The following is a 72,089-nucleotide window of genomic DNA, read 5'->3' on the forward strand; positions in this document are numbered from 1 at the left end:
TCATTCACTTTCCTCTCACCTTTCTTCCTCCCTCTAGAGACAGTTAACCTGTGAACTCTCTCTCACCATCCTTCCTCCACTTACCCATCACCCCAGTTCATACCAGCACAATAATAACCTTCATACTGATTCCCTTGCTATAGTCCCTGCCCACTCAAAATCATCACACTCCCTTCTCACAGACTCACCTTCCTGCAACACATATTTTTTCAAGTCTTTTTCCTGTTCAAAAATGTTTATTGACTCTTTAATCCCCATTTGATAATGTCTAAGAATCTGAAGTGTCAGAATCAAATTCTCAAAAATAAAACAATTTCTGGTCTTGGTTAATAGTTCATTGCAAAGTTTTACACATACCTACTTATGTTTTCAACAAACACTCAGAAAAAATTTGGCAAAAGATTTCTCACATGAATAGAGTGTGTCAATAAGTTTAAAATAAATTTGTCCACTGAATAACCAAAGCAATCCTGACTAAACAAAAGGAGGAAGAATGGTGATATCATACTGCTAGACTTCAAACTGTACTAAAAAGCTACAATAATCAAAACAGTATGGCACTGTTTTTAAAAGACACAGACAAATGGAATGGAGTTGAAAGCCCACAAATAAGGCCATACTTATATGAAAGTTAATCTACAAAGAAGCCAAGAGTATACTAAGCAAAATAAGTCAGAAAGAAAAGATAAATACCAGGTATCACTTATATGGTAAATATACAGAAAGAAAACAAAGGGTCAGATAAAACCAAACTAATAACAAACCCTAGAAATATGACTGTAGTATTGAGGTTACCAGAAGGGAAGGAAGACAGTGGAGAGAAAAAAGTGGGAGTAGCACATGGGCTATGGTAAAGGACTTTTGGTGCCTTGTGTTGGGTGTGATGTGGGAACATACACCTGAAGGGAAATACCGTATACCTTTAAATCACATACAATGTTGTAAATCAATGTTACCTCAATGAAAAATTAATTAACTAATTAAAATGAATGTAGGTCTTTTAAAATAGCTGATTCTCCTTTGAAAATAGGTAGCAAAGGTTAACTGAGCCTGTTGTTTTCTGTTCCCTTAAGGAACAAAGAGTGATTTATCTAGACATCTAAGAATGAATATAAGTTTCCCATCACTTGGAAATGATCAGTTGTTTTTTATTTATTGTCCTGTCACTAGAGGTTTACTGGAATCAAAGACAAAGGCACTTATCAGGACTGTTGAAAATCAGAGTGATCAGGATCACATAACTTGATGCTTTCTATCAAAAAATATATATATATAATTAACATATCTTTCACAGAGCCCTGAAAATGCCTGTCACAGCATTTGCTATGAATTATAGGAGACAAAATCTTTTCTACAAAAAAGAAAGATGATTAACAAATGATTAGCTCTCCTTTAGAGAAACATAATAAAGACCACTCTTTTTGTATGCTGTTTTACTTTTTCCATCTCTTTATAAACACATGTTATTTTTATGATGTGGAAAGCAAGTCTTTTTTTTTTTAAATACATCGTACTTTTTTTTTTTTCAAGATTTATTTTTATTTATTATCCAAGCACTGGGTAGAGTCAGAAGCGCGGGAGGGTGAGAGAATTCACCAGAGCCAGAGCGGGACGCAGAGCAGGCAGAAGGACTGAAGTACACTGCTGAGGGGAGCAGCGGGCGGCAGGAGAGGTCTGCGCGCCGTGTGGGACCCTCCTCCGGTGGCCGGGGAGCAGCTGGGGATCGAACCGGCACTGCGGAGGCTGCGGGCAGCTTCGCAACCCAGCGCTCAACCGCTGCGCCACCGGGGAGGCCCATCAAGTCAATTTTAAATTAAAAAAACTTTAAGATTTTCTCCAAAAAGTCATATGAACAGTTAACTTGCAATTTGGTTTGTTGGCTATTTTGAAATAGGCTTTGGTGGCTAATGAGTTAATTTCTGCACGGCAGCTTGTAGCATCTCTTAGAAATACAACACTGAGGACTTAGCAATGGACTGTTCATATAATCTAATCATTATTGATCAGTTCCATATAGAATGTTATTTCAACCATCACTTAGTCATTCCCCAAAACAGCCAGATGGGTGAGATGAACATAATTACCCCCATTTACACCATGCTCAGCCAGACACCAAGCTGAGAGTGCCCACAGTGGAGGCAGATCCCGGTTGATGAAGCCATGACAGCCAGGAATCCTGCCGCGTTAGAGCTAGTGCACATCCCATAGGACCCATCAGAGTTTCTTTTAAATACCTCCAACATTTTTATTTCATAAGCACTTGAGTTTACATGTGCTCAAAATTATAACGTCAATCAGTTTTGTAAACTTTTATCAATGCAATATTAAGAGTATCCAGCTACTTTTCATGGCAACCCAAATATAAAAGGTACATGTGCTTTTTAAATGTTCACAGATTCCCACAAACATACTAACAGAAGTGTAATAGTGGAGGTAAGGTGATACTCAAACAGGTACATACATATTGCATGTCCAGTCTGCAGAGGGCTTGTGCTGGCACTCTAAACAGGTTGGGGACATGAAATTAGACATGTATAACTCTGTCTTTGCTCTGATTTAAAAAATATAAGCCAATTAAATACATAGGAAACTTACAAATGCTGTAGAAAAGACATTTAAATGTTTATATTTCCAATTTTAGAAGAACCATTTTTTAATATATCTTTTTCCACAAAAATATATTTTTAGACCATTTTATTTAAATGTAAGATGCAATATGTGTGCACATGTTACTTTAGAAAGTTGAAAAGATCCCCAGAATTAGCCCTGAAATTATTTATCTCGTCCTATTTAAAGAAGACCGATCTATTCTCTCTTTTAATAAGAAAAATACTGAGGCATAATCAACCAAAGAGAAAATACTTTGAATAATTTTTAAAATTTCCTAGCTGACCATGGGAAGGATAACTAGTATAATTAACCAGTGTGTTGTTTTCTCTCATACCAGTCATCACAAGGAATAATTCTCCATGCCCTCTAAGACACACACACGTGCGTATACACACACACACACACACACACACACGTGCGTGCACAACTCTCCATCCTATGTCCGCTGCTTCTGGTGAAGGAGCATTCCTAATGCCTCTAAAATAAGTGAGCATCCTGTTTATATTCTTGTCTGCCCCAGCTTATGGTTTCACAAGAATGTATTCTTCATCTTAAGCACACCAAGGCTGTCTTAATTCCCTCACCTGACTGGTGGAGCCTCTTTAGAACTCGCTAGGAGAAAAAACAGTCTATCTTCCTTGATTCCAGGGTAGAGTCAAAATGAAAACGGCCCCACTTCCTTCGCGTCACCTCCGACTCCTCATTCAAAGGGCTACTTTGGGCGGCAGGTGGAGTTATAATTATAGATTAGAAAAAAGCAACATCAGCAGCTGTTGCTTCTGTTTGTTCCCGGCTATAACTGTCATCAGTGGGCAAATTGGCATAAACAGGCCTCCACAAGTGGAAAAACATTTCACTCCTGTTCTCGCTGCGCTTGGATCCTCTCAGTGGCCAGCAAACAGAAAGTCTGTGTGTGAGAGAAGGTGAGACCGGGAGCTCAACACCGAACTGAAGGCGCCTCTTCTGGGGGAGTCTGAAATTTGAATTTTCTTTCCCGTGGAAGACTCCAAACCAAAGAAATAGGTTAGTGCACAAAGAGTATACCTATACCTATGCATTTTAAATTTGACCTCGACTCTACATAATCTTTGGTTTTTCTGACAGAGCTAAAATAGAAGTGAAGTAGGAAATGAAAGAAAGGAAAGTTATTCAAGGACTGTTATTTAAAACTAGTATGCCCATGAGGATGAATTATGAAATGGGCTTAATCTACTCTGCTTCTTTCTCAAGTTTAGCTCTATTCGTATTAGACAAATAGACAAGGTAAGGATGGAAACGTGAAACTGGCTTTGTGGCATGAGTCCCATCCTTTTGGAATGCCATTTATTTATGCCAAAAAGCCCTCATTTCTTTATTAAAGTCAATAATGTTGAAGGCTTAAGATTGCGATTACAAAAAAATACTGTGACTATAAATCTAGGTCTTTATTTCCTTAGAGAAACTAGGCAAGTTAAAAGTTGGATTGTTTCCCCACCTGTGAATAAAAACAGAAAATTTTCTTGTTTATAGTAAAATGTTTTGTAGGCTACTTTCTATAAGAAATCTGCTCTAGGATTAGTTTCTTATCTATTATACTTCTACATAAACGCTCCATAATTTCAGCCTAAGTAGCTCTCTAAGACTCTTCTCATCGAACCTTTTGCAAAAATAAAGAGGTTTCAAAGAAACTTCATTATCTGTGTATGCTCCAAGGTAGAGAATTCTTGAGCAGGACTTTCAAACAAAGATGAGCTTTTGGGCCCTCTCTCAAAACCTGAATGTTCAGTGTCTTGGTGAAAAGCCATGAAATTCCAGAAAACTCGCTGGAGAACAGCCTCTGGGGCTCAGTTCTCATCCACATCCGTGGAACAAATCCAAATGGAAAGAGTCCTAAACATTTGCCTCATTTGGTTCACCTCCAAACAGAAAGTGAGCCATCCTTAAACATTTTAGGCAAGAATTTTCAATGGGAAAGTGTAGCACGGTGGCCCAACACTTTATCTACCCTTTGAAGCACAGAGTGCTTCTATTCCCTTGGAGACCACCAGACCTGCATCCTCCTAGAGCCACCCAAAACAAGCCATCCAGTAAATTCTCACAGGTGCCTGCTTCTTTCCAACAATATTTCTTGATTTCTAAGAAGAAAGCCATACTTTCCCTTAGGAAGTTTAAAGATAAAATAAATATTTCTTTAAACATGCTAGCAAATGAAAGACCAAGCAATTAGTTTGGTCACTGCACTCAAAAATATCAATTAATATTGCAAATACACATCCTAAATCTTTCTGTGAATCAAGAAAAGGAATGATAAACAACAGTATAACTTATCTCATATATCTCATTTATTCATTCAAAGATTTTTGAGCAATGGTTATATAACATAAAATAATATTTAGATATTAAAACAGCCTTAAAATTTCTAATATATCTCTTTCCAAGAAATTCTTTCTTCCTCTTTCCTACCTACTAAAAAATTTATCACTGAGTTAGTGTTTTTCTACTAATTCCAAATTGGACAAACAGAAAGACAAAAGGGAGAGATAGCTGGCTGGCTGCTGGCTAAGGTTTCCTTTGAGATACAGATTTGTGCTCTATTTTAAACATTGCCTTTTTCTTGTGTTTTTTTTCTTCTTGCCCTTCTAGAAAAATCTATCCAAGATGACTGTCACTTACTCCAGTAAAGTAGCAAATGCGACTTTTTTTGGATTTCATAGGTTACTCCTCAAGTGGAGAGGCAGCATCTACAAACTACTGTACAGGGAGTTTATTGTTTTTGCTGTTCTCTATACAGCAATAAGTTTGGTGTACAGGTACTTTCCTTTGCATGTCTCCTTAGATGGCCTCAAATATGTAAGAATACAGTCTCAAAAATCAGATCTCTGGTTGCCGCTGACTTTTGCATTATGTAACCTCCTCCTTTGCATGATCCTCTCTGTTGCCTTCTTCTCCTCGGGACAGGGTATTTAATCCACACCTAACCATTTCTAGGATGTTAAATAGACTCTAACCATCATGTTCAGGTGGCTCACATCCCACCCCCACGTTAATTGATCATGATGACGTATTGTGCTTCAAGAATGTTTTTATAAACATAAAATGGAAGATTTATACTTAGATCCTCACTACATGATAATTTGAATGGCAAAGTCCACAGACAAGTAATTATTTGTGCCTCGCTCAACTATGACATTCATAGTTTGAATTTGTGAGTTGACAGCCTATAGCAACTACCAATGAAATTAACATGCTTGTGAATGGTGACTATCAGGCAGCTGGCCTTCCTTTTGCCTGGAATGATCAGATCTTACCTAGGATGATGTCCATCAATGCTACCAATAACCTTAACTAAAGAAAAGGCCCCCCAAATAATTTATTTTCTTCATATTTTCTAAATTTGGGGAATGTTAGGTCACAGAAGGAGATGTTTATTCTTTATGTCATCACAACCTATGCCTGTCCCATTGACAGAAAATTTGAGCAATATCATGTCCAAGAAACACTTTTATAACTAAAAATTATAATCTCAATAAAATTTTATCAGTATTATAAAAGGAAAGCTTCACGAGTTTTTTAAATTAATTTTAATTTAATTTTTAAATTTTAATTATTCATTTCTCTGGAGAAATGAAAGCTTAAAATATAAAAGGTAAAGGTTTTTGAGGCTGTATTTCCACCTTTTCTATGTGCATTAGTTTGTTATTTCTCTTCTGCATACAGATGAACAAATTTGTCTATCACTGCTCTCATCTACATTCTTCCTTGCAGCAACAGGACCCCATTTGAAGAAGAGGGATATTAATTTGGCTGGCTGATAACTATCAAACGTAAAATAGGAAGAGCAATTTTGCTACACATGGAAGCTACTATTCCAAACAAATGTATATATTGGTATACATTTTGGCAAAATATCTTAACAGGGGAATTTTCATTAAAAACCTTTAATAACTCTTAACTATGTCTTATAAGATATTATTGACAATTATTGATGTGTCACCTAATTCTTCAGAATATGAAATGGTGGGAGACACATGACTGTTCAGGATAATTGTCTCATTAGTTTATTTTTACTAATGTGTATCTACTGCTGCTACTGCTACTTAGAATAGCATAGCTCTCAGAACAGTTGCAATGCAGCCAGAAATGCTCTATGGAGCTGTACCTTCGGCTCCAATATCTTATCTATATTCCACAAAATTGTATGCATATGTTTTTCCTAAAGACCAAAGAGTGCTTATCATTTAAGTTCAACTGAAAAAAAATGTACTGAAAGAGTTCCTTATAGTTGACTATAAGCTGAATTTGTGAAGAAAGTCAAATCTGGTTGTAAAAATACATAAACATAGCTTCATTCTCTGGCCTACTAATGACCCCGTTTTATTAAATCCCATTATATGCAAATAATTATGATTAGCAAAAATTATAAGACAGAACCAGTATTCATTTATTTGATTATATCTCTTCCTACATTGGGATGGATTTGACAAAATAATTCTTACAGTACTTTTGACTTAGTTAAATTTCTTTGTTAACTAAATATTTTCCTTGGCAAATTATTAATACTAAAACCACTTAACTATTAAGTATGATACCATGTCAAGTGGTTTTATATAGATTCTATTCTTTAATCCTTTAACAAATGAAAGGTTTAACCCTATAACAAATGAAAAAACTGAGGCTCAGAGAGATTTTAAATATGCTCAAAATCCAAATCTGACAGATCTGGATTCAAGTCTGGCTTCCTTTGAAGCCCATGCTTTCCATGTTAAATCTTCTCTCACCATCCCTATTTGAGTATCAAAAACATTTAGATAACTTGGTCCTCAGCATGACCCTGATAGGCCTGTGCCACTAGCTGATGCCTCTCTTGTCAGTCTTTTTCTGACTTCAGAAATTCTGACACCTCCTGCAAAGTTGAGGCAGGAACTCCAAGCCCACCTCTGACCCCAACACCCTCCATCTCAGCACCAGCTGTGCCAGCAGTTCCGCATCTGCCATCTGATTGGTGGTTCACTGTTACCTTATCATCCCTCTGCTTCCTTCATCAAACTGCTACTGACCTAAAAGGGCATCTGACATATGTTACAATGGCATCTCCCTGGGATTCCTGCCTCCCTTGACCAGCTGCACTCATTCATTTATGTAAATTCATTTGAGATGCTTCTCTTTCTAAATTTTGATCATTATTTACTTGCCTTTGAGACTTTTTCTATGATTTGAATCTCCTTGCAAAAATGTAATTATCAATAATAGTTCCATTAAATGAATATATGTTTAACAATAGCAGAAAATGGGTTTGGGTCAGATCTATATTATAAATTTTGATATTTGATATAAATATAAACCCACCAATTTTAATAATAAAAATTTTCACTTTTAATTGCTAGGTCTTCGTGATTTACATTTTAAATAATTGAGCTTTAAAGTGAGCAATTACATCCCTTGTGCTGAGTAATATTCAGGGAAAGCAAAATCAAGAAGTCAAAATTCAGGATTATTATTTAATAATTACTTTAATCCATTTAATCAAGACACATTTTTAAAGTAGACCTGATGAATAATTGAAAAATGGACTCTTTCAGATGATATCTTACTCCAAATGCAAAGCATTGATCATTGTAAAGTTTAAAAATATAAAGTATTTAAAAATAAAATGGTTAACAAAATCCCACTATCATGTGGTCGATAATATTTAGTATTAAAAATGTTCGTAATTGGAACATCAGCGATTTAAAAGCTTTTCAGATACATCCGCTTAAGTAGAAAAGTTATTGCTCCTTAAAAAATTTAAGATTATTTGTGCTTAATTGTTTGCACTTAATGTCACTTGCAAAGCAGGTGCAGAAGTATAATATCATAAAGGGCTGTGCATTTTATTTTTGCTCCAGATTGTTACTTACAGGAGCCCAAAAACGTTACTTTGAAAAATTATCAATTTACTGTGACAGATATGCTGAACAAATTCCAGTAACCTTTGTGCTTGGTAAGTATAGGTACCACGCAGAATGCAGCCACACAGCTGTCTCCTTTAGGATGACACCAATGACTCTGCATGGGAGTGTGTCCAAGCTGAGAGGCATGCCTGAAAACCACCGCTTGCAATAGAACCAGAATCATCCTTAAGGTTTGCCTTCAGGGTTGCTTTGGCTAAATTAACCCCCAACAAGTTTGAGGTAATACTCTGTTGGACAATTAAGCTTTCTCTTCACTAACTTTCCTTTTTTTGCCATCAACATTTGAATTCTAACGGGTGCTACAGCATTGCCAGGCACAAATTACCTTTTTTCTGGAGGGCAAAATCATAAGGTATGGCTAATAACATTTTTATACCCCAACTCCCACAAAGGCTAAAATTCTGCTAAAGCATCAGTGCCAACAACGTGTCTGCTATAGGAAATTGCTTTATAATTTCCTGTTGTCCTACAGGGTTTTATGTGACTCTGGTAGTGAACCGATGGTGGAACCAGTTTGTGAATCTGCCCTGGCCGGACAGGCTGATGTTCCTCATCTCCAGCAGTGTTCACGGAAGCGACGAGCACGGGCGTCTGCTCAGAAGGACGCTGATGCGCTATGTAAACCTCACGTCCCTGCTCATCTTCCGCTCGGTGAGCACAGCTGTGTACAAAAGGTTTCCCACCATCGACCATGTGGTTGAAGCAGGTATGGTGAATGGTTTCTCCTCCCCTGTGTTCACCTCACCCTAGAGAGCGACCTCAAAATTCCTTTGACAATTCCTTTTAGTCATTCATTCATTCATTCATTCATTCATTCATTCAGGAAACATTTATTGATCACTGCTATTTGCCCAAAACACTCTTAAGTGACAAGTAAGACGTAGCTCCTGCCCTCAAGAAATTTACTTGAGGGGAGAGGAGGGAAAGACACAGTCAACCTCAAATTAAATCCAGACAGTCACAATTTCTTTAGATAAATAGAATAACAATATATTTATCAGAACCATTTGAAATATTACCTTACATTTTCTAGACATTTACGGTTAAATAGTGTTAACTTGGACCTCAAAAAAAAAAAATATGAGAAAGGTAGGAAACAGATTCAGGACCTGACTTGGATCTTGTGGCTAATTTGTGGGAGATTGAAGATGCAATTCAGACTTTTCCCAAAACAAGTAGCTTCTGGAAGGATCCCGAGTATTGGCATCCCCTGAGAGATGGTGGTAAAAGGCTGCTTCCGTTTGGGTCTCTTGTGTCTCTATTCCTCAAAGTAGATGCAGTTATTATTCTACCAGGGTTCCTGGGCACAGTATTCTGATTTTACAGATTTCTGAGAACCAATCATGCTGGAAGGATAGTTCTCTTTGGTATATTATCATTTAGCAAAAAATGGTGACTACCCTGAGGGGGGAGTCCTATGCCCTCAAAATACTAACAAGGATGGGGGGGAGCAAATATTGTTTAAAAATGAATAATGTAAAAAATAAATAAAAATACTAACAAGAATATAAAACAATGGTAATTCTCTAAAAATGATTATAATGAAAACATTTGGTAAAGAAACTATTAAACCAGCCTTCAGTGGGGTGAGTATTAAACAAAATAGTTATTGGCATGTGCTGAATAATTATCAGTTGTGCTGTGTTATTATTAACAGATTTGATAGTTTGTGGGACTGTATTAATGAATGTATAAATGATACAAGACCCGTGAGCACAGCTTCAAATTAGGTTGTTGCACTTTATCTCCATTTCTCAAGTGTCCTTGAAAATAGCTTTTTTGTTTAAGAATAGATTTTTTGCTTGTTTGGGGGGGTTTTCTTGGCTTTTGCTTGACTTGATTTTGCCTTCTTAGGTGGGCAATATTGATAGTGACTAAGAACACGGAGAGAGAGTTTGAATCCTGACTCCCCCACTTAGCTACTTGTGTGTTACTTAACCATTCTATACTTCAGTTTCCTCACCTATAAAATGAGTTTATTATATTTTTATAATAATACCTATTTCATATAAGGATTAAATAAGTTAATAAGGATTAAATAAGTTATTATTTGCTAAGTGTTTAGAGCAATACCTGGTATATGGTGTTATGTGAGTCCTTGCTATTAATAATGAAATCAAGTACAACAGCATATCCATAGGTCTTTGCTCACTTTAGAAGACTCATTTGATTGATATCCTAGGGCTTTTTGACTACTATGACCAGCAGGTTGCAAAAGTAAAGGTGGAGATAAAGAAAGAGGAGAGTGGAAGATGTTGTTAGGATATGGAGCAAGACATGAAAGGTAATGCAAGGAGCTGAAAGGATGGATTGAGGTGTAGGGTATGAGTGCCGTGGCAAACTCACAGCTATACTGTGATGTAAAACCATTAGGAACTTAAAAAAAAATTAACTGCCATGCCTCTTCCAAATTTAAAAGTTGCATTTTGCTTCAAAATGACCAAGTGTAAAATGCTATTTGATAATTTTCGTACCCTCCTGTCTAAAGAATCAAAGCAATAAGATTTCCCACCTCTGAAGAAAGACCTAAAAGCAAATGAGAGGTGTCTGACCCACCCCAAATTGATGAGCAAGAGCTAGAGTTTGAAGGTGATATTTCTGTAGTCCTGATGCATCCTGGAAGCAAAGAGAGTGCATTCAGATAAAAAATGGATGCCAGGCCCAATTCTCAAAGCAAATCTCCTGCTCTTAACATCACCTTTATATTAAAAGTATGTTGGGAAAAGGACAGGTTGGCAATGAAAAAAAAAAAGCCAGCCTTTGTGTTCTCTGCTCACACATGAACTCAAAGAGGCCTGAGTTATGCTCAGGTCTGAAGGGAAGAAGATAACATGAAGTGAAAAGAATACAACTCCTTTAGATGTATTTTTCATAAAACCAAGGCTTATTGTTTGTCAAACTTGTGCGAAGTCAGTCATGTCCTTGCATTCAGCTTTTTTCTCTTTGCAGGACATTTAGAGTACTAGAAAACCAGTATTCCCCCAATTTCCAATCCCCCCCACTATTGCAAGAGTATCTGGAAATAATGCACTCCTGGATGTGCATTCAAACGAATGTGTCTCAAGGTGTAATCTGCACACCATAGGCCCGCTGTATCTTGAATAACTTAAGTCATTTATTTTAAATGCATATTCCTGGATCCTACTCAGACCTACTGAATCAAAACTTTTGGTATAAGACCTCGGAAACCTATAGATGCTCCTCTGTTGCTTTTTTACAGTCTGAAATTTGAGAAATACTGAGTCTTTTGGGGGAATGCTTATTTTTTCTCTCCACTGGAGTAAAAAAAAAAAAAAAAGACTTTGTCAACCGCCAAGTAATTAATTACTGTTAAAAAAAAAAAAAGAAGAAGAAGAAGAAGTACAGGAGAGAATTCAAGTTTTCAACCTCATTAGAGGTTCTACAGTTCTAGAGGGGATTTGGGGTCACAGTTTGGCCAGAAGCTATTGTCTGCAGAATTTGAATTAGATCTGCTCGGACATAATGAGTCTCATTGTGATGAAATTTTTACTTTAAGGGTGGATTGGCTGAAGGAGGAAGAGACCTGAAAGAGCAGGAGACTAAAGCCTTTGTGAGTGCCCCTGGGGCCATCACTGATTACAATGAAAAGCTCTCTTTAATTCTTTTTTTCTTTTAAAGATTTATCTTTTTGGGCCTCCCCTGGTGGCACAGCGGTTGAGCGTGAGGCTGCCCCCCCCACCCCAGCCTCTGCAGCGCTGGGTTCGTTCCCCGGCCACCGAGGAGGGTCCCACAAAAAAAAAAAGATTTATCTATTTAAGCATACAAGAGCTGGGGTGTAGGCCAGAGATGGCAGGAGGTTGGGGGAGGGTAAGAGGATTCACCAGAGATAAGAGTAGGAAGCAGAACAGGCAGATCTACTGAAATCCACTGCTGAGGGGAGCAGCAGGCAAGACAGGAGACATGTGGGTCATCTCCCTGGCTGGGGAACCAACGAACTGGTGCTGCAGTGGCTGCTGATAGCTTCATAGTGCTGAGACTTAACCCCTCGCGCCACCAGGGAGGCCCTCTTTCATTCTTAATAAATGTGTTTTCTCCAAAGGTAGAAAAGGGGGTGGCGGAACTTTTGCACACAGAGATATAGTTTGTTTGCAAGGCGCTACCCTCGGAATTTGGGGGAGATGCTACAGGGGCCAGTGCCTTCCTGTCTGCCCCAGGCCAGCACAGGGGTGGGTGCCCTCCCTGTGCACTCCCTGGACGTCCTGCTCCTTTCTGCAGCACAGGGGGACTCAGTGTGCCCATGGGCTGAGTGCCCAAGCCCTCCAACTGGGCAGATGTCCCCGCCACTCCCTGACTGTCCTTAGCCTCTGCCAATGTTTCTTTGAAAAACAGGGAGTTCATGGGTGGAGGAAAATATTTGGCACATCCCCTTGTTATAGGACAGGGAGAGGGGCAGCCCAAGCCCCGCAAACCTGCCTATTCTACATGGGTTCTGCCATCCGCCGCATCAACACAAAACATAGGAGACTTTAATGGGAAGGAACTTTAATTAGGAAACAATACAGGAAAGGCAAAGAGTCTAGTTTCTAAATGAAGCACCCAAAGTTACCCGTCCCCTCGTGGGTAAAAGTCCATCCATATGGGATCGGCCCAGAGCAAGGCCCCAAAGCCTGCTAAAAGTCTAAAGCATCTTCCAGTGGGGACCCACAGAAAAGGGTCACAAACAACCGGACAAGTCCGGAAGGAAAAGAGCAAAATCAACATCAAGATAAAAGCTGCCATTGTCACCTCCCCATGGGTCTCACCCACATCTGTGTCACCCAGTCCACAACCAAAACACAAGCGCAGTTTCTTCACGTGTCTCCTGGCTCCATCCTGCTTCCTACCTCAATCTCTTCTGCAGCTTCTCCTCTTCCTGCTCAGCTCCACCCTCCCTTGGGTGGGGCAGGGAACCTCCCCCTTTCCTCGGGACCACCCTGTTACACCCTGAGCCTAGACCCGGGCATCTGCTGGCCTGAATGGAAAGAGGGCTGGTGAGTTAAATGCAGGGGTAAAGACGGAGGGAGACACTGCTGAGAAGAAACCCTCCTGTCAGGTGACCCCCTTTCATTACATCACCTGTCAGGAAAAGTACGTGTTCTCCAAATTCAGTCTGCTTTACAGATTGTTTGAAATCAATATTGTTGAAAATTCAGTTGCTAAGAGATTCTGATACAGAGGGTCTGGGGTAGTGGGATGAGTACATAGTACATTTTCCAAGCTCCTGGAGACCTTGGTGGGTGGGGGGGGGTCTCTGGATCACAGTCTGAGAAACTGTAGGTTGTAAGGCCAGCCATGTTTGCCTCCACCTCCACCTTCTTCTTTTTTTAAAGATTTATTTATTTTTTATACAAGAACTGGGGTATAGGCCAGGGGTGCAGGAGGGTAAGAAGATTCACCAGAGACAGAGTGGGAAACAGAACAACTGGCAGATGGATGGAAAACGCTGCTGAGGGGAGCAGCGGGCGAGCTAGGAGAGGTCTGACACACCATGTGGGTATCTCCCTGGCTGGCTGGGATTGAACCCATGGTGCAGAGGCTATGGACAGCTTCACAGTGCTGCGCTCAACCCTCTGAGCCACTGGGGAGGCCCATGCCTCCACCTTCTCCTTTCTTCAGGGAGTGCCTTCACCACAGAGATTAAGGCCTGCCCGGGAGGAAATGAGTTAGAGGGCAGAGAGAACCACAGCCGCTTGACTGGAGCTGGACAAACTAGGTCTCTCACCTGCTAGACCCTGAACTTTCCTCGCTTCCAAGTTGGAACATCAAGTTACATTATTCTGGAAAATTAAAAAGAGTAAAAATGCATGCCACTGTGGAAATATATATGCTTTGATGTTATAGGTCGAATTTCTCAAATCAAACTTTGAAAAGTTTTCATTTCTGCTGACATGGAAATAAAGATATAGCAATTGAATTCAAAATAATATCTATTATGTTGAACGTCTGCTGAACTAATCTGTTATCAGCTATTTACCAGAGAAGCTGTAACAGAGAAGTCTGTTATTTTGCCTACTGGCTACGAACCTGCCCTGGAAAATTTCAGTCATTCCAGTTAGCTGCCCTGGATGATGTCATTCAACCCAAGTCAGGTGCACCATTCCAAATCTTTGCCAATTCAAGGAATGACCTTAATTGGGAACTTACATTATGGCATGAGACTGAATCAAAACATTTCCTCTATTTCATAGTGATCAGAAGAAAATATCTCTCTTCAAAATTATCAGGCACACAAGATAGGTAATAAGAAATTATATACATTTCTCTAAAAGAAACACACTAAAGCTGTTGCTAAATCTCTCATGCTTTTGCTCATTAACAGATATGAGCTGAGTGTAGACTATGTGCCGTGTGCTGTGCTGAGCAGGAGCGCACAGCCGTAAGCAAGATCAGGGATGTTCCCTGTCCTCAAGGATCAGTAAAAATTCCTACAAATCTTTTCTTCCATGAATCATTTTCAGAGACAAATATAGATATATTTGCAGCAAAAATTTACACCTCTACATTGTATTTCTATTTCTCTAAATAATTTCCTTCTGTGCTTGGCAGTCTATAAGAATGGTTAGAAGACAGTGAAAAATGAGGACAGTCACCCTTTGTGTAAGTAAAGCCCTGGAATCTTCATAGGAAGTTGCTTGAGCTTTTATGACTAGAGGACCTGATGATACCCCATTAGAATTTTTATGACACTGATGGTTAACAGACTTTAACACAACTAAGCAAGCTCCAATGGTCAAGTAGTTGTTGAGATAAGAGTTCTAACTTTAGTTGCTCTGCCTGGAAGGCTAGCCCACACCCAGAACATTTAGTCTGTGATTTTCTCTCCCTAAGTAAATCAAATGGATTTTGTATAATATTGACTCACTGCCTTTGATCTGCCATTTGAGTTCTTCCTGATGCATTCTGTGGCTCTGGGGCTCCTTGGTCTGTTTGAAATCTCCAACTGCTCTGTTACAGGAGAGGCGATCAGGGGGAGTGGTGGTATTCATGGCTGTGCCAGGTTTTCCTCTGTTGGCTGAACTTTTCCAGGCTGAGTCAGTTACCCCTATATTCTCACATGATGAGCCCTGTGAGTGAAACTTGACTCACCTATGCGCCCTGGCTCTACACAGGAGAGAGAATGCAGACAACTAGCCCTCTTGAATCGATGCCATGGATGGGCAGTCTCAGCTGGGCAGTGTTTGAAGTTTCCCCACAGTTCTGTGTTAGGTGTTAAATCAAGGTTATGTACTCGATACTTCTCAGAGTAAGATCATTGACCACATTCACTGAATTATCAAGGGTACTTACTTAAATTTCAGCCTAGAGAGTCAGAATCTCTGAGGCTTAGCACCTAGGGATCCACATTTTAAACAAATTCCCCAGAAGCACTGCAGAATGTCTGACCCAGACCAAAATACTAAAATAGCTTCCTATGTGATTCTGTGCAGTGGGTCACTTGTTTCCAAACTTTGTCTCAAGTTTGTCACAGTATTTAATAGGCAGACAGTACAATGTGGGCATCGGGAATCTTGAAGGTCCCCAAAAGATTGTTAGGCAGCAGAGGTTAGAAGTTTCTGCAGTAGGGAGGATCTATGTATTCTTTCAACTTTATCTACAAATGGCTTCAGATCGATTCACCCAGGCTACCTGGACAGGTGAGGAGTTAAGAGCGCTGATGTTGTGTGCCATTCTGTGTGTTATGTGTAGGCACAGGACATGAATTTACGACAGGGATATGGCAGACTAAAAATGATTTGCTCCTATCAGGAAAACAGGATTTTTCTAAACGAGGAACTGATTTTTCTCAACCGTATCAACTTTTCAAACTGTGGGTTGTAATTCATTATTGGGCTCTTAAATCATTTTCATGCCTAACAACCAGCATTTTTAATGGAATAGAATGGAATAGGACAGAATAGAACAGAAAATATCAGAGAACACAGCATGTAGAAGGGCCAATAATTGTTTTGTGAACCACTGTTGCCCTTCCCAATGTGAGTCCATCTCTTTTTCAGCCTCATTTACCTCCCTTTTACCAGTTGACAGGGACCTCTAAGTCTCTCCTATTGAATCTAAAGGACAGCTATAATTGAATCTGTGCCTTCATTCATTTGGAAAATATGGAGATGAAAATGAACCAGGTACATTGCAATCTTCCTGAAAAAGTCATTTCTCAAAAGGACTCAGATGCTGAATTCACAGCTTTTTCTCTCAGAAAGAACTGGCAACAAACCTATTCTGCCTTCACATTGGAGATGCAGAACTTTTAGTTCTGCTAAGAGTCACTTGCACACTCTGCTCTGAAGCCAAAGGCATCTGTCTCAGCTTCAACAAAGGAAAAACAGACCAACTGCATAGCAGACAAAATCTATGATGACCAGAATATTGCTGAGCAGTGGACCCGATTAGTCCTTTGGGTTGAGGACAATAAAAATTTGCCTAGAGTAGCAGGTCCTACTACTCCATCAATCTTCAATTCAAATCACCTGTAAATACAAGTATATATGTATTGTGTGTGTATGTATGTGTACGTACACACACAATTGTGTACATATATTGTGAGTGCACATATACATACATACACATATATAAATTTTCTTTTACTATGACTAGAAATATTCAGTAGGGTTTTTGGAATCAGCACTATGAAAATTGCTGAATAAAGCTAAATAATCCAGAAAGAAAAGAGATAGCTAGAGAAACTCTAAGCAGCTGCAATGGCAAGCTAGAATAACACTGTGAGGGGTATGGATAGGGCCTGGGGGAGCTTTGCATGGAAGAAGACAGCAGTGTGAGAACCAACCAATTGCAACTGCAGCAAATCAGTGTCTGTGGTTAACATAGCCTTTGGGGTGAGGACAATGACTACATTCTAAATCACTGTCAGTTAAAATGGCCTGAAGTGCTAATGAAGGTAACATTTTATAAACAAAGAGTTTTATAAAACTCTTTGAATTTATTTTACCAATAATCTAGAGATTTTCTTGCAATAAACCAATAGCTCAATTTTAAAAACAGGGTTATCTTAAATAAGCTATGTGACTCTGCAGAGAAGAACAAGAATTTTTTTGCTGGTCCACTCTCAGAGGACACGTTAATGTTGGGTTCTTTGTTCATCTTTCACAGAGCCCAGGAAAGTATTCTGAAAATTTGGGCTGAAAATTAAAAACCACCTTTCCTCACTCTACATGTCCCCTTCCAACTGTGGGGAAGGAGAGGAGCTGTTGCTTTAGTATTTGTACTTAATAAACCCTCACTCTGCATATTTGCTTTCTGCTAAGAAGCCAAAAAAAGACTTGCTAGCACAATTTGATCCATACTCCTGAATAAAAAATAACCAAAGATAAAGTTATTTCATCAAATGACAGAGATTGCAGCCAGTATATAAATGGGGTTATTTTTGAACATTGTACTACAAATCCCAAGACCACACTGTTAGACAATTGATATGAAATGTGTTAGAATTGGCTTCCAGGTCAAGGATGCAATGCAAGTCTGTAAGCATAGAGTCAAGACGGTTCAAGTTTATCCATTAACTTCTTGTTTACATTTAATCAGGCTCTGCAAGTATTTGCCAAAAAAAAAAAGAAAAGAGGCAGGTAAACCTGATCATGCAACAACTTTGAGATGCACTGAAAAATGTGTAGAGATTTATTAGCTCATTTTTATTTTTTGACCTCCAGAGAAAGCCCAGTTCTCCAGGCATGGGCAGAACCCTTCTAAGCTAATATAACTAACCTGAGTATTATTTAAAATGAGTCTCCTATTGGTAAATGTTGACTTTGCTGTCGTTCCTCTATTTCAAATTCTGAAAAAAACAGACTGTAAGGCAGGAATGGGCACAGTGCAGGTTTTCTGATCCCATGCAGACCGGGTAAAGGAGGAGTCAGAGTCCTCAGTGGTTTTTTGCAGGTCTTTTATTGGGTTCAGTGGGTACGTGGCAGGCAGGGGTGCTGGGGGTCTGGGAGGCTGGCAGTCCTCCTGTTATAGAGCAGCCCCGATATTGAACGCGTTCCTGGCTGTGGGTCCTCACCCGCGCGCTTAAAAGGGACTTATTAATACTCCACTACAGGCACACACAAAAGGTTAATAAAAGGTTTATTTACAAGGGAAAAGGAAATAAGGAAAATGTACAACTCAGGGAGAAAATAGGGAAATTAAGTCTTTAATGCGTCCTACCCTATCCGACGACCTGGAAACCCAAAGTCACTCTCAGAGCTGGCCAGACTCTGCTAGCTGGTGGAGAGCCAAAATGAGGGACCCCCCCAAAGCCCACGTGTCTGCCTTTTATATCAACCTGGCTGCTTAACCCCACCCTCAGGCCCCAGCCACCTTCCCTTTGGTGGGGATGGGATTTGGAGTTCCCAGTGTCTTTGGCTTTGGCCTGGGGTGGGGTGGAGTCCACAAAGCCTGTATGTAATTAGCTTTAGGACATCCTTTTCCCCCTAACACTCCCAGCCCCCAGCAAATCTTCACTCTATCTGGGCTCTCCGGTGATCTCGGCTTCTCTTTCAGCTTCTGCTTGGCTTCTATTGGCGTCCCCATGATGCCGCCCTTAAAAAGCACAGTCTCAGCCCAGGTGAATCCCATCTAGCTATGCCCACACCCTACTCCAGGTGCCCGCCATCAGGCATGCATTCAGGACAAGGATCCATCATCTATCCTGATGGCAGGAGGGCAGAAAAGCCTGACATTTTTTTCCTTACCCTACATGCATATTTGAAAGTTCCTAGGAAAAGATGGTAGACTTATTGTGGTGATCAGTTTGCAATGCATACAAATGTTAAGTCATTATGTTGTGTACCTGAAACTGAAATAATGTTGTATGTCAACTATACTTCCATTTTAAAAATAGGTTTATAAATAAGCTTTTATCCAGAAAACGTCACTTATACTATCTTAATGAGCATTTTGAAGTCCACTTAAAAAGTCAAGGGGGTAAGTGCAGGATAGTCACTGCAGAATTTTAATAGAAAAAAACATTAAATAAGTAATATATCTATTCAAAAAGGGCTTGTTATATAAAATAATATAAATTGAATATGCGAAATATACAATTAACTAGTACGCAGCCAGTGAAAAGGAATGATGCTCTTCTCTGTAATGATGCCAACCTTCCAGATATAACTAAAAAATAGAAGCAAATAGCAGATGTGTGTTCAGTGTAAAACCATTTGTGCTTTTAAAAATCGGGTTAAAATCCATGATACTTCTCTGAAAAAATACACAACAAATTCATCACAGTGATTTTGTTCAAAGAGAAAACCATGTGACTAGGAAAATAAGATTTACGTTCTCTATTAATATTCCTTGCGGCTTTTTGAATTTTTGTACCATTTGAATGACTCAGTCAAAAAAATGTTTATATAAATGATCGAGTGTAAACTATTAACTTCTCAAGTGCATCGTTGTGTGAACACACCCTGGTACATAGTTGGCATTCAATAAATGGTTATTAAATAAACCTGCTCCTCTCCTGATACCCAAATCTCTTCCTTCCTCAGTGTGCAGGTAGGATGAGAGAGACGGATCACTAAGGCCTCACATTTATTACAATGTCTTGGTACTTATTGAATGTTAAGTATATGTAATCATTTACTAACCTCTTGACAGATGTTCATTATCTCAGGTAATTTAACAACATCCCTGTGAAATAGCTATTATCACCTTTCTTTCACACATCAGAAAAATGAGGTGACCATAAGCACAAGCAAATCATTTTACACACACACACACATACAATTAAAGGAGCACTTTTAAAATAAAGGCAAAGTGTTGCAGGTACTTTGAGTACATCATGAAGGTGATATACTCTTTGCTTTTCAAAAGGCCTTTTGCAGGAGAAATATTTGTGTATAACATTACTGTAATAGAAAGCAAGAGAGACTCGAGGGTGGGAGCCCAAAAAGGAGAAATCCCAGTGGAAAAAGAAAGAATTGAATAAGGCTAGACCTTCCAATTAGGATTTTGAAGGGATCTGTTAAGGAAAAGTCATGTGATTCATACTAAGTACTTTGCATACATCATTACTTTTTATTCTTTTAATCCTAACAATCCTAAGTATTCTTGTCCTCAATTTTATTTATTTTTTTAAAGATGTATTTATTTCTGCATACAAGAGTTGGAGTATAGGCCAGAGGTGCGGGGGCTTGGCAGGGGTGAGAGGATTCACTAGAGACAGAGTGGGGAGCAGAACAGGCAGATTGACTGAAATACGCTGCTGAGGGGAGCAACAGGCAAGACAGGAGAGGTCTGCTGTGCTATGAGGTCAGCTCCCTGGCCAGAGATTGAACTCGTGCTGCAGCAGCTTGTAATAGCTTCATAGTACTGAGACTTTAACCCCTTGTACCACCAGGGAGGCCTCCACTTGCCCTCAATTTTAGATGAATAAATCAAAACCTAAAGAATAAACCTTCTCCATATGTTCAAGTCCACACTTAATGTCTTTCTACTTCCTTCTGACCTCTCTAAGAGGGATGGTGGACACACCTGCTTCACATATTGATAGGTGACTGTGTGCACATTCATGTGTGTGTGTGCACACTCATGTGTGTGCACACTCATGAGTTCATACTCATGATACATTGCTTATATCTAAGCCAAGTGTACTTGAGACAGGAACATTTACTTTATATTTAATATCTCTCATTATGCTAACACAGTAGACACTGAGTTATCTATAGTAACGTGTCAGCGCTAAACTAACTCTGTATAATCTATTTTAATTTTGTGTGAAGGCTTTATGACTGCAGATGAAAGAAAACTATTTGATCACCTCAAATCTCCTCATCTGAAATACTGGGTTCCATTTATCTGGTTTGGAAATCTCGCAGCTAAAGCCCGGAAGGAAGGTAGAATAAGAGACAGTGTTGACCTGCAATCACTGATGACAGTAAGTACACTGTCAGGAAAGAAGGCTAGAGGCCAAGAGGGACCTGAATCTAACAGGCTGGTCCAAGATGAATCCACTTTGTTCCATCCTCATTCCAAAGGAACCAGAAAGCCTGGACCTCAACATGCAGGATGGGAATAGTATACAGGTTTCAACCCAAACTGATTGCCAGGGGTTGCTAGGAAGCCGGTCTTAAACAGAATTCGACTTTGCAATCGGCTCTGTAAGAAAGTGCCTCTTGATTGATTAGCAACATCTGCCAAGAGCGCTTAGCATTTGGCACCCACACAACTGACTTGCCATCCCTGTTCCCTGGTTCCTAGAACAAATCTCGAGTAGAAGTAAACCTTCCCAGTCAATTCCCCCAAGTGAAAATATCTTGGGGTAAGCTAATAGTGTTTTTATTAAATGAAATAACCCTAAATTCATCTAAGAAACAAATTCACTTGAGGACTAGATAGATTTGTTTCCTGACAGTCTCCTGCCTGGCTTTAGTCTAAAATGAGTGAATGATTTAAAAATAGCTCCCAAATTAATATGAACTCTTTCCCCCCTCTCTTAGATAATAATTTATGCCTGATAGGGTAAAAAAAAAAAATCAATGAATCCCAGTTCTTCCTACAACAAACAAAGACAGATTTTCTGTCAATGTAAGTATTCTAAAGTCTAAGATGTATTACTTTCTTCTACAACCTAATGTAAATATATTTTCAAAAGAGACCAGCAGAAAAAAAAAAATTTGTTCTCTATGTAATTAACCAAAATGGCTAGAAATTATTTCAAATATTAATCACTGCCTTCCCATCACCACTTTGGTCAATATATATGTTGGAAATTATGGGTTTGATAGAGTAGGGAATATTTCTATAAAGTCCTGATTTAACTTAATATTAAAAATAAGTTCATCTACAGCCATCCTTTTTGCAAATTTTTAATTACCCATCATTTTCAGAATTTTCCTTTTGGGGTGACTTTCAGGACCAACTACTAGCTATGCAAAATCAGTCTCAGCATTTTACAGACATAATCACACCCCAAAAATGGCCACATTCTGAGTCCTAGTAAATATTGATTACCACACCTATCCATCATTTTGTAAATTGTGTTTTATGTGTTTCTGCCCTAGGAAATGAACCGATACCGTTCTTGGTGCAGTCTCTTATTTGGTTACGACTGGGTCGGGATTCCCCTAGTTTACACCCAGGTATCAAATATTTTGCACTTGATTTCTATTTCTACTTGTCCACCTTAGCCCTCCAGCAGTGCATCCTCACTCATTTTTTCTCTATTCCAGGTTGTCACTCTGGCTGTCTATACCTTCTTCTTTGCATGTCTGATTGGACGCCAGTTTTTGGATCCCACCAAAGGCTACGCAGGACATGACTTAGACCTTTACATTCCAATCTTCACTCTCCTGCAATTCTTCTTCTATGCAGGATGGCTCAAGGTAGCCAACAGTTCCTGAGACTCTCTCTGTAACTTTAATCATGTTCCAAACTCCTTTACTGAGTCTTTAACAAACCATTCATGAGTGAGGCAAAGGTAGATTTAGCATTAATCATTCAGAGCTGTTATTACTTCCCCACCAGCGAGTAAAAGTGACGGGAATATAGTGAGCACCTATGGCAGCAGCTCATGTATGCAAAGAGATTACAAGACTACTCTTTTTATGGATATTGATTTTCTTTAAGTCTTTGTGTGCTCCCATTAGGATTTTGATAATGTAATTGAAGTAATAACTGTACCTGCATTGATATTTTATACTACAGTAAGCAAGTAGGCAGACTAAAAGAGAGTAAATAAGAAGCTTTGCATATCAAATGGAAGTATTCAGATTGTGTTATCATCTAGATTCTACTTAATTCTGTAGATAGTTGCAATTCACTGAAATCTCATTAGCTGTTTCATAACATTAAATGCATCACTTTTTTATTTTTTTAATATTTTTTAAAGATTTATTTATTTATTTATACAAGCACTGGGTACAGTCAGAAGCACAGGTGGGTGAGAGAATTCACCAGAGCCAGAGCGGGGAACAGAACAGGCAGACTGACGAAATACACTGCTGAGGGGAGCAGCAGGCAGCAGGAAAGGTCTGTCGCATCATGTGGGACCCTCGCTGGCTGGCTGGGGATCGAACCTGCACTCCAGAGGCAGCAGGCAGCTTCACAGCCCAGCGCTCAACCATTGTGCCACCGGGGTGGCCTGCATCCAGTTTTTAAAACCAGTACTGAGAATCAGAATTCATCAGAATCAAAACCAAAACTCCAGGATTAAAGACCACATTTGGTTTGCCAGGAAATTAAAAATAGATCAGAGCAGGAAAAATGACCTGTCCAGTCATCAGTGTTTTTTATTTGTTCTCACCACCACTGCCTCCCCAACCTTCCACCCCTTCCAAGATGGTTGTGTAAATATCAGAGCCTGGTTCTTTTCTCTCTTTTGTGAACTCCCCACTGTAAATATGTGATGGGGAAAAAAATTGAAGACAATAACTCCATCGTTAACTAAAATCTACTGACAGTTTGGAGATGTCTTTAATACATGGAAGTTTCAAGTGTTCGATTTTCCAGTTAAATGCTGAAGAACAGTGTTTTGTGCCCCCCTGGTTCTGCCACCATCTCCCAGGCACACACTTTTACTGGAAAATAAGTATGTTGGCATTTGAAATTATACTCCAAAAGAGGAAAGGCATGTCCTTTACAAATGGCAAAAACATTTTTAACCAGGTGGCAGTAATTCTTCTTTATTTTTACCCATTTAAGACAGAGAAAGAGCAAAAAAAACTAATAGCTGTCATTTCTCATTAGAGAAAAAAGTAGATGCTGCTTTTTCTAAACAGAAGATCACCATGATTCACCTAAATGCTCAGTCACTATGGCCTTTTATTGTCCTTTTCCCTGAGCTGTGCTGAGCTTTTTATTTTTGCTTTGTGACTAGGGAAAGCATTTGGCCGGCCTGTAAGGAACATGTTAGCAGTCCGTGCTAACTAAAACATGCTGTCTAAAGTATTAACATGCTTTTCCTCTGCAAAATATTTTTGAAGGCAAAATACGAAAGGAAAATCTCAATTCCATTAAGAGACAGCATCTCTAGGGGAGCATCCAGGCATAATTTTTTTTCAAGTTCCCTACCTGATTCCAAATGTTGTTCAGCCAAGTTTCAGAATTCTAAGAGGTTAGAATTAAACCTTAAAATATAGGCAGCTAGATAAAGATTTGCTACTAAATAAATGGCTTCACAATCTAGAAATTCAACTAATCAGTGGTGCCTTTATTTATACGTTTATAAGTTTTTCCCATCTAGGCCCAATGTAAAATCGTACAAACACACACACAATAAAAATCAAAAGGAAGTACTCAAGAAGAATAACAGGTGAGTCCTATTTGGCATATATCTCTCTCACAGAAAAGGTTATTCAATTCAGGAACCTGGTAAGAACATTTAATATTGACCGATTATTAGAAAAAAATGTAATAAGAAACTACCTTAACTTTTGCCAGTGGAAAAACTTATGAGGTAATACTAAATCCTTTAGGGTAAAACTAAGAAAGATTAAAATTCCAGCTTTAGGACTTACTAGCTCTCTGACTCATTCATTTGGCAGTTATGTCCCGTACATGTGAAAGCTCCTTGTACTATTTTCTTTAATTATTATATAAGTCTTTATTTGCCGCTTACATTTTGTCTCCTTATCTGAACTTTTGTAAATCCCTTGAAAGCACAGGCTATGGATTCCTCCAGCTGTCTAGCACAATGCCTTGCACATTGTCAGTGCTATTTCAAAATTCACTATTTGTGCGTGAAACTCAACCAGTCATGTGACTGCTCCGGGATAGGGCTGCATTGTCACAGTTGAATAGACAGATCCCTTAGCAGAGCATGCCCAGGTAGACATGTCATTACAGATTTGAGACTTGCTTGCTGATAAATATCTGTGTCTGCAGAATAACCCCTCATCTTTAGGCTTCATATTATGAAGCAGGGAATGAAATAGGAAACATCTTCAATCTCCATTCTTATTCTTCACAAGCATGATGACAGATTTATTCTGTGTCCTCAACTGCAGGTAGCTGAGCAGCTTATCAACCCTTTTGGAGAAGATGATGATGATTTTGAAACCAACTGGTGCATTGACAGAAATCTGCAGGTTAGAGAAGCATTTCTTTCCTTTACAAATATTAACAATAAATCACTTGTGGTGTTTCAAATCTAAACAGACCCTGAATCTGGGCTCCTGAATTTAGAGCTTTAAGCCACAAGTGAAAGAGGTTTGACTGTTCAGTGTATTGTCTTCAACCCTTTGCGAACATCAAGGGCCCTAGCACTCTCAATTTCAGTGAAATTCAGTCCTTTTAAATAAAAGTTCAAGTCAGTTTCTTTATAAATTTCTCAATTCTACACCATCTCTTTCATTGCAGTATAGAGCAGTATTTTTACTCAATCTTTAATCTGTTTTTTATTACTACCAGGGAGTTGACAGTGACCTAAAATGGCAGCCAGGCACAATCTGATGTGATTTCCCAGATTCACAGCACATAGGTCCTCACAGTCAGGCGCCAGCAGCTGGACACTGAGAGCCACACTAGCCTGGGTCTCAGATCTGCCTGAATTATACTCAGATGGAACTTAGGACCCTTACCCTGAAGTAGTCCAGAAAGGTTCTGTATTAAGAACCAGTGTGAGAGAATTTACCTTTAGGGCAAGACTCTCCTTAAAGCACTCTTTTCCCTGAGAAACACATACTGAGTAAAGATCTTCAGATTGTCTATTTGCTTTAAGCCCTCATTCAGCTCTTAAATAGGTTCAAACTTTTCACCATAGATCACATTGTCAGTCCGTTAAAGAGGAAGCATAATGCCTAGGTCTGTGACTCAGAACTCCCGTGGCCTCCCTGGTGGTGCAAGGGGTTAAGTCTCAGCACTATGAAGTTATCTGCAGCCACTGCAGCGCAAGTTCCATCCCCAGCCAGGGAGCTAACCCACATGATGCAGCAGACCTCTCCTATCTCACCCACTGCTCAGTGGGTATCTCACCCTGAGCAGTGGATTTCAGTAATCCACCTGGTCTGTTCCCCACTTTGTCTCTGGTGAATCCTCTCACCCCCTGCACTCCTGGCCTACACCCCAGTTCTTGTATGCATAAATAAATCTTTAAGAAAAAAAAAGAATGAGATTCCCAAAGCATTAATCTTTTTTTTTTCATGTATCAAAGTCAAGAGGAGGGACCACTAATGACCCAATAAGTGTAAGCTTATTGATACATTTTTCCCAAAACACAAAAGCTCAGAGCACATAAGTTACACCGAGTATAAATGCATTTATGGGATCAACAAAACAGGATATTGAGAGTCTCCCCCCTTTTTGTAGTATCTAGGATTATGTGGTTGCTGCCAGGGTAGCCTTAGACAATACAAAGACTTTCAGCAAATACGAAAAGGCCTCTCTCTGCCTCCAGGCAAGGTGTAGCTCCCCTCTGGGGCATGGGATTTGATAGAGCAAGTGTGGGCAGTTTTATAGCCTCCTTCACCCCATTGCCAAGTTCTTATGAAGTAAACGACATATACAACTCACTGTGGCAGCTCTCGCTGCAGCAAATATGAACTGTGGACATTTGTATATTCACTCATTCTGACTCTTCTATACTATTCCATATCCCATCCACTCATTGGAACTTACTCGCTTTCTTTGTACAAATCACACCTGAATTATTCTAACAATATCACAATGATTTTAGGTCTCTCTTTTAGCTGTGGATGAAATGCACATGAATTTACCCAAGATGAAGAAGGACATTTACTGGGATGACTCTGCTGCTCGACCACCATACACGCTGGCAGCTGCTGACTACTGTATCCCCTCATTTCTGGGGTCAACTATCCAAATGGGGTAAGTGTATTTTTTAATCACCAATTTTAGAAAATAACTAGGTCATTGTTCTGATCTTTTTGTTCTTGTCCTGAAGTTACTTTCATGATAACTCTCAATTTAGTACCTTTAAACAATAGTGTTCTCAAATTTTCACATATAATTAATGTGCCTAAGAGAGTTAAAGGAATTGTAGTTTCTGGTTTAAATATGGTGGGGTGTGTATGTGTGTGTGTGTAATTTGCCTTTTTACCTTACTTTGATATCACAGGGTTTTTTTAGCATTTGTACAGCTATCCTCTTTTTTGTCTTCCAACTTGAACAGTTTGCTTTTTTAGTTATGTAGTTGTTTATTATCTAATTATGACTAGTATAGTTAAATTTAGTTTAACAGGTATTTATTGAGCAGATATGCGTTGCGTTAAACTATTTGGAGACAAGCAAGTCTTAAGGAGTGAAATAACTTTTATCAAAATTTTTCCCTAAGTCTAATTTAATCTATAGTTAGTATACAAGTCAGTCTCTTATTCAGTGGTTTCTGCATAACAATCTGTTCCTATGTACTATGAGCTTTAAATAAATGGGCTGAGGCCTGAAGTAAATCATGCACAGTTCTTGAATAATTTTATTAAATCTGATAATGTATTTGATTTTAAAGAGATGTGTGAACGTGGGAGAAGTTTAAGTATATTTGCTGAAGGCAGATGCTGTAGTTTCCAAGTAACTTAAAGAGAAGAATATGAACAAATGAGAAAAGTAAAAGGAATCCCTCCTCAAACTGTAGAAAAGACAGAACTCTTGTTCAGTTGCTCTTATAACTGTTAGCAAAACTGAGGCATCTTATTCCCTAAAGAATGACAGTGTGATATGTTTTGATGTTAAATGAGAGTAACTTTTTTTTTAATTTCAGCTTTACTGAGATAGAGTTAACACATCAACTTTTATTTAAAGTTTGCATTCTAATGGTTCTATGTTCATATGCGTTGTGGAAGGATTCCCCCCATCTGGTTAATTAACACACCCTTCACCTCCTATCTTTTTCTGTCTTTCTATCTTCCTTCATCATTCTCTCCTATATTCCTTCCTATCTTTTTTGGTAAGAAAATTTAAGTTCTACTCTCAGCAAATTTCAGTTATCCAGTACAGTGTCCTCATCTATTGTTACCATGTTTTACATTAGCTCCTCAGACTTAATTCATCCTATAGCTGAAAGTTTGTACCCTTTTACCAATCTCTCCCTTACCCTCATCCCCAACTTCTGGCAACAACTTTTTTATTTTGTGTTTCTATTAGAATAACTATTTGATATGCAAGGCAAAAGTTAAGATATTAAACTTGTACCTAACCTTGGTGGTAAGGGCAGATTATGGAGGGTTTTGTAGTCTGGATAAAGAGTGATGCCTTTTTTTCAAAGGTAGTGAATGACATAGTTGCTCACTCATGTGTTTTAGAAGGGTTATCCTAGTAACTGGCTGAAAGAGAAATTGCTAAAGACTAGAACCAAGAGACCAGTCAGCAGGTCGTTGGTGTCGTTTAGACAGGTAAAGATAAAGACTTGAACTAGGGTGGCATTATAAGCACAGGTTAGATGGCAGAAGGGGCACATTCAAGAAGGGAGATAGAATTAAGAAAGATTAGATGAGTGGTAGTGAACCAAGGATGATAAGAGAGTAGAAGAGGAGAAGCTGCTGAAAGGAAAAGATGCGTTTCCTGTTGCATGTGTTGAATTTGAGGCATCTGTGGGCAATTCACAGGCAGACAGCCAGCAGGCCATGAGTACAGAGACCGTGCAGGTAAGGGGTTACCTTTGACTGTCATCAGAACATGGTGGCTTTAGAACCATCAGAGTAAGCAGGAGCAGAAAGGAACAGTGTCAGGGGAATAGGGCAGAATATCGAGGGTAGAATACTAACATGTGGTCAGAGGCAAAAGAGTTCTTAAGAGTCAGAGCAGGAGTGATCAGAACAGAGTCAGGAGAAATGAGAGCATGTCCTTCCAAAGGTGGGAAGTTTCTAAATAAAGCCCCCAAAATGCCATAAGGGTTTGCATTTTAAAGTCACTGGAGACTAAAATAGAGTATTGGAGTAGAACCTAAATTACAGTAGATTGAGGAGTGACTGAAAATAGGGAGATCAAGACTGACAGTGGAAACTATTTTTTTAAATAATTTTATTATGGAAAAGCTCAAATGTATACTAAGATAAGGGACAAACTATAATAAGCCTCCATGTGCCCATCGTCCACTTTCGATGATTAAGTTATAGCCAGTCTTGTGTCATACACACTCATACCTGCTGTTCTCCTTCCTGCCACAGAATCATTGTGAAGCAATTATAACCACTCCATCTTCATGCCTAAAAAACAAAAATCAAATAAAATTTTGAAACAATAGTTCCTTTATTCATTAAGTTTCTTTATTCATAGTTCCTTTATTCATCCATGAACTCATTTTTTGAGAATTCTGGGTTGGAAGAGACAGACCAGACAGTAGCTTGTATGAGACATGGAGTGGAGAGTAGTGATATATTTTTTATTTGTTTTATTTTTTTTTTTGAGATTTATTTATGCATACAAGAGCTGGGCTACAGGCCAGAGGTACGGAAAGTGAGAAGATTCACCAGAGACAGATCGGGGAACAGAACAGGCCGATTGACTGAAATACACTGCTGAGGGGAGCATTGGGTGAGACAGGAGAGGTCTGCTGCACCATGTGGGTTGCTCCCTGGCCGGGGATCGAATTCATGCAGCAGAGGCTGCGGATTTCTTCATGGTGCGGTGCTTAACCCCTTGCGGCACTGGGGAAACCCCTATTTTTTATCTGTTTTATAACATTTTAGGATGGGAGTGCCTTGAACATATTTAAAAAGAAAGGGGAGCCTGCCTTCCTCCCCCTTGCCACCTATCCTTCGAGTCACTTTAACCATCTCTACTAAATTCTACTTTGCTGCTGTGCCCCAGGCTTGTCCGACTAGATCAATTAAGATTCCCTGCAGTACTTACTGCAATCCTGAGCACTATACAACTTAGCATCTCTTATCAGAGGACCCACAGGGAAAAAAAAATTACCTCAGACATCAGTGAGGAAAAAAGAAAGCTTTGCCTCTTCTGGGAAATGCTTGCATTATTCATCTTAGAGACCGTGAATTTTATAGTTAATGATGGTCTCCTTTTCATTTTGACTGCTACAAGCCTGAAAACTAAATCACAGCCACCTTCAGTCAGTCTGTGGGATTTTTTGGCATGTATTTCTCAGTTCTGTTGGTCTCATCTTATTGTTGTTCCTTATTTCTAGCCCTACTCTATTAACCCAACTTTATAGATTATTGCCTTAAATGTATTTTTATAAGCAAATTCATATCCTGTCAAGATAAAGCAAGATGTAATAAAGACACAAAATGATAGTTCTTCTTGCTCTGCCAAAGGAGGTAAAAAGCCAGGCTGGCCAAAGGGGCCCACTGGAGGAAGCAGGGACACAAGAGCCAGGGAGGTTAGCAGAGGAAGGTTCTGGAGAAGATGGACACCAAGAGGCTAGGCCTGGTCCCAGGGACAGAGGCCTCCACACCTGAGCTAGAGGGAAGGGGTGAGGATGAATGTAGTCAGAGCAAGGAGAACACCCCTCTGTGGAGCTAGTGATCGGGAACCAGTGTTCTCACCACATCCAATCAACACCATGTCTTAATCCAAAGGGAGTTTTAAGAAGGCCCATCTTTTAAACTGTTACAGTCCCAACACCAAATGAGTGCTAGTGTTGCACCTCCCAATCTTTGGAGGGGCATGTTAAAAATCAGCTTTGGCATGACCACTTCGCATGAAAAAAAGGGTCACTTGAAAATCTGGACCTAGCTTTCCAAAGAAAAGTGCTTGCAAATAGTCTTGAGCATTTAATTGAGTGTTCGTGAAGGTATGGCAGTGAATCACCACTTAATGTACTATCCCATGAGTTAACTGAGCAATGAAGAAAATCTTTCCTAGTTGACCTGTTCCTATTATCACTCTGAGGTGATTTCAGTTGAGCTTGCATAGTATGTTCTTTTTTCATAATATGGAATGCTTTCTGACCTGCTGTTTAATTAAGGCATCTTTTCGTTAGCTTAATCATAGGGACACTGTTAACCAAGATTAAGAAAACATTTGCAAGCAGTCAGAAGAAGAGTTGTCCATAAGATGTATGACAAGAAAACATGCCCAAACCCTAAAGTGAAAATGGGTCTTCTCTGGGCTATGGTAAACACTTATGTTTGCAAAACCTGACTTTACCAAAATAAATCTAGAATGCTTGAACTCAAGCCAGCATTCCTGGAATACATTTCTTTTTAAACAAATAAAAAAATAAGGTCCAATGGTGGCGCAGGGGTTAAAGTCTCTGCACTATCATGCTATTGCCAGCCTCTGAAGCACAAGTTTGATCCCTGGCCAGGGAGCTGACCCACATGGCACAGCAGACCTCTCCTGTCTTGCCCACTGCTCCCCTCAGCAGTGTATTTCAGTAGATCCACATGTTCTGCTCCCCACTCTGTCTCTGGTGAATCCTCTCACACACACCCCCCAACACACACACTTCTGGCCTACACCACAGTTCTTCTACACAAAAATAAATAAAATAAAAATCTTACAATAAAGGAATAATTTAAAAAAATAATAATGTCCAGTCTTAACCTATACTAGCTCATTTGAGATGGAATGCATCACGCCAAAGTTGTTATTATTTTTTAAATACTTTGTGATTACCCATTAGCTCAACTTTTTAAGTCTCTGAGGAATGGAACACATGGAAAGTAAATATCTGAATTCTTGTAACTCCCTTTAATCCTGACTCAAAAATCAAAACAACCAACAGTAAAGAAGTAATAATCCCTTGAAGGCACTGGCAAAACCCTAACAAAGTCCATCCATAACAGTTAGAGGATTCTGAATGGGAGATGAGAGGGCAGAGCTACGTATGAAATGGACCTCAAGTATGTGGGGAGGGGTGTGCACATGGGACTCTAACTTTTTCTGTCCTCTTGACCTAAAAACAAGCTCCAAATCTATGAACTGCCAACTACTGGCTAGATTCCTGTTTAAAGAGCACTATTTTACTGGGCTTTTTGCCCTAATTCAAATCATATGTCAAAACTTCCTCACATTGATAACGATCTTAAGAAAGGGGTATGAAACCAGTTAAGTATCTACTTAGTAAAGAGGAGAAATATTCAGATTTTTGTATGACTTTCTTCTGGTTAGGAGTTGAGGCATTTATTTAAGATTTTTTTGGTTACTGTGAAGCTGTAACCACTTAATTAATCACATTTACTTAGTTGTCTTCATCCCAAAAGCTTTAAGTGTAAATATAGTTAGATATAGAGATAAAGATAGACACACATATACTTAGAATATATATAGTTTATATATTTTTACAATATGTATTTAATTTTACAATACGTATTTAATGTACACAAAGTATTTCATGTTGTACAGTAGAGGTCAGATGTATTTTAGTGATATTAATTCAATTATGCCAACACATGTATTTTAGCAAGTAAAAGGCTTTATTAATGCATGGTTAAATAAACTTCTACATTAATGTTTTATTCAGTATTTTTTTAACCAAACTAGATTCAAACATTTTAGCTTTGGAAGAAAATAGAGACTCTGGTATGTACTCCTGCATGCCTGTGTTTATAAATAACCCAAAAAATCTTAAATTCTGAATTACTAACTTCAACAAAAATGTATTCTTGGAACATTGATTTTCACTTAATGTACCAGAAAGGAAGGAGAGATGAAACCTCCCAAGGAGGTGAATGTGCATTAAGTTTATAATTTTAGAACTTACACAGAGATTCTTTCATATGTCAACCAGGGGTCACCAGTGGAGCTGTTTTCACTGGAGCTTTGAAACCTTCTTTGAGGTATATGTGGCCACAATTCCTTTGTGGGTCAGCCAGCAGGTTGGTAAGCATCGCCAGGTTGGAACATGAAGCTCTCAATATGCCTGTGCTTAGCCAGATTTGCCATAAACCTTGGTCCCAACCTTCAGAGAGGCAGCAGAAGGGTCGCCAGCAATGTGTGCAATTTTCTAAGCTTAGCCTACCTTTCATGATGCTCCATTAGCTTGAAAGTACCCCCAGAAAGGGCGCAGAGAAGAGGGCTGGATGGATAGAACCTTTTGGTTGTGGCTTTTCCTCACAGTGCATGGCCTGGTACCTCCCAGCTCAGCATAAGGGTTACCTTGCCTATCGTGTAAATCCTTGGCTACAACTCTGACAGAGATTCTGCAGTGCAGAAGGTTAAAAATAACAGTGTTTACCGCTAATGGTTCAAAGAGTACATTTTTCTTTGCCTGTGAATAACTGCTCCTCTCGGTGTTCGGTGTGCTCTTCCCAGATATATTTTCGGGAAAATTATCAGCTCCTTCCAAGACAGTCCCAGACTTTGAATCCACTAGCAATCTGAAACAGAAATGCTGACTTGAAAATTCGAGCTCACCTTATTAAATGTAATTTTCCTAAATCCCTCATTTCAGTTCTGTTAAAATGACCTAGTATTCGAATTAAAATAGTCCAGAGAGCACTTTGAAAGTGGCCCAGAGAAGGAAAGGCAAGCCTCATCCAGTTTTATCCTTTAATCCTTTCAAGCTCTATATTTACCTAATCACACTCGTAAGAAGGGGCTTGCTTTGTAAAAAAGCTTGCTTTGAAAAAAAAAAAAATGCATTAAATCTTTCAAATCATCAGAGCTGCTTCCATCTTTCCATATCAGACACATTCTAAGAAGCCTGAACGTTGGTGGCATCTTCAGAGTCTTCTGCATCTTGTTAGAGCTGCAGGAGGTAAAAATTGCTCTTCTGGGCCCTGACCAGCCTAAGAGTCCTTAAGTCCCTTCTTAAGGAAGGGACCTTCTCAAGAGTCCTTAAGTCCCCACTGGCATGCCCCCTAATTGGCAAGGGAAACTGTAAGACTGATGGTTTTATACGTATTCAATAGATATTTTGAAATTGGGGTGGCTTTTTATTTTTCAATACTTGAGATTAAAATCAGAATATATCCCAATCCAGACATGAATTTGGCCTGTAGAAATAACGTGTGCTCATCCTTCTTCTAGAATCAACTATAATCAACTAGTTTGGCTTAACATTATTGTTTATCCCCCATCTGCTCTTCTCCCTTGCAAAATAACAAGAAAGCCCAGTATGTGGCACAACATTTCTTATCCTTACTTTGTCTGGTTTTCTGTATAGATGATTTATATTATGCAATAAATGTATACTGCAGGATTTGGCAGTATTTGCAAATGGCAAAAAAGAGCAATATTGAGAGACAAATTCAGAGCAGTCCCACCCCTGCTCGACCCTATCTTCTTTCCCTCCAGTAAACCTGTTCCTCCCATGCAATCATCTCCTCTCCATTCACCCAGTGTCCTTGTCTTGCCATTAAATGGCTGTTACAGACGCCCCTTCCATTCCACGTTCATTGTTGGGTGGAAGCTCTGTGCTGTGGTAACATTTTATAGCATCATTGACAATAGCCGAAGTGCCCAAGGGCAGATAAGTGGATTAGGAAGATGTGGCATATATACAATGGAATGAAATACTATACAGTTCTTAAAAAGATGAACTCTTGCCACATTACAACACTGTATATGATTTAGGGGGCAGTCTGCGCAATATCATTGAATGTACCCAATCTCTGATTTAGGGAAATAGGTTCACACCTCCTCAGATATATGTTGATACACCATACCCAACAAAAAGCTAGACTCTTGCCATTTGCAACAACGTGAATGCAACTAGCAGGGATAATATTAAGGGAAATAAGTCAGAAGGAGAAAGATAGATACTAGACGGTTTCACTTAAATGTGGAATACAGAGAAACAACGCGTCAGATAAAACCAAACCAAGAACATACTTTGGAAATAATACTGTAGAACTGCTGTTACAGTGAGGGAGGGAGGAGGAGAGCAAAGTAGAGAGGAGACCCAGTGGACTATGTGGAGGACTATGGGTGCCTTGGTGGAGGGTGTGATGTGGTAACATACTCTGAAGAGGTGTGATCTATACCACTAAGTCATGTACAGTGTTGTAAACCATTCTAATATGAATTAAAAACAAAAACAAAAAACTGAACTCATAAAAAGTAAAGTAAGGACCTGCCCTGGTGGCGCAGGCGGTTGAGCGCAGCGCTATGAAGCTGTCCACAACCTCTGCAGCGTCAGTTCGATCCCGGTGGACCAGCGAGGGTCCCACATGGCGCAGCAGACCTCTCCTGTCTCACCCGCTGCTCCCCTCAGCAGTGTATTTCATCAGTCTGTTTCTTCTGCTCCCTGCTCTGTCTCTGGTGAATCCTCTCACCCTCCCACTCATCGGGCCTGTACCCCAGTTCTTGTATAAATAAATAAATAAATAAATCTTAAAATAAAAAATTAAAGTAAAAAATTTTTAAAAATGAAGGATAGAAGGAGAAAAAGGGGTGACCTTCAGACAGACACTGTGAGTTCCTCTAGCCATACCAAGAAGTCCAAACTGATTTGGAAACCACCTCTGAACATTTGCCAGTCATTGACAGAGTCTTTTTAATATCTTCTATGTGCCAAAGCTTTTCCATATGTATTATGCCTTTTGAACTCCTTAACTACCTGTAGTGCAGGTAGAGAAGTGTCACCAGTTTACCAAATCTGATAACAAGTCACAGAGAGGCTAAGTGGGTCTCCTACAGCCACCCAGCTAGTTAGCATCAGCCTAGGAAGCATCAATCCTGGCTCTTCATGTTCCATAAAATCATTTTCCTTACCACAAAATTCTCAGATTCCATCTCTGGAAACTGATGGCTGCACAGCACTTTTCATAAATGTTCTCCTATCTCTAGTTACCTGCCTTTCTCAGTCCAAGTGAATTACATAAGACCTAGCTTTTTCAGTTGACCTTCTCTAATAAATAGCAATATAATAAGGCTGCTTATGTCCTATCGTATAATGTTTCTGCTATAATCATTTTGGGATATTTTAAGTGGTGATATATTTGAGCCTCAGGATTTGTACTATCCTATATCAAGGACACTTTTTTTTTAAAGATTTATTTATTTATGCATACAAAAACTGGGGTGTAGACCAGAGGTATGGGGGGTGAGAAGATTCACTGAGACAAAGTGGGGAGCAGAACAGGCAGATCTACTGAAATACAGTGCTGAGTGGAGCAGCAGACGAGACAGGAGAGGTCTGCTGCACCTTGTGGGTCAGCTCCTGGCTGGGGATGGAACTCCTGCTGCAGTGGCTGGTGATTGCTTCATACTGCTGTGTCTTTCACCCCTGCACCATCAAGGAGTCCCACCAAAGGCACATTTAAAACATCAAAAAGGAGCAAAAAACTTAAACCTAAATGGTGCATCCAAGTCTCCAGAAGGGAAATAATTTTTTTAAGTATTCTATCCTCTATTTTCTGAGTTTAAAACCAGTTTGCTCTGAAACCACAGATTCTGTTGTCATACTGGGAACCATGACTATCAGAGAGAGGAGAAGGGCATTGTGTGTTGACAGTGACACCTCTCACCATGGAAACACTCAGAGGAGAGGTCCTCTGCTCATCATAGTGGGGAGGGCCACTGCTGCTCTAAGAGTGTAGAAGGTTCCCAAGTCATGTTTCTGACCCAAAGCATCTCTAGATGACCACATGCATCAGTTGATTTTCTTGTAGCTCTTCCAGCTTAGACACAGCTGTCAAGTGACACAACTCTAGTATTATCCTCACATCGTAAGGTCAATCCAAAGCTGCCTTTGCCTCTAGGATAAGGTCCAAATCCCCTATATAACATTCTTCCTAACACAGACCAAGGTTTCCTTCCAGTTTTTGCCTGACACTATTTTGTATGCTTGACACAAACTCTATATTTGCCTTCCTCAGGAATACTCTAAAGTTCGAGTCACTTCTTCCACCTGGAATATTATGTCCCTTCTGAGTCTGAGTCCTACTCAGTGTGAAGAGCCAGCTCAAAAACTTAATGTGCCCCAAATATAGCTATTTATATACCTGCTTTCCCCTTCCATTTACATTTTGCTATACAATACTTAATGCCACACATTGGTTCATGTAGATGCTCCATAAATTTAGTTGGGTAAGCAGAGAAGTCTCACATGTCCACACCACAGATTTACACAGCAGGAAGTTGCAGTTGGGTCTCATTGGCGGCCAGTATCAGCTGGTGAGTTGGTAGAACATTAGCAACAGCTCTGACCATTTTGTCATTTGCACTTTGCAACTCACATGCTTTTCTCCAATTTGTGACCTGGGATCTTAATCGTCTTGCCCACAATGAAAGTACATATCCACATCACTACATAATTAGAAAGCTTTCCATTAGGGTTCATGACATTGTGAAGTAATAATGAGGCTGACTTTCTTTTCTGGAAGGTTTTATCATTCCTACAAGGTTGTGTGCTTTAGAAGCAGTTAAGGAAGGCAAATCCCAAATAAAAAGTGAAAGTCTAGTGGAGGACAGAGAAGCGTCCTATAAAGAGAGATTGCCAGCTCCACCTCTGGTCCCCGGAGCACATCCAGCGCGGTGATCTTAGTGACTGTGCTCGCAACTCCTCCGTAGCTAAACGGGTTCCTGAAGTGTGACTGGAGATCTGACCTAATGAAATCCAAGAAGCAGGGGTCACCAAGGCCACTGAAGCATGAGTCTGCATTTCTCAAGTCAACGTAACAGAATCTGAGCCTTGCACAGTGGAGGGTGGGCCAGAAGGCTATCTGGTAGCCAAGGGCACTGCCAGGGCTTTAGAATAACAGCACGAGGTAGTAATCAGATGCTATCCCAGGACATTTAGCCAGTTAATCATCTCGGTCACCCATCTTTTATTCATAATCACAGAGGAATGGCATTTTCTTTGGCTGCTCACTTTGCCCTTTTGGGTTACACCAGTTAGGTTCTCCCACTTTTTCCTTGCTGTCACATAAAATGCACCTGGCATAGTTAAGTGTCTTATCACCATAGATGTCATTGGAATATTCAGCGGGTGAATTGGTGGTGGAAATTCTATAGGGACTACACCTGAGAAAAGAAAGCCAACATTGTTTAAAAATGAACCATGATGTAAAATATATATAAATAAATTAAGAAAAAAAAATAATATCAGATGGGGACAGCCAGGTTACTGCTGCTCCCAGAGCCAGTATGAGCAGCTGTAGTGTCAGGGCAAGGCTGTAAGGAGCTCCACCTGGATCCTCACTGACTGTAAAACCAGAGATGTAGGCAGATGAGTACCCTGAGGCAGGGGTACACATAACCCTGTTTCTCAATTATCCACTTTATTTCAGGCTTGAAAAAGATTAAAATGCTTTATGTCTTAAATGTTTCAAATTCAACAGGAGATACATCACAATAGTAAATTCATCCAATTTATTCATGGGGCGAGGAGAGCCAACCACAGTTTGCGTCCACACCACCTCAGTAGATGTGTTCTTTCCACAGAGTTCACGCTTCTCCCCCGTCTTTCTTAACCTAAGTGAGCAGACAGAAATGCAAATCATTGACTAGAAATGCTTGCATATTACTTCTGGACAAGAACTTTATTTTACTCATTATTCTGTCATCACTTGACACCAATGTAGCAGACTCTACATATAAAGTATTAAGAACAAGGGCCTCCCCTGGTGGCGCAGCGGTTGAGCACTGGGTTGCGAGGCTGCCCACAGCCACCAGAGAGGGTCCCACAAAAAAAAATAATAATAAAATAATAATAAAGTATTAAGAACAAAGGCTTTGCCAACGACAGATCTAAGGCATCCAGGAGGGGCAGGAGGATAAAGGTGGTAGAATGGAGGGGAGCACAATGGATTGTGGTGAACTATGGGGGCTTTGGTGGTGGGAGAGCTACAATGACCAAACCTAAGGAGAAAAATCTGGTACTCTGAAAATATTAACAAGGTTGTAAAACAATGGTACCTCATTAAAGTGAATGAATGAGTTGTAAAAGAAAATGAAGTTTAAAAAGAAGGCTTTGGAGGGGCCTCCCTGGTGGCACAGGGGGTTAAGCACCACACTGTGAAGCGATCCGCAGCCTCTGCAGCACGGGTTCAATCCCCCAGCCGGCCAGAGAGCGATCCCAGTGTTGAGGCAGGCCTCTCCTGTCTCGCACGGCACCCTGCCCCCCGCCTCCCCCCACCCCCCCGCCCCTGCTCCCCTTGATGTGTCTTTCAGTCGGTCTGCCTGTTCTGTTCCCTGCTCTGTCTCTGGTGAATCCTCTCCCCTCCCTGCCACCCCACATCTCTGGCCTGCACTCCAGCTCTTGTATGCATAAATAAATAAATCTTTAAAAAAAAAAAAAAGGCAGCTTTGGAGTGAGACCTCACTAGATACAACATCCTTAAGTGACTCTCTGCTGGCCTCACTTTCTTTGTCTGCAAACTGTGAATGATAGTAATTACTATGATAATTAAATGAATGGATGCACAGAGGTATTTAGTTGTACACTAACAGCTATTTGCAGTCTTGAAATTAGTTTGTGATCCACTCTTTGGGAGGTGGATTTATGGGTCCTAGGAAAATATGACCTTGGTTTACCTGTAATAAGGGAAAAAGTACACATGCTATATCTTATTTTTTTTTTTTATGTCCAAGTCTCTAGTGAGTGATTCTCAGAATATATTCTGGGGACCCCTGGGAATCTTCAGAACCAAGACTCCAAGTTGAAATCCTAGGGTCGGGCCTCCCCGGTGGCGCAGCGGTTGAGCGCTGGGTTGCAAAGCTGCCCGCAGCCTCTGTGGCGCCGGTTCAATCCCCGGCTGCTCCCCGGCCACCAGAGGAGGGTCCCACATGGCGCGCAGACCTCTCCTGCCGCCCGCTGCTCCCCTCAGCAGTGTACTTCGGTCCTTCTGCCTGCTCTGCTCCCCGCTCTGGCTCTGGTGAATTCTCTCACCCTCCCGCACTTCTGACTCTACCCAGTGCATGTATAAACAAATGAACAAACAAACAAATAAATAAATAAAAAACATGCCTCTATTAAAAAAAAAAAAAACTTTAAAAAAAAAAAAGAAAGAAATCCTAGGGTCAAAACTATTTTTGTAATAACAGAAAATGTTCTTTACCATTTTCACTCTCATTCTTTCATGACTGTACTTTACAGAGGTGACAGGCTATGTGATGACATCATCACTTGGCAATTAATGGACTGTGTGTGCTTGTACATCCTTAAGGGAGTTTTTTATATTCCTCAGTCACCAGTTCTAATACAGTAACTATCAATAGATACAACCCACATAGACAAGTCTAGTTGGGTTCTCAATAATTTTTAAAAGTTTTCAAAAAGTGCTATGACCAAAAGGTTTGAGACTCTCTGCCAGAATATCTCAAGCCAATGTCCTCCTCCCTGCTCCATTTCAAAATTGAATGCCAAAAAACTGAACTCATTTCTTTTTTTTTTTTTAAGTATGTCACATAACTTCAATGTTTTATTTATTTTTTTTAAAAGATTTATTTATACAAGAGCTGGGGTACAGGCCAAAGCATGGGAGGGTGAGAGGATTCACCAGAGACAGAGCAGGGAATAGAACAGGCAGAATGACCGAAATACACTGCTGAAGGAAGCAGCGGGTGAGACAGGAGGGGTCTGCTGTGCCATGTGGGTAGCTCCCTGGCTGACCGGGAATTGAACCCATGCTGCAGAGGCTGTGGACAGCTTCACAGTGCTGCACTCAACCCCCTGTGCCACCGGGGAGGCCCAGAACTCATTTCTTAACGTTGAGACTGCTTCCAAAATCAGGTCCCAAAGTCAGCTCTGCCTGCATTTTGTCATTGTGTGTTTCAGGCTGTCTGGGACTGACGTCCCTAGCGAGGACTGGCTGTGGGATTATGAGAAGCACGGCCCTCGCCGTTCGGTGATTAGAAAAGTCAAGAGGTTTCTGAGTGCCCACGAACACCCGTCCAGCCCCAAGAGGCGAGCCTACGGGAGGCAGGCCAGCGACAGCTCCATGTTCTTCCCGCCCCTCGACCTCAGCCCAACCAGGGATCTGCTGGACGTGCCGCCCAGGAGCCCCCACCGGGCCTCAGCCTCCCTGAAGCAACCCAACTTCCAGGAGGGGAGCCCCAAGATGCACTCCAGCCTGGGGGAACTGTCCACCATCAGGGAGACCAGCCGGACGAGCACGTTACAGAGCTTGACTCCCCAGGCCAGCGTGAGTGGCTCCCCCACCAAAATGCCGCAGGTCCCGGAGGTGCTGATTACAGAGGCAGAGGATCTCCACGACTCTCTGGCCTCCATCCGCAGCTCAGACTTCACCGGGGTTCAGCCAAGCGGGCCTGGGCAGCAGGAGGACCCTGTGGAATTGTTGATGTTCCCCTCAGAGGAGACACGGCCTCAAGACCACAGTCTCCAGGCTGTTTCAGGCAAAGTTGAGAGAAACCTCCTCAGCGTAACCCCTGAGGAATACGCCGATGAGAATGACTTGTTCCGGAAAAGGTGGAGCCTCCCAGGATTCCTGGAGTCCAGCCACCCGTCCCTGGCAGGCATAAATCCAGATACTGTGAGCTCTGAGCCAGCTCTTTTACTTGACACAGAAACATCCTCAGAGGCCAGTGGCATCAACTCTGTGGCTGGCTCTCCGGTCTCTCCTGATGTGCTGTATTTAATGGAAAACCTGGACACCAAGGAGACAGATATCATAGATAACAATGAGGAAGCCCGCAAAGGAATGCCAGAAAGTTCTAGGACCTGGTTCTAGTCTAGAATCTTACTTTCCCAAAAGTTCAGGATTGGTTCCAGAACATATCAGCGGGTGGTCAACTTTTTTAATGACCATGCTGTATAAGCTACTTAAAACTTTGAAGGGCATTATGATCCTGACTTCTTTGAGGACTGAGAAAATCAAATACAACCATCCATCATGAAGTGGCTTTCATGGAAGTTAACCAGACCACAGTAAGATATATCTTTACCAATAAGGAATCTTAAATATAGATAGGATTTATAAATTGATAGATCATTAGCTTTGGAAAACACCTTAAAAATCATATTCCAATCCCCTGGTTTCACCAAATAGGGAGACAAAGGAGACTCTCTCTCTCTCTCTCTCTCTCTCTCTCTCTCTCTCTCTCTCTCTCTCTCTCTCTCTCTCTTTCTTTCTTTCTTTCTTCAGTTATAAAGACAGGGAGATGGATCATGTAATGCCTCAAAAGCCACTTCCTAATTACAATTCCTTGAGATTTTCTAGCCATCACACTCCCTACCTATATCATCACTTCCTAATTCTTAAGATTTATCAGCATCAGTAAACATCATTTCTCTTCAATTTCCATTTCTACCTACAGAATTTCATTTTCTATCCTCCCCTGTCTTCTCTCATCCTTCTGTCTTTCCCTTCTCTCTATTCTTACTCTTTCTCTAGTGACTCTAATCTGCCGCACCGTTCACATTACAGTACTTCCTCCTGCTAACTCAGTTGCATACTTCTTGCCTTGGTTTTCAAAATATGAGGCACTGGCCAAGTCTCCTACAGAATGACCAGAATAGGTCAACAAATCCAACTTGACACGCTTCCAGCCTCGCAGTGGCAGGCATGTGGGAGTTGATGGTGTCCCACCACACCCTCAGCAGCCATAGCCAGCTCTTCCTGCAACCTCTTTTTGTTCTTGAGAAGAAAAAAAAAAAAAAAAACCCACTGGAGAAAACTAAAGTGAAGAAAACATGAAGCTTATATAACCAAATGCTATGGAACCAAAAAATGACAAAGCTTCAATCTCTTTAACTCAAACTTCTTACAGCAAAAATCCCAATTAAGTCACAGCATGGGACCAGTCACTGTGTCTACCAGGTTGTTTGGGACGAGGTAGAATATTGGAGCTGGGAGGTTAAGGGGGTCCAGGCCTGCATGATGGGGATAGGGCATTCACTGGCTCCCTCCAAGGAGGGAGGTGGCTGTTTTGGGGGGGCTGTTTTGGGGGGGCTCCCAGCTTTGTCTTGTAGGCCATGCTCTCACTATTTCTGTCGTATGATGAAGCTTGACTACATATGTCTTAAGAAATAAAATAACCCTAATATCTTGAGTGCTCACAGTGTTCCAGGAAGCTGTGTGTGAAGTTCACGGGTGATCTCATTAATCCTCACCAAATCCTGCAAGTTGGTAGACTATTATCTCAACTTTAAAGATGGAGAAAACCGAGACTTTGGAGAAGTAAAGTAATTTGACTAAAACCATAGAAGCCAGTAAGTGGCAAGGCTTGGATTCAAACCCAAGTTTATTTGACTGAAGAGCCCACACTTTTAACCAGTATGCTTCTTCATAGACTGGACTGTGCTTTCTGCAAGGCCCTCTATCAGACAGCAGTTTTCCCAGAAGTCCAAGGGATGCCCCAAGAGACTTAATGCCTAAATCCCTGCGGCCTTGGAGGCCTCTCTGGCTCCTTTACACTTAGGTCTACTGCATCTTTTATTCATGCACATGGAGGACACTACTCCAATTTTGAACACCAGCCATGGTCCCCTTCACCTTTTTTTTTTTTAAAGATTTATTTATTTATTTATACAAGAACCGGGGTACAGGCCAGAGGTGCGGCAGGGTGACAGGATTCACCAGAGACAGAGCAGGGAACAGAACAGGCAGACTGACAAAGTACACTGCTGAGGGGAGCAGTGGCTAAGACAGGAGAGGACTGTCGCACCATGTGGGACCCTCGCCAGCCAGCCAGGATCGAACCGGCGCTGCAGAGGCTGCAGACAGCTCCACAGTGCTGTGTGCTCAACCGCCTGCAATATTAGGGAAGACCCCCCCCTCACCTTTCTGATGGAAGAAAGTTACAGGGATCCTCCCCCAATTCCTCTCCATAGGAGATATTATAATTATCACATTTTAAAAGCCCTTGTATACAACTGGATATAACCCAAGCTGCATAACAGCAATGGCATTTACTTTAACTGGCTTTTCTCAAAGGACTAAATGCTATACTCTGATGGTTCTCGGTATTGTCCACGGTGTTAGCACCTGGGAATGCACTGATGTTCACAAAGCATTAGATGCAGACAATGGGCTCAAACCCCAATATAATTCTGCTAAAAGGCAGGAACCCTAATCTCCCAGTCATTAGCCTTCTAATGCTACTTTCAAGGATGTTTCCATTTAAGTCCTTTGACTCTCTTCTCTCTGGATTTATGTACTGCTCAAATGCAGACAGGTTTCACTTCTACCTTGCTGCTTTTGAAATATAATCAAGTTTTGATCCAAAATGATAAGTTCTACACAAATAGAATTGTACTTTTCTTGTGGAGATGGAGTGTTCATTTATCTCTAAATCCATGCCATGTGTACCTTTGTCTAGAGAATTATTTCATTTCCTCACTATTTCATCAAAATGTCAAGTGGTCTTCCATTTCCTCCTTGCACTGAAAATGGAATAATGACTGGTCCAATAAGTCCATGTGGTTGTATTCAGCTATAAATTGAAGCCAGCAACTGCCCAGGGCAGATGAAGAAATTCTTTATTCGTCCTTAAATGAGATTTTTACCCAACACAGAACAAAAACAAAATGCTATCTTCTCAGGTGCCTGATTTCATTACCTGTTTAGCCCATTTTCTCCTGAGTGCTGGAAACTTCCATCCTCTGGATGAAAGGTCACACAACCTGATGACTTATCTATTCCAAAAACAGGCTTGGCTTGGCTTTGCACCAGGTGTAACTGCAGGTCAGAGAGCACGAGGGGGCCCCAGCCTATTTGCTGCATCGTCTCTCTGGCCTCCAGCCACAACTCAAGCCTGATGCTGGGGTTCACAGTTCAACACAGGTAAAGGCCCGCAGACTTTGTCACCCAAGAATTTAGGGATGATTGACCCCACACACACACACACAAAACAAAGAAGGCTATTCCCCTCTCTTTAATTGTCCCACCTATTTCTTGACCCAGCGCCACCAATTCAGGTATACATTTCCCAGCTAAACTATGGAAAAACATATTTTAAATGACTCAGCTAAACTATTGAAAAACATATTTTAAATGAAACCAACAAATGTAAAACTTACCATTAAAGGAAGACTCGCTTAAACATGCCTCCTCTTTTTCAGCATTTTCCCCCTCTAGCATCTCCCTTCTTCAGAGAAATCAATTCAATCCTCAATCATCTTTGTGAAAACTTCTTGTAAAATCTGCTATCTGAGAAACTGCTGACCCAGGCAGCCATGCAGTGTAATGGCAGTGAAATCCCTCCAAGTACCTCAGGGACTTGACTGAGCCCTGTCTTTCCAAATCTCACTTTCTCACCTGTGAGACGGGTTCTTGCCTCGTCTGCACATCTCGCTGACCATGTCAGGACTCGGGGGGGATTATGAGAACAGCCCCATGGATCATGGGGGTGCCTGGGGATTTAGACCCCAGGGATTTACCTCCAACTGCAAGGAAACAAAAAAAGGACATCTCCTTTTTTACCTTAGTTATTTGCTTGTCAGGATTCTCTTACACTCCAGGATTCTAACCTCTTTCATGCAGAAAGCTTGTCCTTTCTCTTTTAGCTTCAATCCCTGTCCCCTTTCTTATGCTTCTCCAAATCTCCCACATCTTCCTTCTCTCCAACGTTTTTCCTCATTCCTACCCTCCCACAATATCACAGGCCTCACCATCATGGCGCTGAATTCCTCCATGAACCTGCTAGATGTATCGGCCTCCTCAATCAAAATACAGTACTAGAGAAAAATTAATTGCTTTTGTTCTTTTCACTATGAATCCAGAGGATTTAGCACCCCTGGGTCAAATTTAGAAAACCTACTAAGTCATCTAATCTCCTTAAACCTGGTCAGTTAATTAGGAATAAAGACTACAACTGTGAAAACTCCTAAGCAAGTGCCAAATTAGAATCTAATTCCACCTGCCCTTCCCTCATCAGTCCTCATCTCCATGATCAACAACAAATGTTTGATGATGTGATGTGGATGGAAGCTGAAGCTTTTCCTTACCTCATCTTCTTAAGCTGTCTCAGGTAGTTCCTTAATCCTTTTACACACTATTTTTCTTAATTCTATGAACCCTAAATTTTTGGGGTCATTCTTTTCCATTGAAATGATCATTGAGTAGGAAGAAGCAATTCAAGAATAGCAGGATTGTTCTCCTAGTACATATCTTAGGATGGCCAGAAGGCTCCTAACCCATTGGAAAAGTTTGAAAGATGTTACCCCAAACTTTCTCCTCTCTCCAAGCTGTCACTCCAGCACCTCTACGTGTGCGACCAGCTCATCCCTTGCCCTGGCAAATAGAAACGTGAAGCAATTATGCTAGAAAATAGGTCACAAAAACTGCATTTGCCTGAATTACTCAGTTAACTCAGACTGAAAATTCAGTTGCTGTGTTTTGTTTTCTTTCAGAATTAATGGTTACCTGGAACTGTCTTCCTTAAACTTCTACTTTTAGACATTCACCCAACATAGACCACAAAAAGAATCTTGTATCCCAAATACAAAAAAGAACCTGTCTAAACTAGGTTTTGTGCTGAAATGCAGATGTGTCCCAAGTTCTCTGTCAAGGTTAGTGGTTCTCAATCCAAGACAAATGTATGCCCAGGAGACATTTCAGATTGTCCCACAAGGGAGTCACAAGCATCTAGTGGGTGGAGGCCAGGCAGGCTGCTAACATCCTACAATGCACAGGACAGACACCTATAGCAACCTACAGCCCCAAATACAGAGACTGAAAATTTCTTTGAGTCCAATGGGAAGATGAAAAATGAAACAACCACTAAGAGGATTCATGAGGAGAGATGAGTTAGAGAAAGAATAGAACTAGCAGAGAACAGATGAACCCAACAACTGGCTAAATTCCTCCTGGGCACAAGGTTTAACCTAATCATTATTTCTCCCTTGATCCTGAAGTAATCTGCTATGTCAAATCTAGAAAAACTGATTATGAACCCTGAGTTTTAGCCTTAGAGATGGTGCTTACCACTAAGAGTAGTTAAAAGCCATTGTGACATGAGTGTAATTTTCTGAGTGTAGTTGACATTAACAGTGACAATCATATACCAAATATTACGTAAAAAAAAAAAAGTGTCACTAAACCGCTAGGGTGTAGAGAGTTCCCTGATCCAGTTTTATTCATACATATAAAATCTATCTTACTTAGGAGACTGCCCCCCCAAAAAAAAAAGACCGTATCTTCTAGAGAGAATATTCAACAACTTAATGCTTTTATTTTTTATATAGAAAGGGTTTTTAGTAAAAATTGTTATAATGGGTAGGATCAGTCTACTTCCTCCCCATGAAAAAGCAAACTCATGATTCCCTCTCATCTCATGGATTCCCCAGCACTCCAAGGAGAATAATGTCAGGGCAACAGTGAATGATGATACCAACAATTGGATTTTTCTTCATAGCATTCATGAAACATGAAGCAACTGCTGTCAGACACTCAGCTAAAGCTGGGTCCTCTCCATCCTCCCTCACCCATCAGCGCTCACATCTACAAAATGTCTCTGAAGTTCAGTGAGTTTATTTGTGTCCTTTCATCCCCAACCCTATTTTCATCACCCCCTCAGCTATTTTAATGTTTCATTTAAAGCCCTTTATTTACATACATTTTTTTTACAAGACTTTTTTTTTTTTAAGATTTATTTATTTATTTATGCAAGCACTGGGTACAGTCAGAAGTGCGGGAGGGTGAGAGAATTCACCAGAGCCAGAGCCAGAGCGGGGAGCAGAACAGGCAGAGTGATGAAATACACTGCTGAGTGGAGCAGCGGGCGCGGCAGGAGAGGTCTGCTGCGCCATGTGGGACCCTCGCCAGTGGCCGGGTATTGAACTGGCTCTGCAGAGGCTGCGGGCAGCTTCGCAGCCCAGCGCTCAACTGCTACGCCGCCAGGGGAGGCCCTATTTACATACATTCCTACAAAATGTGTTACTGTTCTGTGAGCAGTGGTCTTAACTTCTGCTCCTGTTTTATATTATAGGGGTCATCTGTTTCTTTTTTTCCCACTCAATAGGATGTTTTAAAACCCTCTCATACTCCCCTAGTGTACACTAAGTCACCGCTTCTAACTGCTTCATACTGTAACATGTCTAACAGCCCCTCCACAGTAAGCTTCTTCAAGTGTGTTATTTTATGCCTCCTAAGAGGTTTTAGGGAGCATTATGCCCCCTAAAGCACAGTCATGGCTCATAGGGTCTGCGCATATTTAAGGTGACTACATTTTACCAGATGAGGACCTGGAATAGCAGCACCACGAGGCAACCCCAGAAGCCCATTGTGTCTCCACCCCCCCCTACTCCCTGCCCCATGGCTGGCAACACCTAGATTTCTAATTTTTCCAGTCTAACAAGTGTAAAGTGACCCTAATTATTGTTTAATTGGCATTTATCTGCCTATTAAACATTACTGATTACTGCATGACATTTCTCTGATTTACTAATGATATTAGGCATTTCCTTTTTTATGAATTTATTTATTTTCTTGCATCGTTGTTCACTTATGAACAGTATTGATTTCTCCCCTCAGGTATGATCCCCGTAGGCCTCCTACCACCACTCACCAGTGATCCATCACCCCAGGCCCTGGTGGTGGTGTGTTGACCCTTCCGTTCCCCCTCCCCCTCTGTTTGCCTCAGATCTATGGTCAGTTTGCAAGTTTTGTCTTTTTCCTCACCCTTAGGCATTTCTTCATCTACTCGTAAATTCTTTTGTGACTCCTGAAAATTGCCATTTCAAATTCTTTGCCCTTTTATCTAACTGGGCTTCTATATTTTCTTACTGATTTGGAGAATTTCCTTCTAGATTCCAGAATCACAGTAGACCCTCGTTGAATTTGGACATTGCAAGTCTTTTCCAAGCCTCTGTGTGTCTGTTAGAAGTGTCTGTGGTGTCATTTGTTGAATAGAAATGCTTAATTTTGATACGGTCAACCTAATATTTATTTTGGTTTATGCTTTTGAAGTTTTAGAAAAGATTCTTCACCACACCTAAATCACAATATTCTCCCACATTTTTCTATTATCTTTACAATGTTGTAACTAAATGTTCAATAGGAATCCACGTTTACTTTTCTCTAGTCAGTTCCCCCCGACACCTCCTACTAAACAGCCAGTTAATGAATTCCATGTATTTCTTTCAAAGCACATGCACTGGTATGAAGCAAAGAGCCTCTTAGAGACATGAAAGAGGGTGGTAGGGGTGAAAAAAAGAATGTCGATCCTCAACCTCATAAAACTCTCCTCCTCCCCACAAAATGCAGACTTGCTCCCGAAGTCACATCCCCCACTTCAGCCCTGGAGCATCTAAATTCCTGTTGCACACCCCTACATAAAAATCCACTAAAAATAAGTCATCAGCCTGAGACGAAACTGCAAGCGTGAAATCTAATAGAGGGAGCTCTTACTAAAGATGAACAGGGACAGTCCAGATTCTTCCGGCCTTCAAAAGAAGGCACCGGCGAAATCTAAAGAGGTGGAGTCTGCGGTCAAACTATATTTAGGGCTTGACCAGCTGAGGGGGAGCCAGCAGAGCTTGTCCTTGCTGCCTGAGACTTGTCCTGGGCCTCAGACTGTACCACAATCTTAGTCTTCAGTCGCCTGTAACAGGCCGTGCTCAAACTTGGGTGGATATTGACTGTTTACTGCTACGCTGGACCCTGCCCTTGGAAATCAGCTGCCATGCTGGGGACAGTGGCAGATGGTTTCAGAAGATAAGCTCATCTTCTCCTTTGTCTTCAAGAAGCATAGCTTTGTGAAATGGGCCACATCCTTGAAATTAATGATAAATCTGTTGTTTGTCTACATGGTCCCTGGACCCTACAAACACCAAGGAGAAAAAAGCCTTTTTTAAGTTTAGAAAACACTTTCAAACAAAATATCAGTCATGCTTTTCCCAGTAAAAGTGGATTTTTATTGCTTTTATCACTAGAGAATTGTGATAAAACACACACAAAATGATAAAAGTATGTGTGTGAGGACACAAGGGCCTGAAGGACACACTCACATCTCTTCTCCATAAACATGCTCCTCCTGGCCTGGTTCAGGGCCTCTGTTTCCCCCTCAGGCACTAGCTGCAAGGACCCCATCCTCGTGGGTCTAGTGGAAATGGGAACATGGGCCCCTGTCTTAGGAGGCTCCACGCCCTTTCCACTGGCAGGGAAGCCCTGGACACTCTTGTTAAGTCAGTGCATCCCCTGCCTAGGACAGTACCCAAAAGGACTCAAAAAACATAAGGTGAATAAGTGCCTAAAGGTATAAAGAAAGAGTGAATAAAACCAAACTAGATCTAGATCCAATGTTAGGAGATGTAGAAATTTCAATCAAATACGACAAAGTCTGGGTTGTGTGCTGTCAATCAAATGGCATGAATTTTCTGGACTCCATTTTGTTCAACTCTAAAATGAATGGTTTGACTCAGTGACTTTGGGTTCCTCTAAAGTGTTGGTTCCAATAACATTTCCAGAGATTATTATTATTTTTATTTTTTTAAGATTTATTTATTTGTGCATACAAGACCTGGGGTGCAAGCCAGAGATGTGGGGGGTGAGAGGATTCACCAGAGACAGAGTGGGGCACAGAACAGGCAGACTGACTGAAATACACTGCTGAGGGGAGCAGCGAGCAAGACAGGAGAGGCCTGCTGCACCATATGGGTCAACTCGGTGGCTGGGGATTGAACTTGTGTTGCAGTAGCTGTGGATTGCTTCATAGTACTGACACTTAAACCCTTGCACCACCAGGAAGGCTCCTCTAGAGATTCTTATTCATAGGGCAGGAAGGAAAAGAGAGTCATGAAGAATATTGAGAAAAATGGAGCCAAATGGCACAAGAAACAAAAGGGAGAGTGTGTTGAGGGTGAGAGAATTGATGTCCACGTTCTTGGGATGTGTCAGGTGTTTTGCATATATAATTTCAACTGATCCACACTGATATTGTAACCCATTGTACAGGAGTTAAAGAAGGAAGCTAAACAATTTGCTGAAGGTGGCACAACAGTTGAATTTCTATCTGGGATTTGAACCCAGGCTTCTTAGCCTTGTTGCTAATTCAGCAATTCCACTTTGCATCCAAAAAGCAATTATATTTCTGTGTGCATAATACAACAGATTAGCAGCCAATAGCCATAACCTCTCAACCTGCTCCACTGTCTTAGTCTTTGAAGTTTGTCCGGGAACCTTGGGAGGCCTTTATGTATTGAATACATGTTATGTGCCAGGTGCTACGGCAAATGCTGTATGTGTGTTATCACATCTAATTCTCATAACAAGCTATGGAGTGTCACTGTGCCCATTTTACAGATAAGGAAACTGAGAAAACTGTGTGACTGTGTCAAGAGCTGATGACTGGCAGCCCTGGGTTTCAAAATCAAGTCTGCGCATCGACCATGAGGCAAACAAACCACTTCCTAGAAGGATAGCCCAACCTTAGCACCTTTCTCTATCAACATCTTTCCCACAGTTACACCTGATCTGGCTTGGGTTTAGGAGCCATGATCCTGAGCATGGAACCGTTTAAACTCCTGGGTATAATATAGGGTTGGATTTTAGCATTAGTCAGAACTGGTTTGGGTAACTACAACGGGTGTGTGGATTCAGGGCAAGACCACGAGTGCCTTTTCTGTGTTCAGGCAAGGTGTAGGGAGCATCCTGGCGAAGAGCAGCACTCATGCATATGTATAAGGAAAGGATCCTTCTTCTTATCTTCTTCCCAGGGAACACATGCCTCAGAGTGAGCAGGAGATGAAAGATGTAAATTCCACTCAGTCAGCCTCAGTTCCAAGGTGCTCGAGAGAGTCTGTTGCTTAAAGGCACCGCACCAGAATCCCGCCAGCAACTGAGCTCCTAAAGCCCAGCCAGGCTTTTCAGCATCTGGGCAAGTGCACTTCCTGGGAAAGGTGCGCTATTGGTCCTGTCCTAAGGGATTTTCTATTCTAACTTTCACTCTACTAACTTTCTCACGATATACTGACTTTAGAGCATAACTCTACATAAGGCCACTGTGAGCTTTTCATAACCCGTGGTCTAGACAGGGGCAGCCCAGAGGTGCCAGTTTCCATGAAGAGGAAGTGTAACAGTAACACCTCCTAAAGGAATATTATTAAATATGGTTTGTTTGTTTTTACAGTAAGCAGAATAGTGTTTAGGAATAAGTTTCCCTTACATAACATTCTGATATAGTTAGATATCTAACTTCAGCCCACGCCGGGGAACTGGTGGCTGGTAGTCGGAATCTGCTTTTCTGATCGCTATGGTTTGGCCAGGATTGCCTAATTCACCACTATTTCTACCGCTCCCTATTACCCTACCCTGTGTCACTCAGTTGGTGCCGACCTGGCCTGGTAGGTATCTTGAGTGGGCAATTCTTTCACTGAAGCCTCACCAGTACTGTGGAGACCTGAACCACTGTTTGCTAAACTGTGCAAAGAGGGAAAAGATAAGATGCAAAGATAAAGTCTCAGATCAGACTTCTACTTGTCACTGTAAACCCCCAGCAATTCCAGGCGACCACTCAGACCTGTTGAACCCATGTTCTTTTCTCTTTATGACCTGCCTCTTTGGGTGAACTGTCCAGTCTTAGCAATCTCCCTGGCTCGATGACGGTGCAAATCATTCAAGACGCAGGGACTCCCAGGACTAACCAAGCCTGCTTGCCCGGGCCCCGTTGGCAGGAGGCCTTGCAAGGATCTCAGATCCCAGACAGTTCAGGGACAGTATGTCATTTCCGTCATTCCCCCTGGAGAAACTCGAGCTTCTCCACTTGGGTTTGCATAGCCAGAGCTGCTGTTGACAGTAGCTGGCAGGAACTTCGTCTCTCACCATGGACAAAGGCAGCCTCATGCCTTGCTATTCCCAGACATCAACCTCAGCTTACTCCGAGCTCAGCGCCAGAGCTAGTGGCATGGAGTGCTGAATCACGGGAGCAGCGCCACGGGGTGGGGAGACAAAAGAACACGTAATTTTAAAAAGCCAGCTCTGCTTCCTCGGGGAAGGACAAGAATTGCACACTTAGGATACCTACCAGGCCAGGTTGGCAACAACTGAGTGACACAGCTTAGGGTAAGGACAAGGGGAAGAAGAAGAAACAATTAAGGGCCTCCCTGGTGGCTCAAGGGGTTAAGTCTCAGCACTATGAAGCTATCCGTAGCCACTGCAGCACGAGTTCAATCCTCGGCCAGGGAGGTGACCCACATGGCGCAGCAGACCTCTCCTGTCTCGCCCACTGCTCCCCTCAGCAGTGTGTTTCAGTCGATCCTCCTGTTCCACCCTACACTCTGTCTCTGGTGAATCCTCTGACCCGCCCCACCACCCCTCTGGTCTACACCCCAGCCCTTGTATGCGTAAATAAATAAATCTATTTAAAAAAAAAAAAAGAAACAGCTAGGCTAGAGTTGGTGAGCCCTGTGGGGTGGGGAAGACATGTCTGGGAAGCAGATCAAACCCATTAGTGCCCAGGAAATAAAACCTCAAAGAGTATGAGGGTCAGAAGTCGATAAAAGACTGAATGTCTTGACTGAGTGTCAGGAAAAACAATACATACAAGACACATGAACACTGTGTGTCAATGAGTTCTCTCCCTGGTGGGCACAGGGCTTAGCCACGGCATGTCCAGAGTCACTTCCCTCAGGACATCTGTCAAGGGATTCTCAGAGACCTGCTGGAGGTGCCCCATTGAGCCTGAGAACAAAGACTAGGAAGCTCTGGCCTCCCTGGTGGCACAAAGGGTTAAGTCTCAGTACTGTGAAGCTATCTGCAGCCACTGCAGCATGAGTTCAATCCCCGGCCAGGGAGCTACCCACATGGTATAGCAAACCTCTCCTGTCTCACTCGCTGCTTAGAGAATCTAAGTATTCTCAGAAGTGTATCTCAGTCCATACACCTGTTCTGCTGCCCACTATGTCTCTGGTGAATCCTCTAACACCTCCTGACCCCCGCACTTCTGGCCTACACCCCAGTTCCTGTATGCATAAGTTAAAATAAATCTTAAAAAAGAAAGAGAGTAGGAAGCTCAATTGCAGCATACAAGTGGCCTGCTCCTCCAGCCGCCGAGCTCGCTCCCTACAGCAGTCTAGCCTCTTGTTACCTGGTGTTAAGGGGCTCACACCACCCCCAAGCAAACCCCACTCTGTTGTTACCCCCATCCAACACACAGTAAAATCCCAGTATAAACACAGCTCCTAAGAACCAGAATTGCAAAGACCCTGAGGCTCGCAGACCAACCCTCAGGGCCTCCTGGAATAAGCAGACGGGGGTCACGTAGGTGTGATGCATCCATGCAATATGGGCTGGGACCAGGACACACCTTGCCCTGTGCTTCCCAGCAGATGGCGTGTGCATCTGTTGACAGACAGCCAAGGTCATGTAAAACAAATCAACCGCCTTCTGCAGTCACAGTGCCCCAGGAGCACAGAAGGCAGAGTGAGCCCTTGTTTTCATTTCACATTTAACTAGTGAAATCAAAGTTCTCCTGAGGTCTGATCAACCTTTGTCAGGACAAGAAGTCTCTAAACATAAAGGGAAAGAATGTGAGCTTTTGACTCATGCCATTTGTGGCAACATGGATGGAACTGGAAGGGATTATGCTAAACGAAGTAAGTCAGAAGGACAATGAAAAATATGGGATGGTCTCACCTATACGTGGAATATAGGGAAACCAAACAAAGGATCAGGCAAAGGGCGAAACTTGCAAGCTGACCGGAGAGCTGAGGCATCCAGCAGGGGAGGGAGAGCACAAGAGACTGTGGTAATGGTCACTGGTGCCATGGTGGCGGGAGCATTATGGGGACTACACCTGAGGGGAGCAATCAAATATTGTACAAAAATAAACAATGATGTAAGAAAATCAAAAAAAGAATGTGACTTGTGGATGGCCAGAGGGCACATGGGCCAGGGTGGAGGCTGAGGGTGCCGTGGGGGAGGGGCCGTGGCCTGCATCTCAGGAGCTGTGATGTCTGCCTCTGAGTGACACACAGTGTTGTACGCCCATGTTACCTCAATAAAACAAGGAAAAAAATAATCAAAGAAGGTGAGATATCACTGCTACTGTGAACCTAACAGTGTGAACAGCTGAAATATTCCATTACTTGATCTCCCATAGTCCTTGCAGACTTAGAAAAGTAAATTGTATGTAGGAGCAGAACTGTTGGGATACACAGGCTAAAACTGAAATGGTAGCAGAAAGCCACAAAACCTGGAGGCTGTCCAGCTGCTTTGGTTTGTTTACTTCCTAGCCGAGTCAGGGAAGGAGAAGAGGATAAAGTGTACTGAGTATCTATAATGTTATCTGTTTTCTCCTGCAAGTCTTACAATAGTCCTATAAGGTAATATTCTTTTTTTTTCAAGATTTATTTTTTTTATACAAGAGCTGGGGTACAGGCCAGAGGCGTGGGAGGGTGAGAGGATTCACCAGAGACAGAGTGGGGAACAGAACAGGCAGATGGACCAACGTACACTGCTGAGCGGAGCAGCGGGCGAGACAGGAGAGGTCTGCCGCGCCATGTGGGTTTCTCCCTGGCCGGCTGGGAATCAAACCCACGCTGCAGAGGCTGCGGACAACTCCACAGCGCTGCGTTCAACCCACTGCACCACCAGGGAGTTCCTAAGGTAATATTCTTATTTGTATTCTTCACATTAGAGGAGGAGGAGGAAGAGGAAGGAGAAGAAAATGAACAGCAGCGGCAGCAGCAGCAAGACCACACGCCATCCCAAGCGGGATCTGCTTGCCAGGCGGGCCCCTCCAGGGTCTGGTCTCAGCCACAGGACAACCCCACACCCTCCCTTGGCATTGCCAGTCCCCGCCAGTCCTAGAGCCAGGGAGGAATCTGAACATGAGACTCTTTAGAGGAAGGTATTCTGAGCACGGAGGGGTTGGGGTGAAAGTGAAGTTTGCTAGGGTCAGGGATTCTACATCTCGGGTAGTAAGCATGGGATTGAGTCGGGGGTGGAGAGGCAAAAATGGGGAAGGGGCTCATATAATCTCCCAGGCCTGATCAATAATCCCAGTGAGGGCCTTTTCCCTCTTTAAAATCTAAACAACAGGTGGGCCTTACTGGTGCGACTTACCTTCTGTCCCCATCCTGATCGATCTCCTCAACCGACCAATGACTCAATCCACCCACCCATACCTGGAGGGGGCTGTCACATCACCTCCTTTGCCTCCAATGACACATTCATCTTTATTGCATTCCCTTCCCTCCCGATAAGACTCTTAGCTGTCATTTTCTTGGATTCTCTTTGGTAAGCAACTTATTTGCGAGAGATTAGAAATGTTAACAAAAGTTGCAAGAAATAAAGTGTGTGTGACAGTCTTCCCCTTAGTTGCAATCAGGTGAAGCCCTTGGGTTACAGGGGGTGTTTTGGCCTATTGTTAAAGACTTTTTTTTTAAAGATTTATTTATGCATACAAGAGCTGGGGTACAGGCCAGAGGTCTGGGGGGGTGAGAGGATGCACCGGAGACGGAGTGAGGAGCAGAACAGGCAGATCCACTGAAATACACTGCTGAGAGGAGCAGCGGGTGAGACAGGAGAGGTCTGCTGCACCATGTGGGTCACCTCCCTGGCCAGGGATTGAACTCGTGCTGCAGTGACTGTGGCCAGAGTCAAAGTGCTGAGACTTAACCCCTTGTACCACCAACAAGGCCCACCAGTAAGATTCTAACCAACAGTCTGAGCAGAGCTGTTACTGGGCTGTTACTCAAATATACATACATTTCATTATTACCAGCATAAAGGCTGGTAATTTAACAGCAAGTTTTGAGAAAAGAAAGAAGCTTTATTGCAAATGAAGTGGCAAGGAGCCAGGTAAACTCAAATCTGCCTCCCCAAATAAGAAGGGGAATGAGAGTATATAGGTTTGGGGTACCAGGGTTGAGAACAAAGGAGTTAAATTTCTTTGGCTAAGGATAAAGAAATGTGGATTTGGCTGAAGTTTATTAGCTAATTACAGGGCAGTTCATACATGAGATGTCGGAAGAGGCTTTTTATCCACCCCCACCCATAACTAGAGCTTGAATTTCTATTGATGGGCTGCTCCATTCTGATTAGCCCTCTGTCCTGCGCCTCAGCAGTCTCCTGACTCTAGCTGGCCTTAAGGCTCCCTCAGCTCAACGTTAGTCACTTCTACCTGCTCAGGCTACATCATTTGCTGATAAAGTACAGGCTCTGGTGTGTCTGTAAAAGCAAACCCCCAAGAGAAAGTAAATTTTTGTTTGTGTCCTCTAGACTCTGAGAGTAATTTAACCATTTAACCTCAGTTACAGAAACTTAAAACATATCTTGGGGGCCCAAGATTCAGCTCATTCTCCCTTTTTGAATCAGTGTAACATTATAAACAGTCTCTTCATCTGCAGGACACCAAGAATCAAACCTGAAAGGCTGCTGGTAGCCTGCAGGCACCAGGCTAGTTACAGGAAATGCGTTCACGTGGGGTCTCCCTGTCACTGACCTGCCAGTTTCTTGAAGGGTGGAGTGGGAAGGAAATGTCAGCAGAATCTCGTTGAGTGCCCCAGGGTGTGATGGAATTCCCTCTACAATACTCCCCAACGGTGTTCATCCCACTGGACTCCCCCCAGGGAAAGACAAAGCACCTCTCTGAAGGTGACTGACCACATGCTGGAGCATCACACTCAGTGGCTAGTGACCCAAAGCCGCCTCCTGGCCATGGATCCCACCTGCTCTCATTTAAATCCACTCCAAGTATGGAGTATCCTTCTCATACTCTAGACTAGCTGATATTAGAAGAATGTCTGCTTCTGTAGAAGCCTGCCTCTCTCTCCCAATCTCTCATAAGACCAGATCTTGCCCAACCAAGACCCAATTTGTTCTCAACATCTCATAATCTTGGCTTCCTTCACATCCTGATCTCTCTCTCTGCTGGAAGTATTCTAATTTCACAATGACCCTACTCATATGTGTGCCCAGAAGCTAGCACAGTACTACCCAGATGGTTTTGATTTTTTTTTTTTCACCAGGGCACAGTTGCAAAAACACTCAGCTTCTACTCATGCAGCCCCATGTAGGGAGAGCATGCCCGCTCTGCTTGCTTACTGGAGTACCCCAAAGACCAGTCTACTGTCTGGCACTGGGTGGACCCTCAAGGAAAAATTTTTTAATAAATAAATGACATTTGGAGAGTATAGACTTAATTTTGTTTTATTCTGTTGTTGTTAATAGTCAGGAGGGACAGTTGTTGCTGCTGTTTGGATATATTAAGCCCAATCCAAATGGACACACCAAATAGGCATGTATGTACAGAGACTAGAGCTTAGAGGGGAGGGCAGGGTTGGAGAAATATCAAGTCATCATCTCACAGAGAATGAAGCCACATGTGCTGCATGAACTTGCCAAGAAATACAACAAATCGGGGGTTCCACCCTCTGTCCATGTCCATGTCCCAGAAGCCAATAAATCACAGAACAGCAGCCTCTCCTCTGCTCCCCATATCCCACCCAGGCTCATTCACATTCCCTGTCCTATCCCCACCATCCCCAGGGGAACACCTGCCCTCCTCAAGGATGTGAACTCCAGAAGAAAGCACTGAATCACATGTGCATTCCTGGGAGCGGCAAGTTCTACTGCTAGAGGAAGTCAGCTACGTTCAATTCTAAATCTGATTTCTTTCTCACTGCATGACCTTCGGAAACTTAGAGGTCAGCAACAAGGCTGCAACATTTCAGCACCTCCTCCCATTCATCTGCTAGGAAAGGTACCATCTCCGCAGCGCAGCATTGAAAGCCTGGTGCCTGGTGGAAGGAACTCGCAGGGCCAGGAGCGCCCTCTGGTGGTCACAATGACGTTGGTGCACGTGAGACTAACACCAGGAGCTGGTCAGTGCTCGCTGTAACTAACACCAGGGGCTTAGACTTGGGATACAAATTTCACCCAGATTATCTTGCTTAATACTCATCCCAACCCTATGAAGTGCTTATTACCCAATTTCACACATGAGGAAATAGGTCAGAGCAGTCAGGTGACTTGCTCACAGTCACAAAGGGCAGCAGCCTCCTCCTGTTCCTCACCCCCTTCTAAATCCTTTCAGTGAACTTAAGCCACCCCAGGGTGCTGCCTGTTACATCAGGTGTTACTTTATTTCCCTGATTGTGGAAAGGTCAGGATCCCAGGAGGAAAAGGGGGTACTTAAATATATACATGCTTTTCGTTATAAAAGTAAATGCATTTGCTTGTCTTGGAAAAATTGAAAAGGAAAATAAATCACCCCTATCAAAACCACTGTTAGCATTTTAGCACATTTCCTTCCAATCCAGATTTTTCTCTTATCCATCTGTTTTTCATAATTGTAATCAAGGTGTAAGTTCTTCATTAAAGAATAATCCTAGATCTTTTTTTCTGCAAGAATTTTCTATTCTTAGAGGTGATTTCCACATTTTAAAATCAAAACAACAGGTATTTGCTTGGACATCCAAGAAGAGTCTGACCCGGCCTCCCATGCCAGAAGTTCTATAATATCCCAGCCCGCCCTGGGACGCTTCCCAGAGCGCTGGGGTTGCTATGGAGACAGTGTAGATGTGAAACCCCAGGACAGGTCACAGGGTCAGTTGTCCAAGTGTACTGCACTTGGGGCAGGTGTCCCAGAGGGAACATTTGGGGACTCGTGGCTGACTCACTTCCAGCGCAAGCTAGCACAGAATATCCAGGCATCAGGAGCCCCAGGGCAGCCATCCACAGGGCCTGAGATTCTTGGGAAGCTTTCCTCTGGCCGCCAGAGGGGTGTGGTTATGTGGCAGCCTGCTCCGTGGACCTGTTTCGCTTTTCTGCAGTTTCCTGGAAAACTACCTTCCCTTGTCAGAAGGCTGTGTGCCCCTACCTTACTCCTGAGATACTCCACCCATGCAGTCCCGCTAGGGGTGCACCCCCAGAGGCAGACTCCCAACTCTGTCACTTTCTAGTTCTGTGACCTGGGCACTGCTTCACCCCTCAGACCTATGCCCCCATCTGAAAATTCAGGATTTTCAATAATCATCATTCATATTTACAGAGTTGTTAAGAGAGGTAAATACTTAGCTGCAGGTCAAGCACATAGCAGGTGTTCAGTGATGGTAGCTATTATTCTAGAAAGTTTCCCCATCTTGTGAAGGAAGGTGTAGAGCAGTTGTCTGGGCTGTGGGCTGGTGCACCTGCCTGACATGTCCACATTCCTGCATCCTCCTAGTTCTATGCAAGCACCAGGGAAACCAGGAGACTGTCCAAGTCCCCTCCTCTCTCCTACCCCAGCCCATTTCCCAAGAACGCAGGAAGGACTACACCAGGGGGAATACTTGATGCTGTGAAGACTGGGACTCAAGCAACTCAATACCATCCATGGGACTGAAACAGGCCTGGGAGCCTCCAGGATTATTGAAAGGTCAGGATCCCAGGGAAGGGGCCAGAGAAGCTGGAACAATGGGGAAAATACTCAGCAGGACCGATGGAGGGTTCTTTACCAGCCAATATGGAGCTATGTTGGCATGTTAACAATGTGAACTTTATGAAGCAACCAGTATGGTCAAACCACCACAACCGACTGATTTCTCCCTGGTTGAGACACTGGGGAGGTTGCTTGGGGTCCATGGCCTGCTTACGGCATTAGTTAGAAGAAGGGCTTTATGGCCCACAGTCTTCTCAAGTGTTAAAACCATCTATCCACAGCATCCCTTGTGGTCCGTTACAATAAGAAGCAGGGACCCAGAAGCCACGGTCATCTAGACAGGATGCTAAGAGCCACAATAGGGAAAGATAAAGACCTAAGAAAGCAAAGGGGAACATGAACCAGAGGCGTCTCCGCAGGAATCAATGTCTAGGCCACTCGCAGCACTGCGGGCTGAGTGAAAGCTCGCTAGACAAGAGACGAGGGCAGTGTAGAGCAACGGGTGCCAAGATCAGAGATGGCTCAGTCATCAGAGAACAAGGGTTGACCTAAACTTTAGCATAATCATTTTGATGTATCAGATTTGGTGTGCAGATAACACTAACACATAAGCCTGGCCTCTTGCTTAATTAGAGAAAGGTTCCAGAAAGATGTAAATTCCCAAGCCAAAGGTGCAGGTTGACAAGGAGACCAGGCTGGCAGACGATGTCACAAGGGGCTCAGGGTAGGACTTTGGCATCACATTAGCTCTGGGTCAAGTCCCAGCTGTACTTCTACTGAGCTGGATGAATTGGGTGACCAACTGAGGCTCTCTGAGCTGTAATTTCCTCATCTGAAAATGGAGACAAACACTGGGATTTATTCTGTAGCACAGTAGTGATACAGATGAGACAGTATACAGAGTCCTTGGCATGGCGAATGGCGTGGGGTCAACTGTTTATATTAAAAATAACTGGGAGGGAACACAGTGGATTATGGTGGTGACTACGGGTGCTTTGGTGGTGGGTATGCTACAGTAACAACACCTGAAGGGGGAATCCTATAATCCCAAAATACAAACAATGATGTAAATCAACATTACCTTTATAAAATAAAAATAACTATGGAATTTTTATTTAGCTATGGAATCCACTCCCAACCTAAACATCATTTTGATCTCAAAAATCTCGAGTGTTTCTTACAACAGAAACCCAACCTAACCCAAAAGCATCGCTAATGTTTATTGAGATTACATAACCAGACCAGTTCTACGTGGCCCATATGTGTTACTAAGTCCTCATGACAACCCAATAATGCAGTGCTACTGTTTTCTGGGTTTCACAAACTAGGAAACCAGGCAGAGAGTTTTACTGACTTGTTTTGGGTCATTAAAAGTGAAGAAGGAGGGTCTCCAAGTAGCACAAGAGGTTAAGTCTCAGCACTATGACGCTATCAGCAGCTGCTGCAGCACGAGTTTGATCCCCACCAAGGGAGCTGCCCACATGGCACAGCAGACCTCTCCTGTCTCGCCCGCTGCTCCCCTCAGCAGTGTATTCAGTAGATCTGCCTGTTCTGTTCCTCACTGTCTCTGGTGAATCCTCTCACCCTCCACACCTCTGAAGATCTGAGTTTGTACCCCAGTTCTTGTATGCATAAATAAATAAATCTTTAAAAAAAGAAAATAATAAAACTTCTCTGAGTTTTAAGAAATAAACTTCATTAATTTTTTTAAAGATTTTATTTATTTATACAAGAACTAGGATACAGAGGCGCGGGAGGGTGAGAGAATTCACCAGAGACAGAGCGGGGAGCAGAACAGGTAGATGGACTGAAGACACTGCTGAGGGGAGCAGCGAGTGAGGCAGGAGAGGTCTGCCACGCCATGTGGGTTTCTCGCTGGCTGGCCGGGGATCGAACCCACGCTGCAGAGGCTGCAGATAGCTTCACAGCGCTGCGTTCAACCCACTGCACCACCGCGGAGGCCCAACTTTATTAATTTTTAAAAAGGCAGCCTTCACACCCAGGAAGTGTGCCACCTGAGCACACCCTTTAGCCACCACCCTATATTACCACTCCTCCAACAACTAATGGAAGAGAAAATCCAACTTTTGCTAAAAGAAAAAAAATATGTAGATAGGAAGTGAAGCAAGGAGGTTGCTGGGTTTGGGAACGTGCTTAAGGTCAGGCTGCCTATTCTTCCTAATCCTCTGCAGAGGCCAAGCGAGAGGCTTCAGGGCTGATTAAGTCAGCCCCTGGTTCCCTCCCAGTCCTATTGATGAAAAGCACCAATGGCGATGGCGATGGCAGCTTGGGGCCAGAGCCCCGCGGGCTGGAAACCAGCTGTGAGGCCTCTACACACCCAGCAGAGAGCCTTATCAGCTGGCCTGTCCCAGAGCGGCTGGGAAGACGATCTGCTGAGGCAGCCATGCCTCCAACTGCCCTATTTTTAGAGAAAAAACATTCTTTCCTGGGCAGTGCTTCTGCAAAGGAGTGAGCCTGCCCTGTCCCCAGGCAGTCGGTGAACACCAAGTCACCTGCACTGACTTAGAGCTGTTTCCTGCAGGTGTGTGGACCACCCTCCAAAGCACTTATCTAAGGATTTATAGAACACCAGCTCATTTCCCAGCTGGGGGAACCTAGTGGGATATCACTTTTTGCCCCACAGAAGGGGATATAAGACACTGCAAGCTATGGCTCAAACAATAGAATCTTGCCAACATTTCAAAGAATATCATCCAAGGTCAATAAAAAACTGGTTTTGCTGTAAAGAAGCAAAGATCTTCTTAAAAAGACCATGGTGTAGAGGCAGGAATGGACACAGGGCAGGTTTTCTAGGATCCCATGCAGACCGGGTAAAGGAGTCAGAGTCTTCAGTGGTTTTATGCAGGTCTTTTATTGGAATTACCAGGTACAAGGCAGGCAGGGGGGCCGGGGGGCCGGGAGGCTGGCAGTCCTCCCAGCCGCCAGCAAATCCTCACTCTATCTGGGCTCTCCAGCCTTCTCTGCTTCTCTCTCGGCTACTTCTTTCGGCTTCTGCTCGGCTTCTACTGCTTCTCTGCTTCTGCTGGTGTCCCCGTGACGCCGCCCTTAAAAGCACAGTCTCAGCCCAGGAGAATCCCATCTACCTATGCCCACACCCTACTCTAGGTGCCCGCCATCAGGCATGCATTCAGGACCGCAACGATCCATCATCTATCCTGATGGCGGGAGGGCAGAAAAGCCTGACATTTTTCCTTACCCTACACATGGGATTAATTCATGTTTTCATACCTTAAGTGCAAGGAAGAGTTGGGAAAGTGGGTACTGAACCCCAAGGATAGAGTTGGCCCAGTTAGTGTTAGCTCCCCAATACCATAGCAGGAATCCGGAGAGAGCTCAGGAATTGAGGGCCCTGGAGTTGGGCCAGCTCTCAGCTCATCTGAGGAATAATCAAAGCCCCATACCTAATGATAACACTGTTAATCAAAGGATAATACCAACTATTTTTTAGCCCCTTCTATAAGCCAGAAATTTTAAATACTTATTTCATTGCCTGTAGGACAACCACAGGTGGTAGGTATTATTATCCCAGTTTTGCAGGTGGGTGAATGAAGATTCGGGAAAGTTGCTTAACTTACCCTAGGAACTGGCAGAGCTGGCAAGCAAACATGAACATTTCTGACTCCAAAGCCCACGCCGTCTCTTTCCATTTGTCATGGTGGTTCTTCTATATCTCTTGGGGGCAGATACCCAAAATGAAGGCTGGATCAAGGTCCTTGCCATTTTAACTTGATGTCCCAGGATTTAAGCTAAGTAAAAACAGCAACATTTTTTCCAAGCACATTCGCACCTCATTTACCACCACCTCCTACATTCAAGGCTGAGGATCCACCTTTGGTGACTCCAAAGTCATGCGCTGAGAAGTCCCTGCTGCCCACCTTGATGGAGACCCTTGGGAACCACCTGGCCCAACCTGTTTCCAAGTGAGGGAAAGGAGAGATAAGAAGTTAAACAGCTTGCCCAAGTTCATGCAGCAATTAGAGACCTTCAAACTCAGACCTTCATAGACCACGTCTGGACCCCTCCCCAACAATGGGACTCAGACGGGATTCAGCAAAGCATTCATGCTGAGGCCTACTGCCTGAACCTGAGATGGGCAATATGGAACCAGCACCACTCTCCCTTCAAAAGTGAGTGAGTGAGGGCCTCCTTGGTGGCGCAAGGGGTTAAGTCTCAGCACCATCAAGCTATCACCAGCCACAGCGGCCTGAGTTAGATCCCTGGCCCAGGAGCAACCCACATGGCACAGCAGACCTCTCCTGTCTTTCCCAATGTTCCCCTCAGCAGTCGATTTCAGTAGATCTGCCTGTTGTGCTCCCCACTCTGTTTCTAGTAAATCCTCTCACCCCACTCCCCACCACCCGCCCCTCTGGCCTACACCCCAGCTCTTGTATGCATAAATAAAAGAAATCTTTTTTTAAAAAAAAAAAATCAGACACGGGGCCTCCCCGGTGGCGCAGCGGTTGAGCACTGGGTTGCAAAGCTGCCTGCAGCCTCTGCAGCACTGGTTCGATCCCCGGCTGCTCCCCGGTCACCAGAGGAGGGTCCCACATGGCGCGCAGACCTCTCCTGCTCCCCTCAGCAGTGTACTTCGGTCCTTCTGCCTGCTCTGCTCCCCGCTCTGGCTCTGGTGAATTCTCTCACCCTCCCGTGCTTCTGACTGTACCCAGTGCTTGTATAAATAAAAATAAAATCTTTTTTAAAAAATATTTAAAAAAAAACATAGGACACATAGTAAGACTCAGTTACCATATCATCACCACACTTTTATTGTCCTGCAGATTATGCCAACTCTTATAAACTACTTATAGTGTTGATTCCACGGTAAAATGCATTATAAGATCCACCTTCCCTTGCAAAAATCAAAACACCAACAGCTTACAAGAGACTTTTGGAGTCCTTTATAAAGTTCATAGTTGATTCAAACTTCCCAGTTCTAAACCCAAAGCTGCTTTCACATTGACAACCCCTTACTAGCTGAAAGAGCTCGAAATATCAAGAATACCAAAGAATTTTCTTGAAAGTACAGTTAAATATGGGGTATTTCTATACTCTCCCACTCCATATGTTAAAATGAAAGAAAATCTTCCCTATGACTGAAGAAAAAAATGTGTCCTAGTCAAGAAGATAAAGTACTCACTTACGTGATTCTCGTTGTATTGCTAAAACACAATTACAGCGATGGGCTGCCCCAGAAGAAGCCTGGCTGGCATGTAGAAAAGTGGCCTCCTCAGCCTCGGCACAGCTGACATTTGGGGCCAGGCAGTTCTTTGTTGAGGTGCTGTCCTGTGGGGTGTTCCATGGCCTCCCTGGTCCTACTCACCAGGTGCCAGGAGCGGTCTCTCATGGTGACAACCAACAATGTCTTCAGCATCACCAGCGATGTCCTCGAGGGAAAGGTTGCCGTGAGTTAAGAACCACTGGCAAAGACAGATACACTGAAAGGACCTGCTTCCTGACAGGGCTGCATTAAACCTGACGAAACGGTGAACGTAAGAGGGTCCGGCGAAGTAAGAGAGACTGATTCGTGTTCTCGTGGCAGATTCTGCCCCATAAGGTCGGGAGCAGCTGGTCACAGAAATGGCTGTAATCATGGGCAAGGCCTGTTGCTGTTTCCCAGAGCTTTAGGTAGAATCTCCTCAAGGCCCGTTTTCTGACCTTGGTTCCTTCTCTCACACACAGGCTGTAAAAAGGCTGCCTTTCCCACTTCTGTTCTGTCTTCCCCTGACTCTCCTCCAGGAGATGGGAGTCCTGCAGGGTTTGTGCTTCATCTCACATCTTGCTTTTGAAGCCCCTATTCTCAGAATGATTGTCTTTGCACAGCAGTTGCTATTGAAGAGTCCAACAGTTCAACACTGAAAGCGAATTAAATTAACCTCAGAGTATTTGGAGAGACTTCTCTGGAATCCAGCAGGCTCAGCACTTTTTCAGTCATAGACTGAAATCTCAGAGGAAACCCTCAGCTCCCACCCTGATGCTGTGTTCGGGGAAGTACAAAATTGACATTTACCCCACAGGTTACCAAACAAATGTGAGTTCCATCCTGGGTTCTTCAACCCCTATATATCTTGTTAATTATTTTGAATAAATTCTGAGCGTCAGAATCACTCTTTTACCTCAATAATGAGCAATGTTAGGAAAAAAAATCTATTTACTCTTTTTTTTTTTTTTTTTAAATAGAGGCATGTTTTATTTATTTATTTGTTTGTTTGTTTTGTTTATACATGCACTGGGTACAGTCAGAAGCGCGGGAGGGTGAGAGAATTCACCAGAGCCAGAGCTGGGAGCAGAGCAGGCAGAAGGACTGAGGTACACTGCTGAGGGGAGCAGCGGGCGGCAGGAGGGGTCTGCGCACCATGTGGGACCCTCCTCTGGTGGCCGGGGAGCAGCTGGGGATCGAACCGGTGCCGCAGAGGCCGCGGGCAGCTTCACAACCCAGCGCTTAACCGCTGTGCCACCTGGGAGGCCCACTATTTACTCTTAAATTCACATTAAGTCACAGCCTACCAGAAATTTCCATTTCATTATCAAACTGAGAGTAATAATATCATTCATTCATTCATTCAAATGCTCCAGGAGGACAGGGAATTTTGTCCATCGTTCATGACTTAATTGTTCAATATATTCTGCCCACCTTATCTGAGGTGTTATCATTTGTGCTAAGAATACAAGAGTGAATAGGATGGGCACAAGCCCTGGCCTCAGTGAGCTTATAGTCCAGCAGGGAGCAAGAGAACTAAGAAATACTTACGCAGTTGCAAATTGCTAAAACTCGGGAGTGGAAACAGTCTAACAAATTCAGGAGACCTGCTTCAAGGAAATGCTCATTACGCTGAGATGTGCAGATAGGAACCAGTGAAGGTGAGGAGACGTGATGAGTGGAGTGGAAGTTCTCTGTGAAGGCAGTTTGTCAACTTGTGGCTTCACTCCAGGATGAGCACCTGACCCTGCAGCCCCTACAGGTGCTCTGATAGAATCGTGCATCCTGTGAGGTCAGGGATCTAAGCATCTTGCTAGTCACAAGATTCCCTGGATCTAGAACATATCAAATGTTCGATAAAAATTTCATACCATTATTAAACCTCCTGTGTGTCAGTTTTGTCACCTGAAAACTGAGGCTGAAAAAAATATTTATCTGGAAGGTACTGTGAGAAAAGATAATAGATATAAAGCACCATCTGGGTGCTAGCATCCAGCAGATTCATTACAAATAATTATAAATAAAAATAATTCATTGAAATAAAAATAATTTTTTTATTTTTTTAAGATTTTATTTATTTATACAAGAGCTGGGATACAGGTCAGAGGCACGGGGGTTGAAAGGATTCACCAGAGACAGAGCAGGGAACAGAACAGGCAGACTGAAATACACTGCTGAGGGGAGCAGGGGCGAGACAGGAGAGGTCTGCCGCACCATGTGGGTTTCTCCCTGGCCGGCCAGGAATCGAGCCCGTGCTGCAGAGGCTGCGGACAACTTCACAGCGCTGCCCTCAACCAGCTGCACCACCAGGGAGGCTCGAAATAAAAATAATTTTTTTAAAAGATTTATTTACTTATGCATACAAGAGCTGGGACACAGGCCAGAGATGCGGGGGGTGAGAGGATTCACCAGAGACAGAGTGGGGAGCAGAACAGGCAGACTGACTGAAACACACTGCTGAGGGGAGCAGCGGGCAAGACAGGAGAGGTCTGCCCCGCCATGTGGGTTGCTGGCTAGGGATTGAACTCATGCTGCAGAGGCTGCGCATTACTTCATGGTGCAGTGCTTAATCCCTTGTACCACCAGGGAGGCCCCCAAAATAATTTTTAAATACTGTTTTTATTTCTAAGGACAATGCCAGGACAGCTGCTTCATGACCATTTGTGGTCACCCCTGGCCACGCTAAATATAGAAGCAAAGCCCAGCCTCTGCTGAGAGGAGAGTGTTTATGGTACAAATCATCAAAGCAAGGAGAGAGCTCAAGATAACAGACCTTGAAGTTCAGGGTGTAGAAAAACCAAGGACAGCAGCTTCAGTCTCTGAGGGGCAAGGTGGGGAGTGACACTGCTGCACCGCCTGGCTCTGGCAGAGAGGGATGCTCTTTTATTGCTCTGTTCAGTCAAATTAGCAGTAAGGTCTCCCCCACACACACCCAGACACTCTATCCAGACAGCAGTTAGGTTGACAATTTGTTTCTTTATTTAAAAAAAGATTTATTTATTTATGCATACAAGAACTGGGGTACAGGCCAGAGGTGCGGAGGATGAGAGGATTCAGAGACAGAGAGAGGAGCAGAACAGGCAGATGTACCGAAATCACTGCTGAGGGGAGCAGCGGGCGAGTCAGAAGAGGTCTGCTGTGCTATGTGGGTAGCTCCCTGGCTGGCCAAGAATCGAACTCGTGCTGCGGTGGCTGCAGATAGCTTCATAGTGTGGTGCCTAACCCCTTGCACCACTAGGGAGGCCCTGGATTGTTTCTTTAAGAGTTTTTAATATACATCTAGTGTTAAAAAAATGAAATCATAGAACAGTGTAAATGGGAAGTCAACACTTCCATCACCTCAAACCTTTAGACAGATTCCCCAGAGATAATCACTCTTCCTCCTTATAGTTACTTTTATACATATACAAGACTATAAAAGAATTTTTTTCACTGCTGGGATCATAAAAAACTGTTCTGAACTTGTTTTATTTATCCCCTCCCTTTATGTATCCTGAATACCTTTGTGTATCAGTGCGCAAATTTACTTCATCTTTAACAACTGCTCTATCCATTAAGATAATGTAATAGGGGCCTCCCTGGTGGCTCAGGTGGTTGAGCACCGCACTGTGAAGCTGTCCACAGCCTCTGCAGCGCGGGTTCGATCCCAGCCGGCTGGCGAGGGTCCCACATGGCGCGGCAGACTTCAGTCTCACCCACTGCTCCCCTAGCAGTGTATTTCGTCAGTCTGCCTGGTCTGTTCCCTGCTCTGTCTCTGGTGAATCTTCTTGCCCTACCATGCATGTGACCTGTACCCCGGTTCTTGTATAAAAATAAATAAATCTTTAAAAAAAAAGATAATGTAATAGATAAGCCCCCAGAGCTCCATGGCTTAACATAATTGAAGTTTATTTCTCACAAGCCTAAGTCCAGCTGGTGGTAGGGAGTATGTGTGGGGAGGGGGAGGTGTCCAGATGCCCAATGTCTGACAACCTCAATGCGTGACTGTCACATACCAGCCGTGGCTTCTAAGGTCACGCTGGGTGTGAATACCCACCAGCAGATGGAGAAAGTGTGCAGAAAGGCAAGGTTTGTTTTAGATGAGCCAGGCCTAATGTGACACATCTCACGTCTGCCCACATTCCACTGGCCAGAATTAGACTCCCCTAGGAGTGTAGCACTGAGACTAGCACTAGGAAATCAATGTCCTGGCTGCTCAGTTGCTTCCTACAACACAACACTATGGAAAGAAGTGCAAACTTTGCCGGGCAGTTAGCCACATCTGACACGGATACGCTGCTGCCACGTCTGTGACTACACATCCTAATTTAAGCTTGAGAAGGCTGCCCTTCCTCTCCTCTTTCCTCTATTTTTCTATTTTCTTTTGTCAGAGACTTGTCTTTAAAGCACGGAAAATTATTACCTGGTGAGAATGAAGAAATAAGAAATGGACATGTGAGGTGTGTGCACGCTGGCTCACCTTTGGTGGGAGTAGGGAGGGAGCATTGTCAAAGATGCATGTCTTTGGCCCAGTGACACTTCTAAAGATGTTTCTTAAAGACGGGTCTTCCTGGTGGCACAGCAGGTTGAGTGCAGAGCTATGAAGCTGTCCACAGCCTCTGCAGCGCAAGTTCAATTCCCAGCTGGCCAGAGGGATACCCACATGGCGCGGCAGACCTCTCCTGTCTCGCCCACTGCTCCCCTCAGCAGTGTCTTTGGTCCGTCTGCCTGTTCTGCTCCCCAGTCTGTCTCTGGTGAATCCTCTCACCCTTCCATGCCTCTGGCCTATACCCCAGTTCTTGTATAAATAAATAAATCTTAAAAAAAAAGTTTCCTAAAGAAATTAGTGCATAACTATTCATATTGTATCTACGAGGTAATTAGTAATAGTGACACATTATAAGCCCCTAGATATCTAGAACAGACTTGCTTAAATTACAGCACAGCCATGCAGAATACTGTGCAGATGTTTAAAATAATTGTGTACGTACCTGCAAATAAACAAATATTCCTGTATGTTTTGATTAAAAAAATACAAGATGCCTAAAAGTATTTTTTTTAATTGATAGCATAAAGACTGGTGTGTCTACATTAAAATGTTTACAGTATTTATTTCTAGAAGGTAGGACTATGGGCGTTTTTCATTTCTTTTACACCTTTACACAATGTCTCAACATGTTATCACTAGAAAAAATGGTGAAGCTATTTTCAGGTTGAAATGAAAAAAAAAAAAAAAAGTAGATAAAAGGGATTAGGGCTTAGGTGGTTTAAAGCAAATATATGAGTCAGACCTGGCCTCCTGGACCCTGCCTGTCTGTTGGGCCTGTCACCCAACACTCGAGTTGCTATCAGGAGCACTTTTCTCTGTTGAAGTGACTGGCTTTTGTCATGCAGTCCCCAGGTTATAATGGGAGGGGAGGTTGGACCGCAGAGCAGTCAGCAGTAACCCCATGGTCGGTGGGCTGGGGCTCCCCAGGCCTCTGGCCGCCACATGGGGAACATCATTAGGGCTCTCCTGGCCTTCATCCCTGCTGAACGCTGCCAGAACTACGTGGTCGGAGACCTCCGGGAGATGCCGCTGGACAAGATGGTGGATCTCAGTGGGTACCAGCTACGCCGCTTCCCTGTGCACGTGTGCTCCTTCCGGGAGCTGGTCAAGCTCTACCTGAGTGACAACCACCTTAACAGCCTGCCTCCGGAGCTGGGGCAGCTGCAGAATCTACAGATCCTGGCCCTGGATTTCAACAACTTCAAGGCTCTGCCTCAGGTGGTGTGTACCTTGAAGCAGCTCTGCATCCTCTACCTAGGCAACAACAAACTCTGTGACCTCCCGGATGAGCTGAGCCTGCTCCAGAATCTCCGGACTCTGTGGGTGGAGGCCAACTGTCTCACCCAGTTGCCAGACGTGGTCTGTGAGTTAAGTCTCCTAAAGACTCTGCATGCCGGCTCCAACGCCCTGCGTCTGCTGCCAAGCCGACTCCGACGCCTCCGGGAGCTGAGGACCATCTGGCTTTCAGGCAACCTGCTGACTGACTTCCCCCCTGTGCTGCTTCATATGCCCTTCCTGGAGGTGATCGATGTGGACCGCAACAACATCCACTACTTCCCCAGCCTGGCCCACCTGTCGAGTCTGAAGCTGGTCATCTATGACCACAATCCTTGCAGGAACGCACCCAAGGTGGCCAAAGGTGTGCACCGCGTGGGAAGATGGGCAGAAGAGACACCAGAGCCTGAACCCAGAAAAGTCAGGCGCTATGCGTTGGCCAAGGAGGAAAGCCAGGACGGACAAGCACCTGCCCTGCCCTGTCCACTTCCTGCTACCAAGCCCTGAGGGGCTTCCGTTGTGGGTC

At 42.7% G+C, this 72,089-nt stretch overlaps 2 protein-coding genes across 3 annotated transcripts; both read left to right on the top strand.

Moving 5' to 3' along the window:
* Nucleotides 1–5,247: 5,247 nt before the first annotated feature.
* BEST3 (bestrophin 3) lies at nucleotides 5,248–41,968 on the top strand (the record flags this gene model as incomplete). 2 transcript variants are annotated; one of them, XM_084255347.1, is made up of 9 exons in its annotated part: nucleotides 5,248–5,399; nucleotides 8,475–8,569; nucleotides 9,013–9,246; nucleotides 21,257–21,411; nucleotides 22,538–22,615; nucleotides 22,706–22,858; nucleotides 25,481–25,561; nucleotides 27,148–27,299; nucleotides 41,056–41,968. In XM_084255347.1, 9 exons carry the CDS (start codon nucleotides 5,248–5,250, stop codon nucleotides 41,966–41,968), a joined length of 2,013 nt encoding a protein of 670 aa, XP_084111473.1. The 2 variants fall into 2 exon arrangements, with proteins under 2 accessions (XP_084111473.1, XP_084111474.1); XM_084255348.1 differs by lacking the exons at nucleotides 5,248–5,399; nucleotides 8,475–8,569; nucleotides 9,013–9,246; nucleotides 22,706–22,858 and having other exon boundaries at nucleotides 21,230–21,411.
* Nucleotides 41,969–71,230: 29,262 nt separating this feature from the next.
* LRRC10 (leucine rich repeat containing 10) lies at nucleotides 71,231–72,070 on the top strand (the record flags this gene model as incomplete). The annotated part of the gene is made up of 1 exon (XM_084255984.1): nucleotides 71,231–72,070. One exon carries the CDS (start codon nucleotides 71,231–71,233, stop codon nucleotides 72,068–72,070), a length of 840 nt encoding a protein of 279 aa, XP_084112110.1.
* Nucleotides 72,071–72,089: the final 19 nt, after the last annotated feature.

The sequence above is a fragment of the Talpa europaea genome (genome assembly GCF_964194135.1).
Source record: "Talpa europaea genome assembly, chromosome: 15".
Lineage (NCBI taxonomy): Eukaryota > Metazoa > Chordata > Mammalia > Eulipotyphla > Talpidae > Talpa > Talpa europaea.